Source organism: Lactuca sativa, chromosome 1, assembly GCF_002870075.4.
Source record: "Lactuca sativa cultivar Salinas chromosome 1, Lsat_Salinas_v11, whole genome shotgun sequence".
Lineage (NCBI taxonomy): Eukaryota > Viridiplantae > Streptophyta > Magnoliopsida > Asterales > Asteraceae > Lactuca > Lactuca sativa.
In genome coordinates, this window is record NC_056623.2 from 150,379,241 (window position 1) to 150,451,329 (window position 72,089).

Sequence of the window (72,089 nt, forward strand, 5' to 3'; positions counted from 1 at the left end):
TCAGGACTTGTTACGGGCATTACGAATTCGTGGTGATGCCTTTCGGGCTCACCAATGCACCAGCAGCATTGATGGATCTCATGAACAGGGTGTGTAGGTCGATGTTGGATCGTTCGGTGATCGTATTCATCGATGATATCTTGGTGTATTCGAGATCCAGAGAGCAGCATGAGGAGCATTTGAGGGAGATCCTCAGAGTTCTCAGATCGGAGAGGCTTTACGCCATATTCTCCAAGTGTGATTTTTGGTTACAGGAGGTCTAGTTCCTAGGGCACCTCATTAACCAGAAGGGGATATTGGTCGATCTGGCAAAGATCGAGGAGGTGATGAGTTGGGAGGTGTCGAGGTCACCTACTGAGATCAGGAGTTTCCTTGGGTTGGCTGGTTATTAACGGAGATTTATCAGGGATTTCTCTAAGATTTTCGTGCCACTCACCAAATTGACCCGGAAGGGTGTTGCTTTTTCGTGGGATCCGGAGCAGCAGACCTCATTTGAGACACTTTGCAAAACATTGTGCGAAGCTCCGGTGCTCGAACTCCCAGAAGGGATGGAGGATTTTGTGGTGTACTGTGATGCATCGATATCAGGGTTGGGAGCGGTGCTTATGCAGATGGGGCATGTCATAGCATATGCATCAAGGTAGCTGAAACCTCATGAGTCGAGGTATCCCACCCACGATCTGGAATTGGGGGCAGTGGTTTCCGCCCTCAAGATCTGGCGTCACTATATGTACGTGGTTCGATGTACTATATACATGGACCACAAGAGTTTGAAGTACTTGATGGATCAGCCCAACTTGAATATGCGCCAGAGGAGATGGTTGGATGTGGTAAAGGATTATGACTGCAAGATCCTGTACCACCCGGGCAAGGCTAATGTTTTAGCCGATGCCTTGAGCCGTAGGGCAGAAGGTGCCCCGATACGAGATGTTTGCATGAGATTGACAGTGATGACTCTGGTGTGGGACACCATTCGAGGGGCCCAGGCGGAGGCCGTGAGACCGGAGAACCGCCAGAGAGAACGAGTGATCCGGCAGGTATCGGAGTTCATTACCGATAGTCAACGACTTATGACCTTTCAAGGTCGGGTTTGGGTACTGTTTGTGGGCGGAACGCGTACCGTCTTGATGGAGGAGGCGCATAGATCAAAGTTCTCGATCCACCCCGGGGCCACTAAGATGTATTTGGACCTAAAGAAGGATTATTGGTGGCCTTGTATGAAGAGGGATGTTGCATGGTTCGTAGAGAGGTGCTTGACCTGTCGCAAGGTTAACGCCGAGCACCAGCGTCCGCATGGTAAGTTGCCGCCGTTAGAGATTCCCGAGTGGAAGTGGGAACAGATTACCATGGATTTATCACCAAATTACCGAGGACTGCTAGGGGTGTCGATGCAATTTGAGTGATTGTGGACAGGTTGACGAAGAGCGCTCACTTCCTTGCCATCAGTGAGAGCTCTTCCGCGGAGAGGCTGGCAGAGTTGTACATTAGGGAGGTGGTATCGCGGCATGGAGTACCGATCTCGATCGTCTCAGATCGAGATGTGTGTTTTACTTCCAGATTTTGGAAGAAATTCATGATAAATTGGGCACGAGGCTGCATTTTAGTACCGCATACCACCCACAGACTGACGGACAGAGCGAGCAGACGATTCAGACGCTCGAGGACATGCTTCGGGCACGTGTACTGGATTTCGGTGGGAGTTAGGACACATATTTTCCCTTGTCTGAGTTTTCCTATAACAACAGCCATCATGCGAGCATTGGTATGCCACCCTTTGAGCTGTTGTATGGAAGGAGGTGTCGGACCCCCATTTGTTGGATGAGGTAGGGAAACGTGTGATGGGTAGTACTGCTTCAAATGACAGAGCAGATTCAACGGGTCAGGCAGAGGTTATTGACCACTCAGAGTCGCCATAGGAGTTATGCAGATAGGCGTCGGTCGGAGTTCGAGTTTCAGGTCGGGGATTTTGTGCTCCTGAAGGTGTCTCCTTGGAAAGGAGTGATCCGTTTCAGGAAGAGGGGTAAGCTGGGGCCCCGGTATATAGGGTCGTTTAGGGTAATCGCGGGGGTGGGTAGAGTAGCATATCGTTTGGAGCTACCTGCGGAGTTAGGTCAGATTCATGACACTTTTCACGTATCACAGTTGAGGAAGTGTGTGGCCGATAAGTCGGCGGTGGTACCGTTAGAGGATATCCAGGTGGATGCTAGTCTGAATTACGTTGAGAGACCGGTTGCAATTATGGATCGTAAGGTCAAGGTTTTAAGGAACAAGGAAGTGCCCCTGGTGTAGGTCCAGTGGCAACATCGGAGGGGGTCCGAGCTGACTTGGGAACCGGAGCTGGAGATGTGTGAGCGGCATCCAGAGTTTTTTGCGAAATGAGACTTCGAGGACGTAGTCTGATTCTAGTGGGGGAGAATTATAACATCCGGACTCCCAGGTATCTTATTTTATGCTTTATTATTGAGTTTTAGAGAGAGACTCGGCGAGTAGGCGCTCAGACTCGCCGAATGGAAGCGTGGATGGTCAGACTGATTTAATGCTGGACTCGGCGAGTCCATTCGTGGACTCGGCGAGTCCACGCTGTTTAATGAAACCCTAATCCCCGGGGTGTGAGACCTATTTAAAGGGGCTTATAGCCACCCTTTGCGGCTACCAGACCCTTGAGAGAAACCCTTATTGTGCTTGAGCGTTTGTGAGAGAGAAGAAGCCATTATTGGACCTTTGTGGGTTTGTTTTGCAAGAAGAAGTTGATTCCAGCTTGGAGGAGGCCAAGGAGGTTGCATATTCGTGGATTTCAAGCAGAGGGCATCATCTTTGAGGTAGCATATCGACCCTCTTTCTGTTTTGTTAAAGCATCCATGGAACTAGGGTTTCCAATGCCCTTTATTGGGTTGATTTGTTGAGAATAAGATCCCTTATCATGTTTAGATTTCAGATCTGGACCCATAGTGGTCCAGAGAAGGTTATCCACCTTGCATTACGTTAGGTTATGGAGGAAATGAACTTAGAGGGTTGTTTTTGGGACTAAATCATCAAGTAGTGTCTTTTGGACGTTTCATGTGTATCAAGTTCGAACCTTTACGTGTTTATTAAGCTTGGGGAGGTTAGATCTATGGATTAGAGGAGCAGATCTGACCTCAAAAGATCATTTGAGTTTGAGCATGGCTTGAACTCAACGAGTCCAAGAACAGACTCGGCGAGGAGGATGGGTTTTCCCCATAAATCACACAGATGGTAACTCGCTGAATTGGGGAAGCGACTTAGTGAGTCATTTGGGGTTTTGAGGTCGTGAGTTCATGACCAAACTCACCGAGTGACAGTTGTGCACTCGACGAGGTTGGTCAAAGGGTTGACCGTTGACTTTTGTTGACTTTTAGGGTTTGGTCAATTTTAGAGTATTTGAGCCTTAAGAGGGGTAAAATGGTCTTTTACCCTCCTGAGAGTGCTAAGAGAGGGAATGGTCTAGCCTTGGGAAATTTGTTGATGCCGAGTGTTATTTTCCTATGATTAGGCGGAGGCTAGATCCTATTTCACGGAGTCCTAGATTTCCGAGTTACCGAGTTACACGAGGTGAGTCTTCTCACTATACATTACCTAAAGTGGTATTATGAGTTGACCGGAAGGTCTTATGTGCTATGTATGAGATTATGTGCTATGTGATGTATGTATGATATATAATTGTATAGACCGGACCGGAGGGTCCAACGAGACAGACCGGGTCAGAGGGCCCAACGAGCTCTGACCGGACCAGAGGGTCCAACGAGCTACGGGACTGGAGGGTCCCACTGAGACACATCAGCCGGAGCGTCGTACAATAGTCTCGAGTGACGTATGTGTTGTAAGTGGTATTTTGGGGGACTCACTAAGCATTTTTGCTTACAGTTGTTGTGTTATGTGTTTCAGGTACTAGCGAGGACCGTGGAAAGGCACCGGCGTGACTCATACACACAGAGAAGGGATTTGATTTTGTGATCTTGGGATATGTTATGATATGATAACTATTGTTGAATACTTTTGAGAATATTTTTATATAAATTTGGTTGTTGCAAAATTAAAAATTTGTTTTCAAAAAGTCGTCGTTACAATATATATATATATATATATATGAGTCTGTACAACCGTTGCAACTCTGTATGGATCATTCCAACCATAGAATAATAATTGCATTAACTACCGTACTAACCACCCAAACTTGTAACTGTCACTTTAACCACTAATCAAGAATTACCAAATTACCCTTACAATTCCTAAGTCTTGCTTAACTTTCAACAAACCTTTCTTAGTGCATTAATTACCATGATAATTTTTTTTGATTGGGCAGCTCTTTATGGTGCTTAATTTCAATTTTGAACTCTAGGAATCGCGATCAGTATCTCAAACTTGTTCTTTTCATCATTGTAATATTATATAAATTGTACCAGGAAACATCATTTCAACATGATATGACATAACACGTGATGTGACATTAACCGACAAAGAGAGTAAGCAGAGACGATCTCCTTTAAACATAAATGCAGCCATCCTATTATTTGGAATGGAAGATGGGTCACTAGAAAAGCAAAAATAGCACATTTTGTCTCTTTTTACTCTCTTTGTCAGACAACATTTAACATTACATCCATGTTATGCCATATCATGTTCAAATGAAATAAGGGAGATATTAGACATAAAACCAGTAAGAAATTGAAATTAATGTTACATCCATGTTATACCAAACTCATCCATATAAACTCTTAAGTCTACTTATATTTAAAACTTATGTAAATGCGAACCAATAACCGAAATCATTTATGTTTTAGTTGAAATATTTAGTTAGTTATCTTGTGTAAATGTTCTAGTCAAAATTGGTATCCAATATCTGAAAAGCATGCTAGGAATGGAGTATTGAGTCAAAAATTGTCAAGGTTGTTTAATTGCTTTGATATTTCAAATTTTTTCTTAATATTGTAAATTTGCAATCTTTCTAAAGACACCTCTCATCTATAACACCAAGTATCTAATAAAATTTCCCAATGACATCTCACCATTAGCTTGGTTTGCTCATCATATAATTTAAACTTGAAGCAGGGGTGGACGCAGCTACAAGGGAAGGGGGGAAGTGCCCCTAATGTTTTGAAATTTATTATATTAGAGTAGTCTTAAAATCTAATTAGTTGTTCTTCTTAATACAGTAGGACCCCAACAAGTTTTGGCTAAAGTTGTTGGAGTTTGAGAGTTGGGGGCGTCAGACTTTAGTTGAAAACAAATTAAGGCCACTTTGGGCTTTAATTGTCAACGTTCAACAACATCTTCTGTTCTTTGTTGTCGTTCCTTTTAATTAAAACCCTAGAAACATAATCATTATCCCCCTCCCTTCAATCAATCAAGAAAACCATCAAATTTGAAACATCCAAGGGAAGAAACTCGAAAGTGAAGCCCATGATTCGACCTACAACTCAAAATCAAACTTGGAAAGATAAGATTAGTTATATGATTGAGGTTCTAACAAAATGTTTATAATTCTTGATTGAGGTTTTCTTTATGAATTCCTGATGTATTAATGTTGGGGGTTACTAGGTTACAAATTTTGACTTGCTGTTAAAAAAAATTCATCAATTCTCCACTGCTCTTGAAATTGATATTCAAACCTGTTTTAAATAGAATAATAGAGCCATAAAAGTGATTTGGATGGTTTTTTTTGGTAGATTGAAGACGAGCCTGTGTAATTTATAAGGGAATAAGACTAATTAAGGTAATTAACTTTTTGGTTTGTTCACATGTAGGTAACTATCTTTTTTATGTATACATCTAGGTAAAAAACTTTTTGAAACTATTCACATATGACCATTATGACCTATTGTAGCAGGTTACCTCCGACTACAGTAGGTCATTATGGTTACATGTGAACACTTTCAACAACTTCGTTACCTAAATATGTACAAAAGAAAAATAGTTACCCAAATATGAACAAAAACCAAAAGTAAGAATAAATTACACGAATGGTCCCTGTGGTTTGGGGGAATTTATGTGTTTGGTCCCTAACTTATTTTTTTAATTCGGATGGTTCCTACTGTTTTTTTTTTGTTGCGTTTGGTCCATGTCTTACCAAAAAAGACTAGTGTGTCCTTATTAATTTAATTTTTTTAATTAATTTCTTATTTATGTATTTTTTTATATGTTTAAAAAAACTAATAGAACTAACATATCTGTATTTCCTCACCATCCTATCTTTCATCATCATAAACTTTTATTTCTTTTCCATATTTAATGACAACGAAGTCTTCACCATCTATTCTTTTTCGGTCCTTCAACTTCAGCGAGCCAACACCACAACCCAATAAAGTGAAGAGACCGTGGGTTATGGTGTTTGTTCGCAAGAGTTGAAGGACCAAAAAAAAGGATGGTGAAGACTTCCATGTCACTAAAAATTGAAAGAAAATAGAGGTTGAAGAGGATGTGAGATGGGATGGTGACCGGAGGGACCCAAATTAAATTTCTCAAATGTGGTTTCAGATTTACGGTGATGAGATACAGATATATGGGGTCTATTCATTTTTTTAAACATATAAAAATAGATAAATAAGAAAATTATTTAAAAAAATAAATTAATAAGGGCATAATAGTCTTTTTAGGTAAGACAGAGACTAAGCGTGCAACAAAAATAAACAGTAGAGACCATCCGAGTTAAAAAGAATAAGTTAGGGACCAAATCACAAATTCCCCTATACCATAGGGACCATTCATGTAATTTACTCTTACTTTTGGTTTTTTTCATATTTAGGTAACTATTTTTTTGTACACATCTAGGTAACGAACTTGATGAAACTGTTCACATATAACCATTATGACCTGTTGTAGCTGGATGTAACCTGCTACAGCAGGTCATAATGGTCATATGTGAACAGTTCCAAAAAGTTTGTTACTTAGATGTGTACAAAAAAAAGATAGTTACCTATATGTGAAAAACCCAAAAAATTAATTACCTTAACAAGTTCTATTCCCAATTTATAAAGGTTAAAGTAGGAACTATCATTCATTGGAGAGATGGAATGAAAAAAACAGGGGCTCATATGGAATGAAAAACATGCTAGTTAATGGAATGACATCCCTTCGTTGATGATTCTTTCTTTTCTAGTTTATCAACAAAGAAACATTTTTGAGAGGAATGAAATAATGCTTTTCGTTCCATCTCTCAATTTTCCCTTCGAAACAACACCTTAGCTTATATTTTGGAGTTTCTGGTACTGTAGTTTGTTTGTGCTTCTGGTTTACAAGCTTCAAAAACTGCTTATTTTCAATATCAATTCTTCAGTTAAAAAAAAAAGAACCGGATCTTGAAACCTTGTTTAAAATCATTTTGACGCAACCCAAAAATTTATTTGATACTTTTGTGCCCCCAACGTACGAAAATCCTAGATCCGCATGGAAATATATTTTGTATACATGCACGACTATGGTATAGTAGAGGAATATAACATGATGTGCTACCCAATGTATTGACATATGTGTTTTTTTTTAATTACGAAGTCATTATAATAATTATAAGTTTTAAAACATTTAACTTATGGCTGACGAACATTCTTGGACCGTGAACTCACCTCCTTAGACCTTAAACTCACTTTTGTGTGTTAAGATGCTACTTAAACACACCATGAGCTGTAGAAATGAGTCTAGAAACAACCTCAATCAAGTAAAGGACCTTAAATCATGCCAACACTACCCCCTTGGATGTTTACAGCCATAAACCTCCCAAGAACATCTTCTTAGACAATATAAATAATTAATTGAAATAAATATAAAAAGTATAACAACAAAAGTTTACATAATTTCTTGTTTGGGTAATGTGTGTATGGCCTTGTCCTTGGTCTCTAGTAGTGAGTTTTAGAAGTGTAACAATATTCATTGACATATTTTTTTTTATCTACTACAAACATATGTAAAGTTTATTACAAAAACACATTCAAATGAATACATATTTATATGATGATTCATATACCGAACTTGAGAAGAGTGAAGAACACGGAAATTAAGTACACTATATCGATCAGCAAAGAGGTGTCGATTCAAAGCAGAACCTTCGTTAACAGATTTGAAACTTGTTGCATTGTTGGTCTTTCATGTGGATTGGAGTTCAAACATGCTCTTGAGAGTCTTAGTACCGAGTTAATCTTCTTCTCAACTTGTGGTGAGGGAAGTGGAATCCGATTGTCTCCAACATTTGCAAACACCAAATAATCAGCAGACAACGTTGGTAGTTCACTGGGATGCTTTCCGATGATCACTTCTAGTACACAAATTCCAAAGCTATACACATCACATTTCTCGGTTGCCACCATTGTATAAGCAAGCTCTAAATCCAAAGAAACATAAGATAGAAACAAAAAAAAAACTATATCAACCCAACAAGTTTCTAACATAAATACATATATGTATACATAGATATTATATATATATATATATATATATATATATATATATATATATATATATATCATGAAACATAAGAAGATATAGAAATATAATAACAAGATTATGTTACCTGGTGCGATATAACCATAGGTGCCTGCAACTGCGGTCCAATTGGATGAGTCTAGCTTTAATAGCTTGGACGTGCCAAAATCAGAAATATGTGCCTCATAATCAGAATCAAGAAGGATGTTGGCTATGGATATGTCTCTATGAATTATAGGAGGTGAGCAGTCGTGATGCATATACGCCAAACCATTAGTTATAGCCTTTACAATATTGACCCTTTTCAACCAATCCAATTCTTTTGCTAAGACATCACTTCTTAAGATTAATCCAAGGCTCCCCTTTTCAAGGTATTCATAAATCAAAAATGAGTAGCGGGCATGGGAGCAATATCCATAGAGTTTCACTATGTTTCGATGCCTAATGTTTGTTAATGCTCTTATCTCATTAAGGAAACCATTATGATCAACATTCTCAGATGATGAGTGAATTTTCTTGACAGCTACCATACTATTATGTTGTAGCTCGGCTTTGTACACAGTCCCATATCCTCCGATCCCAATAGCATATGCTTCATCAAAATTGTTCGTTGCTTTCAAGATGTCATCATACACTACTCCTCCATCAAAACTTATTATAGAGAAATAATCGCCTCCTTCTTTGCCCAATGGTTTTTGTTGAGAATGGCTCTTTCGTTTTCGATATGCAATAAGGCCACAAATGAAAAGACCAAGTAGAATTGCCCCGATAAGAGGGAGCATAATTACAAAGAAGAGATGATGATGAAAGGGATCATTTTTCTTCTTCAAGATTTGAATTGCACAAACTTTGAGTCCTGTATAATTTCCACACAAACCTGGATTGCCTTGTAAGGATGCATTTACAAAGTTGGTGCAAAGGGGAACTGGACCTGAGAGCTCATTGTAGGAAAGGTTGATATCAATCCCATGAGGCAAACTTGTAAAAGCATCAGGAATAGAACGAGATAGTCTATTGTGAGAAAGATCTAATTTTTGCAAACTTTGCAAAGTTTGTAATTCAGATGGTATCTCGTCTGTGAGCAAATTCTGAGATAAATCAAGTTGTGTTCGTTGACCTAATTTACCAATGTCAGATGGAATTTTTTCACTAAACTTGTTATTACTTAGATTCAAGTGGTGGATGTGTGCCCAATGACCAATACTTTTTGGTATCGGCCCGTTCAATCTATTTCTAGAGAGATCGAGTTCTTCAAGGCGTTCATAGAATTGAAGCTCCATAGGTATAACACCTGAAAGTTGGTTATCAGACAAGTTCAAATACAACATAGTTTTCATCTTCCCAAACTCCTTTGGGATCTCACCAACCAAATGATTCGAAGACAGATCAAGCCTTTGTAGTTGAGTTGAATTTCCAAATTCTAGAGGAATGGAACCACTAAGTTTATTGTTGCTCACCCTAAGATCAGTGAGAGATTTCAAATTCACAAGTTGGGTAGGAATGGGACCAACAAGTTGATTGTAATGCATATAAAGGGAATTTAAAGATGTCAAATCACCAAATGATGAAGGAATATAACCATTAAGTTGATTGTAGCTCATCCCAAGATGAGTGAGGGACTTCAACTTCCCAAGTTCAGTAGGAACTGGACCAGATAATTTATTACTAATGAGGATCATCCACTTTAAGTTGCCCATGTTTCCTAGTGATGAAGGAATAGAACCATTAAGTTGATTGGAGCCTACATCAAGATTAGTTAGGGACTTCAAATTCCCAAGTTCAGTAGGAATGAGACCAAAGACTTGATTGTGGTACAAATGAAGAACTTTCAATGATGTCAAATCACCCAATGATGATGGAATAATTCCACTAAGTTGATTGTCACCCACATCAAGAATTGTGAGAGACTTCAAATTCCCAATTTTAATAGGAATACGACCGGATAATCTATTACCATATAGGGACAGAGATTGTAGGTTGCTCAGGTTTGCTAGTGATGAAGGAATAGAGCCACTAAGTTGATTCTCAGCCACTTCAAGATCAGTAAGAGATTTCAAATTACCAAGTTCAGTAGGAATAAGACCAGAGAGTTGATTTTGGTACAAATACAGGTAATTCAAAGATATCAAATCGCCCAATGATGAAGGAATAGAACCACTAAGTTGATTTTTATACAAGGCAAGATCAACGAGAGACTTCAAATTCCTAAGTTCAACAGGAATGGGACCAGATAAATTATTGACATGGAGGTACAAAGTCTGTAGGTTGCTGAGGTTTGCTAGTGATGATGGAATTGAACCACTAAGTTGATTATCGCTCACTGTAAGATGAACGAGTGACTTCAAATTCCCAAGTTCAATAGGAATGACACCAGAGAGTTGATTGTTGTCCAAATAAAGAACATCCAAATATGTCATATTACCTAATGATGAAGGAATAGAACCACTAAGTTGATTGTCGGCCAACTGAAGATCAATGAGAGACTTCAAATTCCCAAGTTCAATTGGAATGGGACCAGAGAGTTGATTTTCGTACAAATAAAGGGCATTCAAAGATATCAAATCACCGAATGATGAAGGAATAGAACCACTAAGTTGATTTTTATACATGGAAAGATCAATGAGAGACTTCAAATTCCCAAGTTCAAAAGGAATGGAACTAGATAAATTATTCACATGGAGGTATAGAGTGTGTAGGTTGTTGAGGTTTGCTAGTGATGATGGAATAGAATCACTAAGTTGATTGTCACTCACCGTAAGATGAATGAGAGACTTCAAATTTCCAAGTTCAGTAGGAATGCGACTAGAGAGTTGATTGTTGTCCAAATATAGGACATTCAAATATGCCAGATTACCCAATGATGAAGGAATAGAACCACTAAGTTGATTGTTGGCCAACTGAAGATCAATAAGAGACGTCAAGTTCCCAAGTTCAATTGGAATTGGACCAGAGAGTTGATTTTGGTACAAATAAAGGGTGTTCAAAGATATCAAATCACCTAATGATGAAGGAATAGAACCACTATGTTGATTGCCACTCACATCAAGATCAGTGAGAGACGTCAAAGCACCAAATGATGATGGAATTGAGCCAGATATGTTGTTTAAGTATAGGTACAAGCTGGTTAGTTAGTGCAAGTTCCCTATTTCTGGTGGCATTACTCTAGAAAATTTATTCTTTGAAAAACAAAGGTAGACAACTTTGGAAAGGTATCCGATTTCTGGTGGGATAGGGCCAAAGAAGTTGTTCATACCAAGATCAAAATGTGTAAGATTTTGTAACAAATAGAATGGAAATTGGTGGAGTGTACCTTTTAAGCCATTTAAACTGAGGTTCATCTTGTGAATCCTCCAATCAGTATTGCAAACTATTCCAAACCAAGAAGTACATGGAACTGATGCATTGGAATTCATAGGGAGGGGATTCCATGAAGAGACCAACGAGTTGTTTGGGAATTTAAGGGTTTCTCTCCATTTAAGAAGAGCATTGGCTTCTTCTAAAGAAGCAGAAGCGAAATTTGGTATGGGGGAGAGCGTGACGATTAATAGAGCTACAGAGAAAATAATTTTTTTTGAAGAAGACATTATTTGCTTTGCCATGTTGCTTTTAATAAAAAAAAAAAGATGGTTTGCATTTCCTGATTTATACTTGAGCAACCGGTTTCTCTTGTTTTCTTATTTTCAGGTACTTTGAAAGGAAATTTGGGCAATGTCATATTTTTCCACAAGTAGTGTCTTTTACGTTAGAAGAAAGTGGCATAATTTTTTTTCTAAGTGTCATAATTTTCCACAAAGGATTGTATTACACATTGAATTGTATCTGTCATGACATTAATCCTTTTTTCTTAGAACAAAATTCGTTGTAAACCGAAATTTAGCAAGGCACCTGGACTAAAAAAAGAAACCTGTAACATATGTTATTGTTGGATTAATTTAACAATGTTATAATATAATATAACATCATAATTTGGATATATTTACTTTGTTTTCTGATTAATGCTAATAGAAGTTTCATTGAAAGTGTATTTTACTTCATAATCAATTCTTCAAACAATCATATAGATGACTGTCACTTCAAAACTGTGCGAATGGGTCAATGGAGATAGGGACGTAAGTGTCCTTTATAAGAATCGGAAAAGCAAATGAACAATGTGTATTCCTTGAACGTGTGTAGTGGGAACAGAAGATAAAATATGAAGGCAATTAAATACGAATGATGGTTTTCAACGTTCCCCGCATCTATTTCCCATGTTATAAATTTCTTTTATTTATTAAAGATACCAAAACGCCTTATACTTCATCGACTTAATGTTTTCCCACATCCATTTCCCATGTTAATTTCTTTTATCACTTGAAGTGACTAAAACGTCTGTTTTCTCATATTTTCCACAACTGGTTAGTTTACACAAGTCTTCAGCATAAAAGTTCAATAGAGAACCATAATTATTGTTTTTTCAAGGAATCAAATCTTTTTGGGAAAACTGCAATAAAGTCCCTACATATTGGTCTCATAATCGATTTAGTCCTTATGTATTTTTTTTATTCAATTAATTTCAAAATACCGGTAATCGTATTCAATTTAACCCTTTGACCCGGCCAACAGGTCATCCAACTTTCAAAAATTACATTTTTGGCCCAGATTTCAAAATTTATTACAAATTTGGTCCAAAATTTACACTTTTGGTCCAGATTTTAATTTTTTTTTACAAATTTGGTCCAAAATTTACCCTTTTTGCCCAAATTTTAGAATTTTATTATGAATTAATCTTAACTTTAGTTTTTTTTACAACTTTTTTTCTCAAAAATTTGTTTCTAATATGTTTTTTCTTTATAAACTCATATTTATACAAAAAAAGATATTTTCACATAAAAATCTTATTTTTTCTACATAAAAACTTTTTTTAAAAGGTTTTTTGTATATAAAATATCTAGTTATAAAAGTAGGTTTGGACTATTTGTGTGATATCTCTTAAAATATCAATTAAAAAACTAAAAATAACCCTAAATTATAAAAACATGTTTGAATTATTTGTTCTTTAATCACATTTATATGAAAGTTTAAACTAGTTACATTATATAGGAAAGTTTAAAATATATATAATATAATAATATTATATTTTATTCGTAAGAATTTTTTTAAGAAAAAAGTTAAAATCATCACTTTGATATATTTTTTTATATCTTTTCAATAAATATATTATCTAAATAAAACATATCCATTAATGGCATGTATCCGATCTAGGTTGTGATTTTTTTATTGCCAATCAACCTTTTCTTATTTGGAATATTTATAATCTTGTATTTCCTTTATTATTTAATGTATGTTATATGAAATATCGGTTGCAATTTATTATCGATAAACATGTTTTTAGGGGAGTGAGAAATGACCAAAAATACAATAGCAACATAAATATATAAAATATTATAACTATCAATAACACAATAGAATACTTTAACTAAAGTTCTAAAGAATTTACACATGAGTTTGGTTAAAAAAAAATACTCAAAGACCTGAAAAATGCTTGAGTTGAGCTTCACAAGGAATTTTTTTAACCAAACTCATGTGTAAATTCTTTAGAACTTTAGTTAAAGTATTCTATTTTGTTATTGATCGTTATAATATTTTATATATTTATGTTGCTATTGTATTTTTGGTCATTTCCCACTCCCCTAAAAACATGTTTATCGATAATAAATTGCAACCGATATTCCATATAACAGAGATTAAAAAAGAAAGGAAATACAAGATTATAAATAATGCAAGTAAGAAGAGGTTGATTGGAAATAAAAAATCACAACCTAGATCGGACACGTGTCATGAATGGATATGTTTTATTTATAATATATTTATTAAAAAGTTATAAAAAAATATATCAAAGTTATGATTTTAACTTTTTTCCTAAAAAAATTCTTACGAATAAAATATAATATTATTATATTATATATATTAAACTTTCATATTTAATGTAACTAGTTTAAACTTTCATATAAATGTGATTAAAGAACAAATAATCCAAACTTGTTTTTATAATTTAGGGTTACTTTTAATTTCTTAATTGATTTTTTAAGAGATAGCACACAAATAATCCAAACCTATTTTTATAACTAGATATTTTATATAAAAAAAACATTTTAAAAAAAGTTTTTATATAGAAAAAATAAGATTTCTATGTGAAAATATGTTTTTTTTATATAAATATGAGTTTATAAAGAAAAAACATATTAGAAACAAATTTTTGAGAAAAAAAGTTGTTAAAAAAACTAAAGTTAGGATGAATTCATAATAAAATTCTAAAATTTGGGCAAAAAGGGTAAATTTTGGACCAAATTTGTAAAAAAATTTAAAATTTGGGCCAAAAGTGTAAATTTTGTACCAACTTTGTAATAAATTTTGAAATCTGGGCCAAAAATGTAATTTTTGAAAGTTGGATGACCTGTTGACCGGGTCAAAGGGTTAAATTGAATACGATTACCGGTATTTGGGACTTAATTGAATAAAAAAAAAATATAAGGATTAAATCGATTATGAGGCCAATATGTAGGGACTTTATTGCAGTTTTCCCAAATTTTTTTTCAATTTTTTAGAGCTTATTCTTTATCGAAAAAAAAAAATCTAAAAATATCTAAATTCATATATTAACATTGTGAATGTGAAAAATATTTTTCAGATTCACTGTGTGAATCCGGATTCATGTTGTGATTTTTCAAAAATTCACAGTGTGAATTTGACGTAAAAAAATAAAAAATTGAATTTGATATCATTGGAAAAAGGAGAAAAAATTATGCATTTATGTATTTTTAGTTTTTTTTTAATAAAAAGTAAGTTCTAAAAATTGAAAAAAAGATTGGTTCCTTGGTTAATTATGGTTTTTTATTGAACCTCACCTTATATATATATATATATATATATATATATATATATATATATATATATATATATATATATATATATATATATATATATATATATAGGATGAGGTTCAATAGAGAACAATAATTAACTAAGGAACTTAGGAACCAATTTTTTTTTCAACTTTTAGAATTTATTTTTTATCAAAAAAAAAAACTAAAAATACAGAAATTCATAACTTTTTATCATTTTTCCAATGATATCAAATTCAATTTTTTTTACGTCAAATTCACAATGTGAATTTTTGATAATTCACAATGTGAATTTTTGATAATTCACAACGTGAATCCGAATTCACACAGTGAATCCGAAAAATATTTTCACATTCACAATGTTCATATATGAATTTAGATATTTTTAGATTTTTTTTACATAAATAATAAGCTCTAAAAAATTGAAAAAAAGATTTGGTTCTTTGAAGAACCAATAATTATGGTTCTCTATTAAACTTTTCCATATATATATATATATATATATATATATATATATATATATATATATATATATATATATATATACACACACACACACACAGTAGTCGTTTACCCCAGCAAATCGGCTGCTAGCGAATGATGTTTTTTCGGCGAATAGTTTTCGACAAACAAATATAATTGTGTTTTAGTTTTGGGTTTAAAATAAAAATTTATACATTATTTTGATTGAAAAAATGTTGTTTTTGTTAAATAAAAATGTAGGTATATATTTTTTGGGTTAGATAAAAATATATATTGTAATTTTGTGTTAACCACTTTCCAATTGACATTGATAAAAAATGCCCAACTCATAACACAGGTCATTTTCAAAATATATTCACTGGAATAAAATATAATAATGTTAGTTGAAATTTCAAAGGGATATTTATTTTTAGAAAATTAAGTAATCTAACCATTATAATTGAGGTTTTCGATAAAATAATAAAAAAAAGTTTCTAGTTTTTAAAAAATAATCACTTTTTCTGGAACGTTTTATTCTAAAATACAGTTCACATAATAAAGTTTTTTTCTTAAAGAAATATATATATATATATATATATATATATATATATATATATATATATATATATATATATATATATATATATATATATATATATATATATATATATGGATTTCAAATGCTTCATTCCGAATTTGATCTTGGAATTTCAAAGTTATTTTTGACTTTTTTTCAAATTTGTTTTTAATGAAAATATCATTACTTGTATCTAGAATCTACATTTCGAAGTATTTAACGTCATAATTTTTCAATGACAAGTATGACTTTATGCATTAATATCGTATATAGTTCATATTCATGTGTTTGTTTAAGATTTTGTTAGATTTAAGTAACAAAAATTCTCAAATTTCCATAATTGTTTATCGGATTTCAGCCATAAATTAGTCCGAAGTATATTTTTTTTTTAGAAAAATGTTTTTTCTTATCCCGAAATCAGATCGGGTGGTTATTTTTGCTACAAAAGAAAATTGGTTATTTTCTTCAAAAACACATTAAATTGTTGTTAGATTGCTTAATTTTCCTTATTTATATTTTAATATTAATCTTATTGTTTAGGTCATTTTAAATAAATTTTGTAAAACGATCATCTTTATTATAAAATTTTATAAATGGAATTTGTCAAGTTTGAAATCCATTTATTAGTTTGTTAAAATATGATTTATCTTTCTTAATGAAAACCCTTTTTATCCAAACTCTATTATAAATAAAAATAGTTTTAATGTGATTATAAGAGTTTTCGGTATGAATGAAAATAGTAGTATTTAAAATTGTAATGGTTCACAATAAGCCATTAGTTTTTTTTTTTATTTTTTGGGTAAAATAATACTATTGACTACATCAATTCTAAAATTGACTTAGTGGAGTTGAACTAACTTCAAAAGAGTTAACTAACAGAAAAGATTAATATTTTGAACCAAAACTAACAACAAGAAACTTAAATATAAGTATTTTCAGATTTTTAGATCGAATTAATGTTGCTTATTTCAATTAAAAAAAAATCAAACTTTTCAATAACACCATAGAATGGGTACGAAGTTGATCGACTCAAACATCAAAAATACACCACGGGGTGAATGTAAGAAATAGCTATAAACTGATAAAACTGTCCAAGTAGACAATTTTCTTAATATTATAAATTAGTTCACAAGGTTAAAGGCTATTTTTCATATTTATTATTTGGCTAGTGGTAGTTTGGTAACAGTTACATTATGAAAACAACAAAGGGGTATATGGGTTACTTATTATTACCTTGAAAACTTGCTATTAGAAAATTAAAAAGTCAAGAATGGCTTTTTTTTTTTTATAAAAATACGAGTATAGTTTTTCATTAAAAAACGAACGTAGATGGCTTTCCTAACTAAACTAAACATCAAAACCCGATTCCGTCTAAATATTGCAGCTCATTAAAAATTCACCCACAACAAATTGCATTTTAAAACAATATGTAATAAATTAATAATATAGTATAACTTGTGGTATACGGATGCCAAATATCCAAAATCCACCCACTTTTTGCAGCTACTACTTTCACTTTAATAACACACACCTATTTAACACTAATTGCATGCAATAGTATGGGTTAATTCATCTTCTTTTATTTCCAATCATAAATGTTCTTATCCTGTGACAGAATCCAATCTTTTATGTAGTTCATTCATATGTGTGTATAGTTGAGCACAACATTCTTTCCAAGTAAGGAAGAGACTCAAATTAAACCAAATGTCACATAGTTACATATGAATAAAGATAATATACTAACCTATTTCTCCATGTGTAGTGCAGCAAGAGCACCGACAGATGACATTATAAAAGAATCGGCCAAAAGAATAAATATCATAACCTAAAAAGAAGATGGAACACCAGAAATTACACAAAATCATAAAAAGATCATCTTACATGCTCTGATTTATCTGTTTGAATATTTCATGTTGTTATAAAGTAAAGCACCTAAAAAAAAAGAAAAATTGCAAACCTCAAAGAAGCACAAATTGGTAGATCTCTATGTACAATTCATCCATAGAGAACAAACCATCATCCACACAAAAACCATACTTGACTCAACCCTGCAAAGTTGCTTTGACATCCACTCTAAAAACGGGGTAACCATAAAACTGATGAAAAATTAATATCCATTTAATCAACAGGTTAGTGAACTTACATTTCTCCTGAAAAATCACAGTACTCCAACAAGTCTTCTTATTCTTCAAGCTTATCCAAATCTGATGTAAAATTTTGATGGGTTTTGAGTATAACAACAATTCGTAAGTGTGCATGCAACCCTAATGCTTTGGATCTAGGTTTTCTCTAACTGAACATGCAAACTTGAACACAAATAGACAAAACCATAGGAAGTGTATATAATTTTGAAATCAATATATAACAAGGGTTAAGTTACATGACTTTATTGTTATATTGTAATAACATTGATTTCATTTTAGATCTTGATGCTTGAGAACTTAGTGTCACAAGTGTAACACCTCTAATGGATCACAAACACACAATGCAAGATGATGATATGAGAGATGAGATCAAAATTCCAGTTCTAGCTTCTTCCAAAGAGTGGCTGAATTTCATAGGCCTAAGGGCTCTATTTATAATGCACCAAGGATGCTATGGATAACCTTAATCTCAAATGTGGTAATTATCCGCCTCATTTGATTATTCATATATGATAAGATATTCTAGAAACTCTAGAATAATGTTACATATACCATCAATTTTCGTCCACCCTTCCCCTAGGAAGGTTTTGGACCCTTTTGCTACTACTGATAATTACACTTTTAGTTCTTACACTTTAATTAATTCCTTTAATCCCAAAATTAATTCCAAATTATTTTCTGATTAAATATTAATTAATAATATGATTACTAATTAATATATTATTTCCTTAACATATTAATAAATCAATAATCATCATGTCTAGTTTCACGTGTGAAGGAAACCCACTTGGATAAGCCTAGTAACTATAGTTGCAAGTATGACTACAAAACTGATAAGCAGTCGTAGCTCTCATAGCCTTTTATCGAACTCTGACCTACATAGTTGAGTGTCCTAAGATAAAGGATCATACAATCCTTTGTTCTGCAAGATATCATGTGAACAAATGACATGGAACAAAATTATTTTTATTGTTCAACAGTTTGTTTCCCGATTTCTTATTTGTAATGACAAAGAACTGAATCGAACACATCAATTCAGTCCTGACCGGGTTCGACACATAAGTCAACACCAAATCATCGAGGGGCTCAAGATATCACTTTTCCCCCTTAGGGCAAAAGGAACAGATAAACTTTGACTCATATGCTTGCACTATTTACTCATCATATCATGCACAACAATATGTTTTATAAAACCAAGCTACTGATGCGTTTACGCATTACCAATGCACAACCAATTCGTAAACAACAACTCATATATCTTGGTTTAAAGATTATATGATATTATCGTCTCAAATTACTCGTGATAAATTCCATGAAGTAATTCATTGAGCGTAGGTTGAAAACAATACCTAAATCCCCATTTCAAAAGCACTCATGAATGTTGCAGCAAACCATTGCTATGTCTAAACACTTAGACAATCTACAATCCAATTCATGACAGCCTTACTTCACTACTTACTTCCTAAGTATGATCAACTATGGATATTTAAATAATCCAATTATTCGGGAAGTAAAACATGCGAAAGATACACAAAGATGGACCATTGGCAAAAGATAGTAAACAATACTCATAATTAAATCTCCATTATTTAATCATCAAATGTCGAATACATTTATTTGTTACAAGTTTCTAAATAATTATCTAATCACTAAAACTAATATCATCCTTCAGAACAATGCTCCTTGGGTGTTGAACGTGCTTAATCCTACTAAGACCCTTTGTGAGGGGATCGACAAGATTCTCATCTGATGATGCCTTCTTAACGACCAGGATTCTTTCTTCTACACGATGTATGATAAAGTGATATTTTATGTCGATATGTCTAGATCTACCATGATCTCTTGGTTCCTTGGTCAAGCCAACCGCTACATCATTATCGCAGAAAATTTCCATCGGCTCCTTAATGGCTGGTACTACCCCAAGGTCTTCAATAAAGTTCTTCAACCATACAGCCTCATTCAACGCTTCGCTCGCGGAAATATACTCTGATTAACATGTACAATCAGCCACGGACTCCTACTTGGAATTTTCCAAGACACTGCTCCTCCATTAAGGAAAAACACCCAGCCTGAATGAGAACGGAAGTTGTCTCTGTCTGTCTGTAAGATGGAATCATTATACTCAATAACTCTTAAGTCATCACTACCACCAAGCACAAGGACCCGGTCCTTAGTGTTGGATTAATGTCTAAGTCCATAACTATAATTGGTAAGACTTGACCTGACCCGACCCAGGATGGTCCATTTGGGTTGCATGGCATCATGCATTTGGATAGACTAAAATGAGAGAAATAATACTTAAGGCTTATTAATATATTATAAGTTCTAATATATTAATAAGGTTATTTAATTAGTATTGATCAAGAATTAATTTGGAATTAATTAAGTGATCAAAAGGAGACTAATTAAATATATGGGTTGATTGTGTAAATCATTCATTCTTTTATATGTGGGCTTGTGATCCAAGATTCCTTATGTTGGACTAAGTCCATGGGGTGACCCATGGATACTCCATGGAGGTTAAAATCCATGGAGCATAAGGAATGGGTAAAGTTGTGAGTTACATGGTGTAACCCTAATAACCACCATATAAAAGAATCCCATGGCTTAAGAAATCGGTGACTATGTGTAATAGAAATGGCTAGCCGATTTCATGAAGTGTGTATGTTCTCTCAATCTATTCCAAGTGTATTTGGTGTTGTGTGAACCATTTGAGGTTTCGCAGTTGGGGCACTAGGCACTCAAGCTTCATGAAGACAATCTACATCAAAGAGGTATGTAATTTTAACTTGATATATTCATTTGAATCAATGTTATTATGCTAGTTAGGATGAATACCTTGGAAAGTTCATATTTGCATGTATAATAGAGAAAACATAGATCCAAGGTATTTAGAGTTGCATGTACACATAGGAGTGTTAGAATGCTCAAAACCCAATAGTGGTATCAGAGCCTAGGCTTGTTTCCAATTATAGTTGATGCAAATTGCTGAAAAATGCTGAAAAAATCGATTTTCTGGCTTTCTGGGCACTAGACTCGCCGAGTCCATGAAGAAAATCATCCTACTCGTCGAGTAGGTTGATACACTCGATGAGTAGGAGCCCCAGACAGCATATTTTCGATTTTTTTGGCTAGAAATGGACTAGGAAACATTACCTGAAACTGCTTTTGGACTTATGAACTTGTTTTTGATGTGGTAATGTTGATGCCAATCCAATTTCAAAGATAATTGTAATTAGATTCATGTTTTGTATTAGTTTAGTGATTAGGCTAATTACATGAAAAAGTTTGACTTGAATTATCTTGTTCTTATGAGTTGCTTAGATTAATAGAAAAGTTAATTGATTATGTGTTTTCAATCCATTTTAATCTAAGAGTTGATTTTAAAATGTGTTTTTGTAAAATGTCCTCAAGTTATATGAAAAGTCACATTTAAGTTTCATAAAACTCATAAAAGTTGGCAATGGTTACAAAAATAAAGAGTCTTGTCCTCAAGTTATGGAGATTCAAGAGTCACTTCATTAAGTAATAAAATGAGTAACCTTAATTAATTCCATAAGTTACAAAATAAAGAAAAAGTTACATTCTTTAATAATTTAAAGTCTTCTATAACTTGTCCTCAAGTTATGGAACTTGAAGAGTTTTTGGATTAAAACTACTTTAAACACATAAGTTATGGAATTAATTAGTTTTGAATAGTTTCAAAACTTGCCCTCAAGTTTTGGAATTTGAAAAGTTTTCTCTTATGAATATTTTAATTCCAAGTTAGCCCTTAGAATTTTAAAAGTTAAAATTCAACCATTATACTTTATAATATTATAAGTTAATAATATTTTTATATATATATATATATATATATATATGTATGTATGTATAAGAGTAAAGTCAGTCTTACTGGTTAGTAGGCCTCATTCACGAAGCCGGTCTATAAGGGGGGAGGGGGTATAAGGTTACTGCCTATAAAATGGCAGTTTAATGGGTGTCCACTCTCACCCACCGCTTCCTTGACTGGTGGACGGTCGTTAGCCGAACGGATAGGACAAGGACTATAATTCTCCCTTCATTAAAAGTATTAATGATAAATACTAAGTAACTAAACCTTTTAAAAATACCCAATCTTAGTTACTTAGGAAAAAGTGAATAAGGTGCTAATCCATGAAATTACACTTTGCACTTTGTTTAAGTCGTTAGTGGAGCGTGTGTGGTTAACCGGCACACTAACCTGGACTTAACAAGGTAGGCAAAGGGTAACTTAATATTTATCATAGTATCGGTGGAGCGTGTGTGGTTAACCGACACATCGATTAAGGGGTAAATATTAAGGGTACCAAGTATATTTGCATGGTTACTTCACACATTGTTTTGTGATCCTCGGCATCCCAGTCACAAAACCTGAAGGGCACACTCGAGATTGAAACATACCATTGAACAGTTCAATGAATCTCATAAGATCTAGGAGTTTCAAATCCAATTAAAACCTAATAATACATTTCGTTTATCTTGGTGGAAATTGGTGAATCGTCATTCACCTACCTTAAAATATTTTATAGTTTGGATTAAGGCATCCCTCTTCCAAGTTATAAAAGTATTTTGTTGGGTCCTAGCCTTCATATTTCATATTGGGAGTTATATTAAGGACTTTAAATCAACTATCTTGAATATCTCCCAAAAAGATGTCTGGTTTAGACATTTATGATGTAACAGCCTGGAATTCCAGGTATCGTTATATTTATGATTTTTGGGTGTTTTAAGAGGGGACTCGGCGAGTTGGAGCTCAGACTCGCCGAGGAGGATCGCGGATCTGGTTGCGGGTTCGCGACTGGACTCGACGAGTCCGGATATGGACTCGGCGAGTCTGCGCTGTTTAGCGAAACCCTAACCGTCCAGGTTTGGGACATATATAAGGGGCCTTATGGCCGTCATTGTTCATCCTAGTCCTTTGAGAGAAACCCTAATTCGATTGTGAGCATCTGGAGCAAGGTAGAAGACCATTATTGATCTTGGAAGTTTTATTTTGCAAGGAGGAGGAGGAGGCTTGGTTAAGGGAACAACAAGAGAAGCCACATTCTGAGGATTGGGGACACAGAGCAACGTTATTCAGGTAATATTTTCGAGTTGCATTCTTCTATGTTGATGTGTATATGGATTTAGGGTTTATTGAACCCTTTTGTGGCTAGATTGAGTGTTTCCTTAGTCCCCCAAGCGATTGGAACCCTATATTGGGACCCTTGGAAGTCCAGAATGTCCCATGCCTGAGCATTTCGGGAATCAATGGAGGTTTTGGATTGGAATCCTTATGCCTTAGGTTAAAACGTCAATTATGAGTAATGGGGTGTATCATGAGCACCAAAATAAGGACTTTACGTGATGAACCAGTCTAGGAAGGCCAGACCTATGAATTGTCGGAGCAGATCTGACCTTAGAAAGCGGTTTGAGCGGTTGCATGGCATGGACTCGCCGAGTCCGATGAACAGACTCGGCGAGTAGCTTGAAGATTAACTGGGACTCGCCGAGTTGTTCTTCAGACTCAGCGAGTTGAGTCGGGGTGGCCCCGCGATTCTTCTAGGAGGAACTCGTCGAGTCAGGGGGGATACTCGACGTGTAGAAAGGGAATCTTAGAGAATTGGTGAGAACATGTAGACTCGCCGAGTCGCCCTAGCACTCGCCGAGTCTGGTCAAAGTTGACCGTTGACCATTGACCGTTGACCAGAGTGGACCTGTGTTGACTTCTTAGGGATAGTCAACATTAGAGATATAAAGTGTTAACTAGGGACATTATGATGTTATAGGAGGATTAGAGCTCGGAGAATCGGGCACGAGGGATTCCCAGGTTGTGAGATATCGAGACACACGAGGTGAGTCTTCTCACTATACTTTACCTTGAGTAGGTAACCAGAGTTATATGATAGAGTATTTGTATGCTATGTATGTTATGTGTTGCACTGCATTCTTCTATGTGATTTATGCTATGCTTGTTTACAGAGTTAGAACCTGAGGGTTCACAGAGTATGGGTGCACGGACCCACAGAGTTATAGCCTCGAGTGGCTAATAGGTGTTATATGGTATTTTGGGGAACTCACTAAGCTTTATGCTTACAGTGTTGGTGTTGTTTGTTTCAGGTACTAGTGAGGATCGCGGGAAGGCGCCGGCCTGATCAGTGCACACACGCGGGATTTTTATATTATGTGATCTTGGGGATTTTATATATGTTATGAAATGAATTACAAACAATGATGTTTTTATGAATATTAAATGAAGTTTGTCTTTATTAAATGCGAAAAATTATTTTTAAATTCTTGGCGTTACATATGATCTTCCCAAATCTATTGAAACAAGCTTTCCTAAATGAAGATGATGTCCCATGGAAATCATACTTCTTTCACCTCCTCCAATTGTTCTCCCTAACCCACAAGTTCTTGAAAAGTTTAAGGTCACTCAAGCCCTATTGGCGAGTAAAGGTATATGTGTGGTCACATCTTGGAGATGTAGTCACATATTGACAAGCCGGGAGAGTTGGGTGTCAAAGTCTTGAGAAAGTTGGTGGCTTAACTACTTTCTAAGTCACATAGTGAGTTCCTTTGGGACTCCTATGAAACAGACGATGACAAGACCCTTAATGATCTTATCTATTTGCTAAGATCAACTTCCTAAAACTTTATGGACATTGACAATGAAGACACTGGAAATACAGAAAAAGCATTCTCTTCCCAATGGAAAGGGATCGGCCAAAGTCAACTCGGCTGACCAAACGGTAAAGAGAAAAGCTAAGTCTGTGATAGTCCTGCATACCATTACCAAAGGGTCCATATGTTTATATTACCAAAGGAAGGGGCATTAGTTGCGAAGCTGCCAATTTTACCTAAGGATGTTAAAGTCAATAAGTTTGACTCTACTTCAGGTAAAGTCCACTATCTAACTCTGCTAAGTTTCTATTCTGAGATTCTTGATACATGATGTGACTTGGTCACATGTTGATGTTTTAAGAAATAAAGAAAAGTGAAGAAACTTAAATAAAGAATATGTTGAATCTGATCGTGTAGTTGGATTTCTATTTCATAGTTTGAAGATCGAATTCTTGAGATACTTCTTCGGAGTTATGATATATTGCTTAGGAATAGATAACAACAAGTTTTCATATGGATTGTAAGGATGAGTTTTTCCGCAAAGTTTTTAAAAATAAAAGGAAATTTTTGATTTTATTTATTTTATATATCCTTACAATGGCGTTTGTGAAAAAATTGTTGCTTATATGATTCCATTAATAGTAAGAGTGGAAATATGAAATTGATTCTTTCATTTGTGGTAATGTCTAGATTCACCAAATAAGGAAATATCCTCATCACCCAAGTTTCAATTGGACCAGAACTTGGAATCATGCAAGTTGTATAACATGATCAATGAGAACTTTCAAGCATTGGAAAAATTAAGACTAACTACTTGTTCACATGGATGTGTGAGTCAAGTAACGAACTAAGGGATCGAGTACACATTCTTGTACACTGACTAAGTCCACCACAAAAGATTGATAAGACTACCCGTCATGATTTACTTAAGTTTAGTAAATATGGTTATACTTAAAAGTTTAAGTATCTGAAACATTGGAAAAGTTTCAATGTAAGGCAGAACAAATAAGAAGAGTCAAATTAGGCAGAAAGATAAAAGTTTCTCAAATCTAAAAAGATGGGACAGTACTTTAGTATCAGTTTTTGTGATCATCTTAATGATTAAGAAACCATATCACAATTAGTTCTCTATAGAAGAGGAATCCTGAATTGTTGAAATGGTTAAATCAAGAAGATGATTCATACTTCGTTCCAATACAAGTCTTAGAGTCATACTCCAAGATTGTAACTTGAGTGACATGTCTTAAAGAAGGTTTAAAACACTTGTCAAATGTAAGAGTAAAAGTTTTCTACTCTTGTACATTTGAAATTGGTAAGTTGTGATGTTTTGGATAAAACAAAGACCAACTAAGGCCAATTGTGTGAAGTGTTTGTCTTGATTAGAATCCACACTATCTCTTGAATATCTGAAAAGAAGGTCTTATATGTCAAGAGGACAGTGGGAGTCTTAAAGGTCTTGAAAGTCTCAAGAACTAATCAAGAATAAAACCTGAAGTTCTTCACTAGCACACGACTTGAGGTTTATAACCTATCGTGTTGACATATTATGTGCCCATTCCATTTTAAGTTAGCTTTGCATATGAGTTCTTAGAGTTCTCAATTGGTTTCATAACAACTTGGAAGCAATGGTAGGCCCTTGAGCTACCAGGTGGCAAGGAATTCACATTGAGTTCAGTCTATATAAGCTTGGATTGGTCATTATCTTTGTCTTATCACTATGGTTTTGACAGTTCACATGGATAAGAACACATACACCATTAATTCTAAGTGTCATGAGGTTTCTCTCTGATTCATAAAAATGATGGTGAGGAAACACTTTCACTAAGTAGATTTTAGCTAGATAGCAATTGTGATATTTGCATTCTTAAAGTCGTTAGTGGAGCGTGTGTGGTTTACCGGCACACTAACATGGACTTATGAGAAGTGGTAAAGGTCTAAACAATGAAGACTATGATTACGACATCCCTTTTCATAGTTCTTAAAATTGTTTAGACACACCTGTGAGCTATCTAAGAAACGGTGTATGATTATGATAAAGTTTTATGAAAGAAATCTAGTATCAGAAATCTGAACTTTGGTAAGAAAGTCAATAAAGTATTGATTTTTAGAAGTCCAACTGATTTTTGAGTACATGTAAAAGCTAGTGGGAGCATAAGTGCTTTAGTGGGAGCATGATAATTATGATAAGTATTTCAAGTTAGCAATGTTAATTATAGAAAACAAAAAGTTTCAATTGGGAAAGAGTTGTTTTGCTATAATTAAGGGAGAGGAAATTATACTTCATCTCAAATCTAAAAGCTTTGATTGAGGTTTTAATCATATTTAGTCAAGGATATATATATATATATATATATATATATATATATATATATGAATTTCATGTTGGAATGGCTCAACATAAGGAAATTATGTATATGGGTCCATTATTTGCGTTCTCAAATTTGATTATGATTACAGCATCCCTTTTCATAATCTGAATTATGAGAACTTGGCAAATAGAAATGGAAATGTTATAGCAAAAGACTGGTTTAGTCTTTATGTGAGACATCATGAATCGTGTCCCATATGCTTCAGATATAGGATCGATTATATGTGCTATATTCATCCTTTCTAAAATTTTCCAAATTCCTGGGGCATTAAGAAGGAAAAAGGTTTAGAATTGGATATGACTAAAAGGATTAAACAATTGTCGAAGACAATCTAAGGTTTACCAAAGGTTGGTTGCTCAAGGACAGTTGGAAGTATAGTGATAATTCTGGAAGGACCATATTGACATAATCGGTATGGAGGCAACTCTTGTTCAGAAGTGATAGTCAAAATGGAATATGGAAATGTTTCAAAGTTAGAAATTATTCAATATGTGTAAGATTAGGAAACTTAATGCAAGAAGGATGTTTCCAATGAGCTGATCTCCTTTGGAATGCTCTGTAATGTTTATTGTCAAGTCTTTGCGACTTTGTGCATAATCATTACAAGAGGATTAATGCATATAAGTTTAGAATCTAGCAGATTTCAATAAATGGCATGAATTTGGAATTCTTGCATTTGCAGTAAGGATTTGGGACTATGAAAAGAGGATCATTGGATTTATGTTCAGTTGATCTATTTCACAAAGTAAAGATCATAGACAAACATAGCATGCATACTTGGTGTATGGCATGACTAGTGTTTAAAAAACATAGTGTACATGCTTGGAGCATGGGACTACTATTGTTTTAAATTCAAGAATAAAGTTGATAGCTGAAACAATATACAATGAATAATGTGTAATCATATGGTGATAAATAAAAGGTGTTTTATTTATGTTCATAGGTTTTGATACCATATTGGATTCAATTATTATTGTGTTTCACTTTGCATGTTTTAACTTCCTGAATAACTAGGTCATTGTTCTGGATGACTAAGTTATTCAAACCATCCACAGTCGGTCATATGTTGGAAGTAGATATGAATCAAGATTGTCATGGGTTGGCTTGTAGAGGTCTAATATGTTGAACAAAGGTCTACAAAACTCATGAGTGCTCATAAGTTCTGATTATTGGATTCAACTCGCGCTCATTGGAATCACTTCATGGATTTTATTACGAGTGATCATGATGATAATATCTTTTCTTCAAACCTAGAGATATGAGTTGTTACTATGAGTTGGTTGTACATTGATTGCACAAAAACGCATTCGGTAACTCGGTGTTATAAAACATGTCTTTGTGTATGATTCAACAAGTAGTAGAACAAGCAATATGAGTCGAAGTTTATCCATTCCTTTTATCTTCAGGATAAAATCGATATATGTGGGCCCCTCGATGATTTGTTGATGACAAATGTAAGTGCTCGGCCGGGCCTGAACTGATTTGATTTGTTCAATTAGTCAGTCGTCATAAATCGGAAATCGGGAAACAACAAATGGACAGAGAGAATGATTATAATCCGTGTCTCAGTCCCTATGATATCTAGAAAGGAGGAATATATGATCCCTTATCTAATGGACAAGTCATTGACAAAGGTTAGAGTTCATCGACAAGGTCAGAGTTCGACAGAAGCTTTTGAGAGCTACGATTGTTGATCGGTTCCTGAAGTCATACGCAATAATAGTTTTAGACTTATCCAAGTGGGAGACTGTTGGATTAATGTCTAAGTCCATAACTTTAATTGGTAAGACTTGACCCGACCCGAAAGTTCATATTTGCATGTATAATAGAGAAATGGACAAGTCATTGACAAAGGTTAGAGTTCATCGACTAGGCACTCAAGCTTCATGAAGACAATCTACATCAAAGAGGTATGTAATTCTAACTTGATATATTCATTTGAATCAATCTTATTATGCTAATTAGGATGAATACCTTGGAAAGTTCATATTTGCATGTATAATAGAGAAAACATAGATCTAAGGTATTTAGGGTTGCATGTATACTTAGGAGTGTTAGAATGCTCAAAACCCAACACTTAGTTCTTCGCATATACTTAAGTATGTTCTTAACCGCTATCCAATGAGCTTTACCTAGATTTCCCTGATATCGACTAACCATGCTCAAAGCAAAAGCCACGTCAGAGCAAGTACAAGTCATAACACACATGATCATTCCAACGACAGAAGCATATGGAACTCGACTTATTCCCGCTATCTCTGCATCGGTACTCGGACTCTGAGTCTTACTTAGCTTGGTATTAGTTTGGATAGGTAACTCCCCTTTCTTTGAATTCTCCATGCTAAAACGCTTTAGCACCTTATCCAAATACATACTTTGACTAAGTCCAATTAGTCTTGTACTCCTATTTCATAAAATCCTTATTCCTAGAATATAACTAGCCTCTCCAAAATCCTTCATAGAGAAACATTTTCCAAGCCAGGACTTAACTTCCTATAAGGTTGGAATGTCGTGTCCTATAAGTAATATGTCATCAACATATAATACCAGGAAGGTGACTATACTCCCACTAGCTTTGACAAGTACACATGATTCATCCTTACTTCTAGAGAAGCCAAACTCTTAGACTTTCTCATCAAAGCAAAGATTTCATTTGCGAGAAGCTTGTTTCAATCCATAGATTGATTTCTCAAGCTTACACACTATATTGGGGTATTTAGGATCCACAAAAGCCTCTAGTTGACTAATGTAAACACCCTCAGCCAAATTTCCATTAAGGAAAGCAGTTTTGACATCCATTTGCCAAATTTCATAGTCATGAAACGCAGTTATGGATAACATAACCCGAATAGATTGAATCTCAGCTATTGGTGAGAAGGTCTCATCATAGTCAACCCTTGGGGTTTGAGTTAAGCCCTTCGCAACCAGTCGAGCCTTGAAGGTGTGCACCTTTCCATCCATGTTGGTCTTCTTCTTGAAGATCCATTTGCAACCAACTATCTTACAAACTGGTACATTGTCAACCAAGTTCCAAACTTTATTGTCATACATGGACTGGATCTCGTTGTCCATTTCCTATTTACGTTTAGCAGACTCAGGGCCTGACATGGCTCCCTTGTAGTTAGAAGGCTCATCTAAATTTACCAGTGTACTATCACTGATAAGAGTATCACCATCCGTAGTTATATGGAAACCATAAAACTCTGGTGTCATTCTAACTTGAGTAGAACGTCTAAGAGGTAACAACTCGTCAATAGGTTCAACATGAATTTCTTCCTCGGGATGAGTGCTAGTATTAGAGGTTCCTTTATTATTTTGGCTCTTGAATTTCTTCAACATGTACTACACTCCCACTGTCCTCTTTGCATATGAGCTCTCTCTCATGAAAGACTCACCTTCATGCTACAAAGACCACGTTCTCACTAGGTTTGTAGAACAAGTATCCAAATGACTTTTGTGGATAGCTGATGAAAATACGTTGCTCACTTCGAGGTTCAAGCTTGCTGTGGGTCTCTCATCTAACGAAATATTCACAATCCCAAACGTTGATATGTGCTAATGAGGGAACCTTCCCTATCCACATCTCATGAGGTGTTTTGCCAACCTTCTTTGTTGGAACAAGATTAAGAATGTGGGTGGCAATCTCTAAGGCATACCCCCAGAATGACATTGTTAGTGAAGCTTGACTCATCATGGAATGAACCATGTCCACCAAGGTTTGATTACACCTCTTCTTCACACCATTAAGTTGTGGTGTCCTAGTAGGTGTTAATTGTGTCACAATTCCACATTCCTCGAGGTAGTTTGACAACCCAAATTTTTTTGCCTTGTAAAGCCTAGCTAGTCAACTCAACTAAGTGTCAGACTCATTTCTGCTATCATTTAGCCTTGTTTAGAGTCCGTTTAAAGGTTCAAAGCTCAATACATTCAAGCATTGAGTATAGGATTGGGTCGCGTACACTTCTAGCACTGAAAACAAGCCTTACACTTCAACATGAGGAGTGTACGGCCATACACTTGAGTGTGCGACCGCACACCCCTCTCCTGGAAGCACACTCTAGAGTATATAAGTGGGACTTAGCTTTCCTTTACCTTTTTTCACCCTCCCAAGCCAAAAACTCGACTTCTCTCTCAACTACCATCCGATTTTCATCCTAGATCCTCAAGATTGTAAGTGTTCTTCCCTTGATTTGTTGTTAATCCTTTTAACCTAGTAGCACCCTCTAATTTCATCCATTGTAAATCATATTTTGGCTAGATCTTCAAATCTCACCAAGAACACCAAGAACACACACTTGTTATTGGTGATTTTGAGTGTTCTTGAGCCTCCAGATTGTACGTACTCTTTCCCTATGGTTAGATCTTGTTAAGAACACTAGATTAACACCTTAAAATGCCCAGAACTCATGAACACATGGTGTGTGCGGCCGTACACCCCTCAAAACACCCTTAAAGGGCCTTCAAAATGCATTTCTAGCTTCAACACTTGGTGAGCAATTGTCCCACAAGCCTCCCTAACTTTGGAATAAACTTTTGTGCAAGTGTATGCCATGTAAATAAGATTTTGTAGTAACCAGTATTGTTATAGTACGTAAATGTTTTGTTTTGATTGGAATCCAACATAATTATTACAGTGTGTTGTTGAATACTCCCTTATGCATATTATCTTTTTTTATATATTAATTAGTTTATGTCTACTACCAATAGTTATTTGACCAATTTTTGAATTTTTGTTTTTATCTCTCAACTTTCACAATTGATTAAAATTATAACATTAGTTTCATGGTTTTTATTTCTTTCAGAATTGAATAAAATTATAACCTCCACTTCGTGATTATATCTTTCAACTTTCAGACAAGTTTTGCGGCGAGTCGTGGAACACGGGCACAGACTGTGGATAGTAGCATACGAATGTTGTCTCCTTCATCTTTGATTATCAAGTTGCGGTTAACTATAAATATGAGAGCACTAATCGATCAATGGTTTTCAGACTTTCTATTACGTGTCAGGGATGGAGTTGACAAAACGGTGCATAGAAACTCTATTTGCATCCCTAATTATATGGTAATTCTCTCCACTAAAAAAAGAAAAATCATTGAATGCTTTGATTGATGCAATCTTTCCCTCCTTAGAAAGTAATAGATATGAATCAGATTATATTATTTTGCATGCAATACTATCCACAAGAAAAGATTATATTATTTTTCATGCAATACTATCCACAAGAAATGATAGTGTCGATGAGATTAATGATTATTTGATCTGTCGGTTCCATGGAGAAGAGAGAATTTACTATTGTTTTGATGAGGCCATAGACGATATAAATAACTTCTATCTCATGGAATTATTGAACACGGCCAGTGTTAGTCATTTGCCCCCTCATTACATAAGAGTAAAAGTTGGATGCCTGATAATATTGTTATGAAATTCCAACCCATCAAATGGATTGTGTAACGACACCAAATTGATAAGTAAATGATTTCAGCACAATTTCATTGATGTCGAAATAGCTGTTGGTCAACATGCTAGAAAGAAAATATTTTTTCCAAGGATTCTTCTAAGTCCAAATGAAGATGACATGTTTCCATTCAAGCTGAAAAGGAAACAATTTCCTATTCAATTATGCTTTGCAATGACAATTAATAAACCTCATGGACAAAGATATTCCGAATGTAGGTATGTATATTCCAAACCCAGTATTCGTGCATGACCAACTTTATGTTGCATTCTCCAGAGGGTCTCACGTGGTAATACCAAAGTGTTAGTGAAGCCTAACGAAGATTTACAAGTTTACAGAGTTTATACAACAAACGTGGTATATAAAGAAGTATTGTGAGATTAATAATGTATTAGCAGTTACGTGTTTTTACACATTTCCATATTTGGTGTATTCATATGTAATTCTATTATTATTGTTGAACGAATTAAACGACTTATATTTTGTGCCAGCTTGAAGTGTTTATTTTTATCGGTTATTTGATGTATCATGCTAAAAATAACGCCAAAGTCAGATTCTATTGTCTTGGACATTTACTTTCTTTTAGGACGTGACATTTTTATAAAAGGAACATATCGCCTAAAAAACTATTTGCAGCCGCTGCTTTGCACGGGTAACGGCTAGTACATTTAAATATAATTATAGATATTCTATCTGAATGTCATAAAAATAAAATAAATTCTTAAAAAAACATAGCATGCTTAAATATACAATTCTCGAACAAATGCACTTGATCTTCTTCGATGGTCCTCCGACTTAATTCCAACCATTCGTATGATAATGACATTCTGTGAAACTAACATCAGACAAGAATTACATTTTGTAAGAAAAACATTCTTTGAGAACACATTTATCAATCATCTAATATATGCATTGCTCATGTATCTGATAAAAAAATACACATTATAAAATCCTACGATAAATACCCTTATAAACTTTAGTGATTCATTTCAAAATATATTCTAACAGCACAAAACAACTATTCAAAAACTCATATAATCAATAAAAAAAACGTGAGATGCTAGTCAATAATAAAAAACAGATTGCTTTCTAAGAAAATTGTAAACCATAAGTAATATTGTTTTAAAAAAATAAAAAGTAAAAAAGCAAATTTTTTTGTCCACCAAAATCTCTAGGGACGATGCTTCCCATTATGATATTAATATATAAACATTGTATGGATTTAAAAACAAAAAACAATTAATTATAACATAATAGGGACGAACCGATTACAAAAGGATACTTGATTTTTATTTTGGTCGACACAATGGAATGAAAACATGTACTAAATGACAGTTTTTGTTTTTATTCAATCCATGTCGATCATTCTCTCGCTCCTATTGTAATGTGTCGGAGATGCATATAGCGGTAGGGGATAGGGTTGTGGCGATTACCGGCAATGAAGATGATAATGGTCATCGGCTTACGGAAATTTTGGAGGAATAAAAAGGAGGCCGACAATTAATTTTTAGAGAAAGTGGATGAAAAGATTATTAGGGTTAGAATATATCAAGCCATAATTATAGGAAAATAATTATGCAATTAAATGAAATTACCAATCTATCCTTATTTGTTTTAATAATAATTTATTTTTTTCTTTTATAATGATTGGTCCACAATAATTTCTACATTCATACAATAATAAGTTAGAACATATGAATCTCTCTCTCTCTCTCTCTCTCTCTCTATATATATATATATATATATATATATATATATATATATATATATATATATATATATATAAACTAACAAATCTAAAAGATATAGTAAGAGATTGAGTATTTATTGTAAATGTAGGGTAACTTTAAGGATGATATATGTAAATATACTTATTTATTTTGATTTGATGGTATTTATATTCATTTAAACCACATTGAAATAAAGATATGATATCTATTATAAATGCAGAGTAAGTTAAAGAACCATAAATGTAAATATAGTTATATTATTTTTATTTGATCATGGTCTTCATTTACACCGCACCAAAATAAAGATAGTGTATTTATTGTAAATGCAGTGTAAGTTAAAGGACAATAAATGTAAATATGGTTATATTATTTTGATTTAATCATAGTGGTATTCATTTACACCGCACTTAAATAAAGATAGAATATTTATTGTAAATATAGGGTAAGTTAAAGGAGCATAAATGTAAATATAGTTATATTATTTTGATTTGATCGTAGTGGTCTTCATTTACACCGCTCTGAAATAAAGATAAAGTATTTATTGTAAATGTAGGGTAAATTAAAGAACAATAATGTAAATATAGTTATATTGTTTTGACTTGATCATAGTTGTCTTCATTTACACCGCACTAAAATAAAGACAAATTATTTACGGTAAATGCAAGGTAAGTTAAAAAACCATAAATATAAATATAATTATATTATTTTGATTTGAAACTATAAAGATAAGATATTTATTGTAAATATAGGGTAAGTTAAAAGATCATAAATATAAATATAGTTATATTACTTGAGTAAGCAATGGCAAAACTGTTGGAATCCTAAGTCGATGAGGACTTGGAGGCCAAGCGATCTAGTTTATGGAAAGTTTAGTTTGTGTCAAGTTGGTCATAAGTTTCCTAGTCTAATACAAGTTGGTTTGTTAGGCTATATATACATGTTCATAATCGAGTTTATGATAATGAGAACAGATTGTAAAAACATCGGTTTTGAGTTAATTTCCAATTAATCAAAGAGTTTTTGGTTATTTTTGTTTTGCATACTTGTTTTCTAAACATTAATTTGTAACATCCTTAAAATTTGAGCCATTTAAAACTTTTTAAATCATTTAAAAAGCATTCAGTCATTACAATTTGTTTTCAAAATAGTTTAAACATCAGAGTTCCCATAAATCATAATCATTAATCGAGGAAGTGTACTGTCATGCCTTCGCCTTCCCGCGGCCATCCGCTGAACCTGAAACAATAAACTGAAACTGTAAGCCCGAAAGCTTAGTGAGTTACCCCAAAATACCCATACCGACAACAATACACATATAATCATAAACAACATACTATGGGTCCAGTCAACCATCGGGTTGGAATACCCCAGGCCCTCAACCAACCGATTGGAATGCTAACATACTATGAATCTAATCATCCTCGGGATGGAATACTCACGGCCCACAACCAACAGGTTGGAATGCCTAGGTCTATTTGCTTTCGCACAAAGCAGATAAGCCTCAACCATCAAATAAACATGTGCACATATAACAGATAACAGTTTATAGACATACAAACTGATCTAACAGATCATAACAACATAACAACATCCTATCTACCAGGATACTAATCTAACAGATCATAGCAACATATAACATCCTGTCTACCAGGATACTGACCTAACAGATCATACCAGCATATATCATCATATCTATTAGGATACCGATCTACCAGATCATAAAAACATATAACATCCTATCTACCAGGATACTGATCTAACGGATCATAACAACATATATCATCCTAACTATCAGGATACCGATCTAACAGATCATAACAACATATAACATCCTATCTACCAGGATACCGATCTAACAAATCATACTAGCATATCACATAATACCATCCTATAACCAGGACACCGACCTAACCAGGTCACTAAGCATAAACATAACCTCATCCTAACTACTAGGATGCAAACCAATAAACATATCATGTCATAACCGGATACAATCCATAAAGGGTCGGCCTTGGTTCCGTAGACCTTGTAGATATAGTGACGATAACTCACCTCGCACTATCGATTTGAACCAAAGAATCGAACTCCTGAATCGCTGCCTCACCAAAATACCGAACAACTGATCTCTCGAATCATAAAGCTATTAATACTAAAATATCACTTAGTTCAAAACAATAATCCTCCTTAGGTTAATTTGACCATTTTACCCCTAGTCCAACTTGGTCCATATCTAAGGCTAAAAATCATAATATAAAAAGCCCAACACTGGATAGGCTTCCCAAACCAACTAGTGGCCCACTAATGGCCCAATTTGCTAAATTGGGCCCAATCCCTCTTATGGGCCTTACCCTAAGCCCAAACATCTTCTTGGCCCACAATATCTGACTCATGATGGCCCACTAAGGCCCAAAGGACCAAAATCCCCCTGCATGGCCCAAACTGAGGCCCAAAATCCATAAGGCCCATAACTGATGAGTACATTGGGCATACTCCTATGTACGCTAAGCGTACTAGCCAAATGGTGCCTACGCTGGGCATACCTACTTGTACGCTCAGTGTACTCCCCTGTTAAGTCATTTTCCCATTAAGTGCTTAATAATCAGATCCAAAAGCTACAATCACACATCCAAGTCCTTTTCAACGTCTCAATCCATAAAGTCACTGACTTGGTGACTTTGCATGACTCTAATAGGCCCAAACTCCAAAATAACATTCCATTCACATAGAAATGGTCATAACTCATGCATGACTTCAATAAGACATTCAAGATGGCAACTTTCTGCCTTAGAGACTCATTGTAAACTGAGAGTGGCAACTCTAAGTCCAGAAATTGGATTTGAACCATAAAGTTCTATACTTAGGACCAAGATGACTTCAAAATCAAGCAACAATAGATCTAAGCATTCTTGAGGAAAGTTATGAACTTTATACCTCCAAGGAGTTACAGATGATGATGCTATCCCAGATCTATGAGCTCCAACTTCCCAAGTTCTTCCTTGCCAACTTATTCTTTTCCTCTTCCAAGCTTACACCACCAAAATGAGGCTGTCAAGGTCAAGATCACCCAAAGATGAAATGATGAGACGTTTTAGGGTTTCTCTGAGGTATGGGGTGGCTGATATAGAGGCTAGGGTTGAGCCATAATATTCCTTATATAGTGGTCATCCCCAAAATTAGGGTTTAGTATCTCTGAGAATACGTTGGGCGTACTTCTCGCACGTTGGGCGTACTCCTCCTATACCCGTGATCATTTAATCTTCTACATTGGGCGTACCCCAACATATGCTAGACGTACTCGCCCAGTTGCCAACTTTTTCATGCTTGGTCCTTTCTTGCCACTTCCTTCCAACCCAAAGGCCAAAAGTGACATAATTCAAATCCAAGGGATGAATATGAAGCTACTTGAAAAATAGGATGTTACATAATTGGTATTAGAGCGAGGTGAAGACGGTGCCAGTTTCAGAGTCGGTTTCTAGAAAAGTGTAGCCTTTCGTTGTGGGGCAGACGGAACATGAATCGAGTTCCATTTAAGGGGTTTGATTTCGTTTTGATCGCAAGCAACCCTGATTTTTTTTATCGAGCTGGTTCTAAGGTAGAGAGAGACTAACCAAATACGCGGAATAAACGAATGGGAAGATGTAAAGCAGGTAGATTTGATTCGGTTTGTTTTGCGGGTGACGGAAGACGATAAAGATGATCTTGACCTTGTCTTGTTTTTTGGTGGAAAAGTGCTTTCGGAACAAGCTTGATTAAAAAGGTCTAGGTGGTGAAAAGAGATAATAGGATGTTGATCGGGGTTGAAGAATTCTCTAGAAGGACATAGAGATTCGGGGGTGATTGTTAGAATCCTAAGTCAACGAGGACTTGGAGACCAAGCGATCTAGTTTATGGCAAGTTTAGTTTATGGCAAGTTGGTCATAAGTTTCCTAGTCTAATACAAGTTGGTTTGTTAGACTATATATACGTGTTCATAATTAAGAATATGATAATGAGAACAGATTGTAAACACATCGGTTTTGAGTTAGTTTCCGATTAATCAAAGAGTTTTTGGTTATTTTTGTTTTGCATTCTTGTTTTCTAAACTTTAAAAACCATCATTACTTTTTTATATTTATTTTATTTGACTATCATAAATGAAATCGCCGTCCAACTTTGAGTTCCAATAAGTTTTGTGAGATCAAAATTAACTCATTTATATTTTAATTTTTATTAGAAATATGTTAATATTAACAATAAAACATGTAAACTTCAACACATTAGCCACAACTTGTGGATGTTAGAGATCCTAAGATTACACAAAATAAAACATTACTTTAACTTATAATTTTAAAACATACAAAAATGTCTCAAACATTCAGTTTTCCGTTCAAAAACTATATAAACTTCAAGAGAGGTAAGATCGGATCGGATCTCGATTTTATGATCCTAAATGCAATCTTACCTGAAATACGATTAACATACGTTCTGAATCATTTTTCAAACCTAGGATTGAAGGATCATATAATCTTACGATTAAGATAATGATTTTGACAACTTGATATATATATATATATATATATATATATATATATATATATATATATATATATATATATATATATATATACACACACCTTAATAAGCATTTAGCCTCCAATACTGAATTTTAAGAGGTACACCCCTAACAACATCATATACAACAAATTTATGCATTACAAAAATCTTATCCCGTCAAAATTATGTGCAAAATGAATCAGTCAAGGCTATCTGCAAAGAATCGGTCAAAGCTAAACCTATATTCCTTGTTTTCGACATCTATTGAATTAGTCAATATGAAATTCACTTTATAAATCATCTCCTCTGTTGAAGATGTTCTCTTTATCATCTTTCCTCTCATTAGGGATTCAGAACCCTAAACTCATCTCTCAACCCACCACCACCACTCTTCTCGATGGTGTTGATGTGTGTATTTAGATCTAGCTATGCTCACCAACATCATGGATTTTTTTTTCTGATTTAGATTTTAACTTGGCTTGCAGGTATAGATGCGACGAAATTTTCATGGGAAAGCATAGTTAGGGCAGTGGTCTTCTTTGCCTCAGGTCATCATATTCTTTTTTGAGTTTCATAACTCTTCCTTCAATTTGGGTTAATCCTAGATATATATCATCACTACATCACCAACACATCTTCACTACCCTTGCCTGATGCTTCCAACCCACGATTTCTAATGAAGAGGCAGATGTATGTCCACAAAAAATGATTTTATGGTTTTAAAAAGGATAAATGATTTAGTTGGCATTGCGAATCAAAATGAAAATCTTGAACGATATTTGGTATGATTTCGTTTCTTGATGTAATTTAAGGAATGATTTTTTGCTCATGGTTTTCTTCTACGTATCTGATTCTAACACTTTTTTATTTTGTGGAAAGATTATGTTCTAATTCTAACAAATTTTTATTTTGTAGGTGGTTACTGGATTACCATCAGCCTTGGCCATCTACGACCATCCCTGCTGAGGTAATACATCAATACTTCTTTGTCTCTGAGGCTTATCTTTCCCCAAGTATCTTTAGTATTTTTCTAATTCTCTATCTTATCTATGACTCAGTACTTGGTGCCGATAAATCTTCCCTTTAACATGGTTGCATTTAAATTGTGGTTAAAAAAATTATTTTTAATTACCTTTAAATGCTAAACAGTAATGGATTTTTTGTTGTTTAATTATCTTTGATAGGTTTGTATAAATTGTCCTCACTTTGGTAAATAGGGGAAAGCTTGTGTGGTCTGAATATAAGAACAAATGAATTATTGTCTTTTCTTTTGCTATTGTCAATTATTCTTCCCGTCGATGGCCAGGTGAGCTTGGAAGATGTCTATGTGATCGAATTAGGTGGGAGAGTTGGTATTAATTTCTCCATGAAATTACTTTTGCATTATTTTTCTCAATAGTTGAATGATTATGTATGTGACAACCCGAACCTTTTTCCATTTCCGATATCCTAATTTCGTTAATAAAATTTGAATTTTATTAAGTTTCCATCAAAACTTCATGATTTAGAAAATAATCTAGTCTTATATAATAAAATTTATATAAGCGAGTCGGAACCAAATCACGTGAAAATCTGAAGTCCTTGAAAAACAAATCAGTTTTTGGCCTAAGTGAGTGTATGGCTGCACACCTGTGTACGGCTGCACACCCGTGTACGGCCTCACACCCGTGTACGGCCGCACTCAGGTGGACCCCACCACCAACCATACCCCCAGCCTATAAATACAGGACCCCCACCCTCATTTGAACACTCTTGGCCGAAAACACTCTCATTCTCTCTCTAGAACTCCTGACTGTAGACCCCTCAAACACTCTAAACCTTCCGAAAAACATCGAAAAACACCATTAAGGATTCATTTCGGAGCATCTAGGACACGTATTCACCGATTCCAGCACTCTTGTTCTTGAGTGTACGATCGTACACCTTAAACCTCGTTGACCGTACACTCATCCATGACTGTACACCTTCAAAGGCCGTACACCCATCAAAAAGGAGTTCACGGATGAACACCCTTGTCCGGCCGTACACCCTGTTCACGGCCGTACACACCTTCTAAGTGGTGAAAAACCCGTTTCCTCGTCTCAACCAAGTCCCGGTAACATTTCTTAACTGAAAGCAAGTGTTTTCTAACATTTTATCTAACAAAATCGCTAATTTAGATAAACATATGTATTTATTTGATATTAGGATTTCGTTAAGAGCCACGTACAACAACTCGACGATCTTTCAGTTCAACGTTTACACACAACAAAAACGGTGAGTTCATACCCCTATATTTTTCAAGTTTTTAATGTTTTTTTAGGGGGGAATACAAGTAAAAACACAAGTAATCTTGTGTTCAAAAATATAATATGGTTTATTATATTTTCCTATCATTAGCATATATTGAACATAGAACTTACAAGACATGGTAAACATTGTCACTACTAGACTTGAAATCAGCTTACAAAACATGTTAGAATACAAACATTGCAAAAACAAGTTTTCAGAACAAAGGAAACAAACTTATGAATTATAAAATAAAAGATATTATTTTATAAGGATTCATGTTAATAGCAAAAAGGGTTTTCATAGTATTATTAGTGAATTCGTTGAGAGAACTACAGTGTGAGACGCCTTGCAACCAGAGTCTCCTGGAGGGAGAGTGTGAGTTTGTGTATAGATCTATATGAGACTGATAATCCCGCACTCTGACTATTAGCTACAGTCAACCGGGGGTGCCAAACATCTGTTCAATTTTCGACGTCCGAAGTACGTCGTTTGGTATTCGTCCATTAGTATGGTTATAAGAATCCATAGGTGAAACAACGACTCGTTCACATAATAATATACCTAACAAACAGTCAACAGGGTTAGTAACTATGTGATGACTTAGTATGTACATCAGGTTAATATGAAATTAACATCCGACTTGCAGTGGGATGTATGATCTCCGCCTCATTTCCTATTCCTTGTTTGGTTGTGGGCTTAGGTTAGAATCACCCAATCAACTGTTTGTTTGATCTAGAATTCTATAACTTGTATGTACTAAGTGATCACAGGAGGGTATTAACAACACTTTCGGGATACAAAACAACACGTTATCAACTAGTTTTCTTTATGTAATAAGACTAGTATGCATTACTAGTGGTAACTAGGGTTTTTCAAACACAACAATGCTTAAATAACCTAAGTATGGTAGATACTTGTACACCACGATTTGGAACATATAATTCAATAACGTACAGTTAAGGAAAATATAGGATTTTCCTGGCTAAACATCGATATTTTACAAATAGTTGGTTATTATTCAACTAACAAACATTCATTATTATTTCCATGATTCCTTAGTTTATGCATCCAGGTTACGTATGAAGAATACCTGATAGACTGTGGAATGTGTGGTTTCCGCCTTATTCCCTGTTCCTTGTTTGCTTGTGGGTTTAGGGCAGATCCACACAATTAACTGTGTATCCGATATTGGTTTATACATAACTAGTATGAAGTAAGAAGTCATAGAAGGAATGGGTTAATCATGCTTTTCATAAGAAAATATTGGACTTTCTTCAGGAACAATATCAAAAGATATCAAAGGACCAATACAGTTAACTTTGTAAGTATCTAGTGAATACTTCAGGATTATGTACATGAGGATTCGACAACCAGTGGGATGTGTGGTCTCCGCCTCATTTCCTGTTCCTTTTTCGGTTGTGGACTTGGGGCAGAACCACATAATCGATTGTTTGTTCAATATGTATTGAATATGATTTGTATACACTAAGTATTCACAGGAAGAACTAACAAGAATCATTTTTTACTTAACATTTACTATATCAGAAAATGTAAGGTTTTTCAGGAGGAACATAAAGTACTTTTTGAAAGAACAAAGAACAATTTTCTAAAACAAAACGCTTATGACTCACCAGCTTTATGTTGATACTCTTTCAAAACTTACTTGTATTCTCAGGACACTAGTAGACAGATACACACACCGAGTTCAAGAAGATGGAGCATAATAGCTTCGAGTCTTTACTTGTTATTTACTTTTGGTGTCAATCATGTATGATTCAAATGCAATGTAAGCATATTACTATTAATACAATGGGTGTTGTTGCTTTGATTACTATTATTCAATTGTTGTGATACTACACATGACTTCCTCCACCCCGAACGTTTCCGCCATTCTGGTTTGGGGGTGTGACAATGTAATAACTATGTAATCCTTATTAGGTGAAATCGGTACATGCCCTTCATAGAGGATTTGATGAAATTATTTTTCTTAGTAGGTAAGGTTACTATTATAACACATAAAAAGTTTATGTGTAGTTTACATAACTGATCATGCTTTTGTTCTTTCTTTAGGACCAACTAATTTCTACCTTATTCATGTTAGTTGTGTACCAGTTAGGTGTTGTTGGGGAACAGGTAATGAATTCCGAATGGCTTATGTCACAACTGGAAATTTTGTGTCATGTAATCTATACATTCAAGCTAATGTGAATCAAAAACTTAAGAACATGTGTAACACCTATGATTATGACTTCAAAAACTTCAAGTAAATACATCAAACAAGTACTACAAATAGTCATCAAACAATTGGAAACCCTAGAAGTTCTTATTTAGGTCCACCTTGGACTAGAACTTCCTTATTGGATCCAAATGGACCAATAAGCTTCCAATTTGACTATCAAGGGCTTAGAACCCTAATTGGGCTCTAATTGGACCCACACTAATTTATTTCAACATTTTGGGCCATGTTGGGCCTAGAATGAAATGAATTAAAAGCTTTGATCCATGAATAACCTAAACTAGTCCAACAAAAATGTAAAAATCCTACCACATTCTTTTAGGCTTAAAACATACTCAAGATTAACACTAATATTGGGCTTAGGGGCAAAGGCCCAAATTTTTCCTTTTCTTTCCAAATTCTCGGCCCAAATGCACAAGCCCAAGAGGATGGAAGAGTTGACTTGTTGTGCCACATCATTGTTACCCAAAGGACTTCCATGCAAAATATCTCACATACCTCCATGCACATCACTTCAAAATCATTTCTCTTCTCTCCTCTCTCTCACTCTCGGCCGAAACACACACACACACACATTTACAAATCTCTCACAAATTCTCTCTAGATCACTCAAGAACGCTCCTTCCTCCCCACTCCAAAAATCTCGAAAATTAGGAGCTTTCAAGAGGATCTTGCAAGTTAATCATCATCTTAGGTAAGTCTTTACTTATATCCATGATCTAACTACTTCATTCCATCAAAAACCTCTTCTAAATCTATTCCAACTTGTGATCATGCACCTTAGAAGTCACCAAATTCGAGATCTACCAAGGAAGGGAGCTAAGGCCGAAAATCACTTCATTTTCCTTCCATTTTCTTTGCAAAACCGAGCCCCCACACCCAAGGTGAGCTTCATACCCCTATTTTCTGTTTTTATGAGTTTTGTAGGGGGGGAATACAAGTGAAAGTGTAGATCTATATGTGTTTTGTATGCCTTGTATGATTTCCATGCTTACATGTATGCTTTTGTGTGCTTTAATGTTGGATCTAGCCATAAAACCCCTCAAAACCGAGATATATCTTATGATAAATGATTTTAGCATCAAATGTATTTCTACATACAAAGTGTTTCAAGAAAAATAGCTAAGTGGTTTAGTAGCAATTTTCTTTAGGCTAAAAACACAAATTTTGGGCCTAAAATGTGAAAAATACAAAATTAAGGGCCCAAATTGACATTTCACGAATTCTGATGGATGAAGTGTGTCAAAACAGTTTCAATAAAACAATTTCTGGAAATATACTCATTTAGAGGATTAAAAACATAAATTTCAAGCTTAATGGGCTAAAAATGACAATTTCGGCCCAATGAGGCCCATTATGCGAATTTTTCTGTTTTGGAGGGCCAAAACTGTGATTTTCTGTAAAACAGTGGACCATAAGTGGTCCAAGTCCTTTTCAAAGGTTTAAAATGCTTTTTAAATTTAAAAAGGACCAAAGTTGCAAAAATTTTACAATTTGGGCCAAAATTGTCAAACTTGCGAAAAAGAAGGGTTATAACCGAGAAAACTGAAATTTCAGGGACTTAAGCTGTTTTCTATGAAAAATATGCTGGAAAATATTTATTTCAATAATTTTTGGTGTTAAAATGTCAAGAAAATTGATTTAAGGACCAAACCGGAAAGTATTTAAATAAAGGGGTTGAAAAAGTAAATTTTACAAACAAGGAGGGGCTGAAAACAGAAAATTTTCAAGACTAATTCAATACATGCAATTTGACCAAATAATGGTACCACGACTATCGACAAAATACAATACATTACAACACCAAAAGTAGTTGTTAAACGAATTGGTTCGGTCTCGAACCAATAAAAATCCGAAACTACTAACACGACGACACTATGATACTTCAACACTACGATTCATACAACTAACGATTTGGAATTCACTATACATACGAATGTGCACAGACGTCTACGCACTATCTTTGGGCCCCACAATTGTAAAATCTTGTTCGTTGAGCCTAGCTAGCCCGACGACCTGATCTTAAGGCCCGAAGACTTCAATCTTACGAAGTGTTGGGTTTTACCGATCCGACACGACGTAACCGGACTTTCAATGGCTTGTAGACTACTGGTCCCCAAGGGTCCTTTAGTGTCGCTAGTAGAGTCTGCCTTTTATGCGAGGCGGGTCTGGGACCCCTCGTACCTTTTTATCCCCAACCGGCTAATGGAGTCATCGAGGCCTTCGTGTCCTCTTTCTCTTCGGATGTGGGACTACACGTAGTCAGGGCGGTTGGATAACGTGATTAGTACGGACGACGCCTACGGGATCGTTAGTATTGCTATAGACGAGTCGTTTGTGTAACGCGTGTTTGTAGCGGATAATCATGCTAAAAAATAATCCAATGTCGCCTGGTAATGATAACTTCATGCATTGCAATGGTTTCAAAATAAATTCATGGAATTCAAAGAATTAGGAAAACATCGGGTTTTCCTAGGGTTTTTCAATACATACAGATTCGAAATACATACAACTTCAATAAACAATTTTTACAAGTATAGAAACAAACAAGCATACTTATGGATCTTCACAACCGTTTTCAAAAGCTTCTCTTTTCAGAAAATATCGGATTTTCTGGTGGTTTTCAAACGATACGAAACATTGTTTTTCAAATACAACTTATGAACTCACCAACATTCCATATGTTGACGTTTTTCAAAATACTTGTATTCTCAGGGAACCAGTGAATCAAAGGAAATCATATTCAGTGACGGCTTGCAGTTTATTTATGTACGAATCGAACAATTTATTTTGGGAATGTAATGTTTAAACAATGTACTTCATGTAAACTTTACTGGTTGTACTGTATTAATGCATGGTGACGAATGTTGTTATGTTTCATATATATACAATGTTATGGTATTCAATTGAGTCACGACAGCCCCCGAACGTTTCTGCCGCCTGGTTTGGGGGTGTGACAGCTTACTATTTATGTTTGAAGCAATGGGAAAATCTTAAACTTTATGATCATTTGCATTATTCAATACCCTTTATAATGTTATCCGATTGGATTTCCCCAGAAAACTAAGCCTGCAAAACAGAATGTTCAGGCATTGAGGCGTTGAGGGGGGGGGGGGGGGGGGGGGGCAAAGTGGGCAGCTGCACAAAGCCCGATTTTTTTCATTATATATTTTTATTTAAAAATAAAGTTATAATAAAGATAAGGGCTTTTATTTTCTTGTTCGTCCTGGGCCTTTGAGAATATTTAATTTTTTCAGGATCGGCCCTATGTTCAGGAACTATGAGCTCTAGGTCTTACCCCATACTTTTTAGCATTATGTTCTGCTCTGCTCAGATATGATGTTTTTCTCTTGTAGGTAACAGAAGTAGTCATAGTAAAGTAATAAATAGCTGCCATGATTTACCTTGTAACCATTGTTGGATCAGTTTGCCACTTTCTCTCCTCTTTCAATCTCCATTTGTTAAGGATGCATTCACACTTCATATATTCCATTTTGTGACACAACAAGAGCACCGATAAATAGAAGTACATTGCTATATACTACATTTAGTTTAAAAAAGAGTTAAATGAAAAAAAGTATAATTGTAATTTTATTGTATTGTGCTTACTTGGGATGGTCGGTTCATTATTTTATAGATTTTTTTATATGCATGTCCGGGAAATAACATCAGGAATTTAATAGTGGTGCTAACCTATTTTAACCATTGGTATAGCTGGATGCTACCATTAGATTCTATAGACTGAAGGTTGTCATCATGCATCGTTCTCGAACTGCTGAAGAGGTAGAAAATATTAAAAATGTGTTTTTTCTTGTAATTCCAAATGGATATGTCAAGGGTCTCTCAAGTATTTGTGATTTTCTAGGAAAGGATTCCCTTGCTTTGTACCTACCGATTCCGATTACTTGATAGACAATGTTGATTGCTTCATCAACCTATGAAATCTGGTCAAGTTTTATACCACATGTGTGGGTTAAATTATCCATTCTTCTCATACATATTAACAATTTTAATACGGTAAATGCATGAAACAACATTATATTTTCATTTATAGTGGATTATAGGATCTTACTTTCTTTCCTTTTCATTATATCATTGTTATTGGAAGAAATGAAGCTATATGGTTATATTAAAACATAAAGTATGTTGCTATTTTTTTGCTATTTCTATAATTCTTTGATTATTAGTTCTTTGCAATGAATTTAGACTTTCAACTAAAAACCTAGGTTTGAGACAATGTCTTGGTTGTTGTATAAGTAAAAAAGAATTTTTGGATTTTAAATTGCTCATGCTCCAGTTGCCCCTGCTAATTATTGGTATTATGGTTCCAATCATCTTCCACTTTTATTTTTGTCATGAATTTCATGGTATAGAAGACTAAATTTGACTGTAAAAAGTCATATTACAAAATTAATTATAACAAATTCTTATAAGTCAACTTCGTCGGACTATGAATGTCAAAGAAAACTTTTTTAGTTTAAAGAATAGAAATGATGTTTGATTAAACAAACGAAGGTTGATAATCCATGCCATTAATTTTCTTTGTAAGAAATTAATCTATACAAATAATGTTTAAATGATTTTTTCAATTGACAAAATAAACGAAAAGCTTAATTTATTTTGTTTTTAGTATTTTTTATGCCAATTTGACATGACAATAGTCCCCTCTATTTAGACAAGACTTTTAAATTACACCATTCATTTTATAAGATTTCATTTTATACTAATATTTATATAAAATATCAAATTAACTAATTATAAACATATTGCTTAAATATGTTGATTGTCTGTGAGTTGCAAAGATACAAATTGGTTTTGTTTTAACATTGCAAAGTATTTTGTTTATTGAATTGTTGGAAAACTATGATTTCACTTTAAGATAATTTTATTTTTAACTAATACAATTTGTTTTTTTATTTTTAACCTAAAATATCAAAATACTTGAAAAATGGAATTGATATATAACTTATTTGAATGTCATATGTTTCCAAAAGAAAACTAATATTTGACTTTTAAATTATTTGCCAAAACATCTATTTTGAAATATGATATGTTATCGAAATCAAATTAGTTTATTAAAAAAAAACAACTATTATCTACCCACTAAAAAGAAAGTCATAGATTAAAACAATTATTTGTGCAAAAGAACTACATGTCTTTAGAAACTAATTTCTAAAAGAAATTATTCGCACTCATCGTTTGGCGTAGGTAAACGGCTAGTATATATATATATATATATATATATATATATATATATATATATATATATATAACAAAATTAAAATATCAATATATAATAATTAATAAGGATTGAAAGTAATTTTTTAAAATACAAAAAAATATAAAATGAAAATATGTTTTAATTAGAAGGGATAAAGATGTTAAAAGTATTTAATCTTTAATAAATGGGAAGGTATTTGTAAAAAGGAATGGTTAAAAAGACACCCCATATTGCAATATGGACACCCTAATTAATTTTTTAAATATTTGTAAAGGGATTTGTTGACTTTTTAAAAAGTGGTCAATGAGGTGTCGAAAAGGTGTCTTATTAACAACACCCTTTGTAAATAGATTGTTTGATGTGATGTGATAAAAATTGTTATGTAATAATTATCTTCAAGTCCCATCAAATTGGGTTATTTTACCCAAAATCAAAATGGTTTGGTTTTTACGGGAATACCCGTTTTGAACACAATCACTATTGTGGTAGACATTCGCCCCCTATTTTAATCATTGAGTTGGTTGGAGACCCGATATCAATGATTGTTGTAATTGTCGGCGTAAAAGACTATATGTTATAGTGGTGTCGGGCCGGAGCCTATGTTAAGCGGTTGAGACAATATTCCTCGAGAAAAAGCATGAAACATGCTTAAAGGAACGATTAAGGGCGACCGATGACGAATGATTTCATCTACAGTATTTGATTAGAAGCAGTCCTAGACTTTGAACTAAATATTTCGAGATTTTTCAAACACATTTTGTATAGGGTATTGTTGGAGACACTCCGGTCTATTAAACACCTATTTAAAATCATAATTAGTTAATCATTTGTATTAATAAAATGTTTTGGTTATATTGTTTTCCGAAAAAGTAATTTTCTATATTTCTTTTCTTTCTCTGTCTTTTATATATATATATATATATATATATATATATATATATATATATATATATATATATATATATATATATATATATAAAAGTTAACGTATCTATGCTACTATAAAAATTAATATAAGCCTTGAGCAACTTTTAACTTTTTACGTTAGTGGATTTTACAAATAACTAATATCCTAATTTGAGTGTATATATATATATATATATATATATATATATATATATATATATATATATATATATATATATATATATATATATATATACCCTGGAATGGTTTTTTCAAACTAATGTGTTTTATGTTGGAATCCTAAGTTTTGGGGTCCAAACAATCTAATTTATGGAAAGTTTAGTTTATGGCAAGTTGGTCATAAGTTTCGTAGTCTAATACAAGTTGGTATGTTAGGTTATATATATATATGTTCATAATTGAGTTTATGATTATGAGAACAGATTGTAAAACGTTTTTTTTGAGTGATTTTCCAATTAATCAAAGAGTTATTTTGGTTATTTTGTTGCGAGTGACGGAAGACGGTAAATGTGGTCGTGACCTTGTCTTGTTGTTCAGCGGAAAAGTGCTCTCGGAACAAACTTGATTAAAAAAGTCGGGGTGGTGAAAAGAGATAATAGGATATTGATCGGGTTGAAGAATTCTCTAGAAGGACTTAGAGATTCGGGGGTGATTGTTGGAATCCTAAGTTTCCTAGTCTAATACAAGTTGGTATGTTAGGTTATATATACATGTTCATACTTGAGTTTATGATTATGAGAACAGATTGTAAAAACATTGGTTTTGAGTGATTTTCCAATTAATCAAAGAGTTATTTTGGTTATTTGTTTTGCATTCTTGTTTTCAAAACTTTATTTTAAACTAATAACTTCAAGTTTTAAAAAATGATTTGTTACTTGTTATATAGATGAATTCAAAACACAACATAAAATGAAAAGCAACAGAAGTTAAGATCTAAATACCTATAAAATAATAAAATTAAATGGCAAACTTTATTTTACATATAAATAATAATAAATATAATAATATATCATTTACTAATAGATCAAACATGTGGGTTTTGATCGAGCGGGACCAGCAACAAAAAAATTATACGTATCTATTACCGGTAAACATTATTAAAACATATGGGTTTTGACATATTTTTAAATAGGAGAAGAAGTAATATCTTTAAAATAAATCTACAAAACTAAGTTGCCGGGTGGATTATAAAAAGAAAAAAAAAGAAAAAAGGAAAAGGGAAGCGTGACTTTTTTCTTCACTCATGCTTGTTTTTAATAAAAGCTAACATGCCCATAGTAAAAGTCAAAAGTAGCTAGGCCTATAGTTAAAAGTCAAAACTAGTTAAAATAGGATGGAGTGCGGTAGATTGGAGTGTAGATATAAAAAGCCTTTGTATATCTTATGCCTCATTTAACAAAATGGTCAAATTCTTTTCATGCACATTGTGAAAAGATACAATTAATTAGCCCCATATGATGAAATAAAGCACATTTTCCGCACAACTTTATTCCATTTTTAAATTCAACTAGAATACATAAAAACAAACTAAAAATAAGAGAGTCTGAAATTTGAAAGTTGTAGATGGCAAATGTCGGGTGATCCAGAAGTGTAAGTCTGTTGAGTGACAAAGCTTAGCCATGACTGCCATCTGAAAATATATTACGAAAAGAAATAGATTAAAGATTTGACAATGATTGCAGAAAATGAAAACATTAATTTAACACTATCATAGTTATTATCAGCTTTAAATAAGATGTAATACATAAGAATGGCATCCACCTTTAAAGAGACTCGGATTATTAGTAGATTCATGGGTAAGGCCGCCAAATTTGACTTCTGGTTAGGACATATTCTCCCGTTGTTGACTGCAATTTTGTAAGATCACGACCAATGATGTTATTCCATGACTTGTAATAACTTAACACATCTTCTTCTTCTTCTTCTTCTTCTTCATGCACCAAACTCACCCCACACTCCTTTATAACATTAGTAACTGCATTACCAATATCATCTGGATTCTCCTTTAGTGTAATAGTAACATGGTCACCACATTCCATCTCATTCATCCCAAACATCCAATGGCTTAAAAACATCAAACACCCTCCATCAACCTCAACCGCTTCAATGTAATGTTGGTACATCCAGGTGAGGTTTTTTGTTATATTACATATTTTGATCACCGGCAAATTAAGAGTCAAATCAGATCCAGATGTCGCCACATAACAAAAATTCAGTCCTCTGAGCTTGTTAAAAGATGATGGGATTGTAAATGATATCGATGGCCCTGTGCTTCTATCCGTAATCCAATTCGGCATCTCTTCACCTCCACAAATTGTGCTGAATATTCCAAATTCATAATACATCTGACAAATTCATCAATCACCACATTAATCATATATATATACACATATTCATGCAAAAACATATAATTAACTAGACCAAACCTGGATTTCAGATTCCTTTCTTCTACCAATGAAAAAAACTGCCATGCGCTGTCCAATAGGAAATTCTAGCTTATTCCAGCCTAAACTGGATAATATCTTTTCCTCAACGATCTCCATTGGTTGGATTTTGATCATCCCTTCAAATTCAAATGAAGAAGTTCCTAGCGATCCCCGGTTTATTACCATCTTGATTTTAGGATCATATGCAACTTTTCGCAGCCTAGGCTCATCAGATTCTATATAGATTTGCATAAATTTTAGTGTATTTTGAGGATGCTCTACTGACGTCAGCATATTACACGCTACCATACTAAGTCTCTCAAGCCCAGGAAGGGTTCTCACACAATTAGGTAGGGAAACGATAGGATTGTAATCTAAATATAACTCTTTTAGCATGACTAGGCAACTGAAGTCCATGGGAAAGGATTCGTTAGACAAATTATTATCTGCAAGTGACAGCCTTACTAAAGATCTTGGTAAAGGAATCGTAAAGAACTTCAAATCACTTGGTATGGCCTTGAGAACAACGGAAGAAGGCCTTTTTATGTTTTTGCCATTATTGTCAGCCTTGAGCTTTTCTGTTGAATCGATATCCCTAATCCCGATTTGAGATTCACCAAGATTACATCCCTTTAGCGACAATGAATCAACCTTCTTTAACATGCTTATAATTTTGGGAAGATTTACAAGCTTTTTGCAGTAGCTTAGATCAACAAGGACAAGTTCTTCACATTTTTCAATTGATTCAGAAACATCAAGCAAACCAGTGCAACGCCTAAGTATTAACCTCTCAAGTGAAGGGAGGTGGTCAAAGCCTCGAAGAGTACGGAGTTGTTTACAGAAACTTAAATTAAGAATCTTCAGTGATCGTAGCAGCCTTTTGTCTTTTGAGTATAAGCATAAGCATGGCCCAATCAATTGCTGAAATTGAGATAAGTTAGAAAAGTTGTGAACTTTATTAATTTGGCATAGAAGAGTAATAAACGGAGATAAGTTACCATTAGCCTCTCATGAAGTGGTTGTGGATTACTATAACAAATGTCAAATGATTCGATTTTGCTATATGACATGTCAAGAGAAACTAGATTCTCCATCGGTAGATCTGAAGGTATATACTTCAGCGGGAACTCATGCATACACAACCATCTTAATTCTTTTGGAAAATTCTTGTAAGAGCCTGTTATTTGCACATAACTGAGTTTTAGCAGCATCAGATCATCCATCTTACTCAATGCATCTGTTTTTAGCTCACACGATCCACATAATTTCTCTTTCTCAAGCATTCTCATGTCAAGGGCGAGGCCTAGAACATTTTTCGTACCCTAAGAAGAAAAGGGATGCAAAATTATTTTACAAATGTTATAAACATGTTTAAAGAGAATAAAAAATAACTAGAAGAAGTATACATGGCCTCTTACCTTATTTTGTTTCAACACTCTAAATGACTCCTCATGACACCATAATCTACTTCGTTCCCATGGCTTGTCAGATGATTCCTCACGTACCAGAAATCTTCCCATCTCTTGAACCAACTGATGCATCGTTAATTCGATGGTCATGAATTCGTTATTCCACCAAATATCAAGAAGGCATCTGTCAATAAGATTTGTGATCCCGGATCTTGTGTCCATATCACATGCATTTAATATTGTTTCGGTAACATCTCTATCCTCTCCAACAAAAAAACAACAAATATGCTTAAACAACTCTTTATCATTCTTGAATGGCAAAGAGTCATAGCTCGCTCTCAAGACATTACTTATAAAGGGGCCATTTTCTTTCTTTAGTCTGTCTATGTATCCCTCCCAATAACCTACATCTCGATTATGTAGAGACCTACCCAAAACTTTAAGAGCCAATGGATGTCCTTGACAATACTTTACTAGATTTTTTGACACCTCTTCATAATCTGCCTTGAGATTGTTGCACATAAATGCATGAAAACACAAAAGCTTTTGTGAATCAATCTCAGATAAGCCTTGAATCTTGTATGTTACAGGTTTTGGTCTAATGTTCGTTCTGAATAGCTCACAACTCTCTGTCAACCATGCGTCCTTTGTTGTTATTATGATTTTGGTTCCTGGATGAAAATCTTTGCTTCCAAGTAACGCATTTAATTGGTCGAGACTACCAATATCATCAAGAACAAGAAACGCCTTTCTATGAGCTATTGCATTCACTATCATTGAAGTGTACATAGAAACATCATGAACTTGAACTGAACATGGTTTTGAAATTTCGTAATAGAGTTCGTTCTGTACACCAATAATCCCATTATAGTTTCGATCACATCTTCTACTGATATCTTCAATGAAGGCGCTTGTGTCAAATTCATGAGAATGTAACGCATAGACGTATTTTGCTATAGACGTCTTCCCGATCCCACCAATACCCACAATAGAGAGTATATCAGTCGTATGTGATGATGCATCTTTCAGCCATGAAATTATGAATTTAATGGAATCATCCATCCCAATAAGTTGAGGTAGTGGAAACCTCGAGGATATGCGTAATCTACGGTGGATGTCCTTAACAGTTTCTTCAATTAACGCAGCCTCTGGCCTACCATTTAATTTAGTAAGAAACTAAGAACCATTAAACACAATCCAAAAAACTAACATGCCATGTCGGAGTATCATATTAAACTATTTTTTATTAAGTTAATTACATAACTATCATTATGTATGAACTTCTAACCATATAAGTATTTAATGTGCAGGGTCATACTTTCATCTATACAGGACCAAGCACCAATGTTATAGAAGTTTTCATTGATGGGCCAACAAGTTTCATTGTGTTTTTACAAAACCATCAAACTTAAATATCATCGTGGCTTTGAATGAATCTAAAGTCTAAACAAATTTTGAGTGAATAGGTATAAGTTAACGCTTGCTACTAACAAGTAAGAGCATTTATTTATCTTAATAACATATAATATGACTTAGAGTTAGAATGATATAAAAAATTGAAAATTACAACCATTTAAAAGTTGGTTTATTAATGAAAAGCATATAAAAATGAATAACAAATGTGTTAAAACTAGAAGAATGGTTAACCTACCTATATTAATTAACTTATGGAATCACATAATTGCAAAAACTATGTTCAACTTCAAGGATTTGTTTAACATTTATCCAAATTTAAATACATCAAAAGTACCCAGATTTGATGACAATGAAGAAACATATTGAAATTCATATGCAATAGATGATATTAACTTTTCATGTGCTAATTATGGGTACGAAAGTGGTTACCTTCCATTTGCATCTTTCCCTTTTAAATCAGCAATTTTTGTAAGCGCTTTATTCCACTGGTCCATCTTTTGAGCCAAATTACTTCTTTTATTTGCATCAGTCTCTGCCTCCATCCTCTGTCTATGTTTAGCCATTGCATCTCCAAAGCTACTTTGTTGCTTTCTAACATTGGTGGGCTCAACATGATAAAAGATGGGGATTACAAGATGATTGGATTTCATATGTTGTTCAAGGATCAACACCAGTTCATCAAGACACCAGGTGGAAGTAGCATAATTTGTGGACAACACGATAACAGAAGCCCGGGATGCTTTAATCGCACTCTCCAACTCCGGTTTCAGATCTTCCCCTGTTTCAATCTCTTCATCATCCAAGAAGGTATTGATATTGGCATGCATGAGGGCATTATAAAGGTGATTAGTGAAACTATGACGAGTGTCAAGTCCCCTAAAACTTAAAAATACGTCATATCCATGACGATGAGTTGATGAAGAAGATGAAGCTTCTTCAGAAATTTCATGGAGCATAACCATTATTAGTTATGTGTTTCGAAGCTTTTGAATCCCACGCTTTCCTCGCTTGTTCCTCAATTACAGGATCCCATACATAATGTCTCTACAGAAAAATTCAAATTATTAATAACCATGCTACGTAAATCTAATCAAACAATTTAAACCTCAACAATGATACCTTATATTCTACATATTGAAAATTTGAATTGTTTAAATAACAATACATTTCAGAAATAACCGACATATATACAGCTACATATTGATATAGAATCACCATATCATTGACAAGGGAATTATCTAATAATTGATTACTCACTTAATTAGATCGGTTAACCTGTTTTTCTGCTCAAGTTTGGTGCAAGAAAATATCAAACTAATCTATTCAATTAACCTACAAAACCTTTATTTGATCTGATTAAACCACCATAGACATCCCTAATATTTCTAAATAAGTTCCATCTAAAGTTCAGTCATGTAATCCTCAAACAAATCAACTACAAGATCCACTATAACATCCTATGAAAGGTATTATAAAATGTATAGGCAATTTCCAAACATTCACTAGATGTAAACAAACAGTTAAAAGACCTATGGGAAATAAAGAATCTTTCCAAATAAGAATTTATCCTTCACAAGATCTAGTATCAGAATACTATGGGCTTGTTCCAAATGATATGTTTTTAAAACTAACAAGTCACACTGTTTCTAAGCATTTGATTACATAGTCTATACTAGATGAAACTTCAGAAGTAACTGCACTTTATACACAAGCATTTGAGTTGCATGTAGATATTATCATCAATATGAAGTTCTGTCTTCTTTTTTTAAACAATATGACAGCATTGTTTTGTAATACTCGTCAGCCCATAGAACACAACTTCAAGTTAACAAAATCCTTCTGTGAGTACAACCACCACATGAAACGATTGCCAAAGAAATGAAGCTAAACACACAAATGAGAAACTGGCCAAAAGTACGTAATCACATCTGAATGTACATATTATCCATTATTCATGTAAGAAATCTAAAAGTACAAAATTAATAATTGTTCAGCTAGGACGAGTTTTCCCTTCAGGATGCAACTCTGATCATGATAATGATAGCTCAATTATGTGACAAAGTTGACTTAAGTGACAAGTGACATAGGTTTTGCTGACCAACATCGTAAGTATTAAATGTACAAAAATATCCCTTATCAAAATTGCATTTGCAGCTCAAGGAAAACCTAATTTACTTGATTTATATATGATCGCAGCACTAGCAAAATCCTAATCTAGACTCAAAGAATGTAACACCCGAAAGTACTTCAGAAAAACCAAGATGTCTTACGATTTGGCTTCAACACGTCAAAAAGTTTTGAACAAGGGGTACATCAGGCAATTTTGCATTATTACAATCGAATGTATATTAAAGCTTTTTCATCATGAGTGTTAATCACAACGTTCAGGTTCAAAAAAAGTAATTGAGATAATCGAAGTGTCAGTCACATGTTAATGAACAAACAAATGATTATGATGTGATTTACGATTGATACGATAAAATTGTTGTGAAACTAACTTGTAAAAATGTGTCTTCACAGTTACCTGCCTACAGAGCTACAGTGACAACTGAAGAGCGAACACTACAGAGCGAACGGCGTGAAGTCGACCAGTAAACGGTGAGTCAATGTGGAAGGAAGGAAGAGGCGAGAAAGGAGAGAAAGTATGTTGGGTTGGAGTGGGAGGCTTCAAGGTATTCCTTCTTTTATAGACACAATGTTCTTGCGAGGTCTAAGTTCAGTTTAGGATTTGGATTTAGTGGCTGAATGTGTTAATTATCCGTTCTAAAAAGAAAATAATTAATAATAATTTATGGTAAATATAAAAATATAAAAATGCTTAGTTGCTTACTCTTGTTGGTCATTTCTTTTTGGATTCAATCATTTTTTTTTATACAAAAGCATTATTATGGAACTATTTTCTAATTGTTTAAGCTCATATCCAAAATTTTATATTATATTATACTATATTATAATACATAAATTTTAAAAATTATAAGTTACAAAGCTTTGTATACAAGTCAATTATGCTTAATCAATTTATTAATATTTGTCGCATGTTTAAAAATTAGAATTAAGGAAGATTACTAAAAAATTCAATGTGGAGTAAAATAATTTTTTTTAAATATTATATTAATCTATATAAATTAATTTATATTTTTAAACTAGACACCAATATTAATTAATTTATATCGATAGTATAAACATGCAATATATAGAGAAGATATAAATAAATATATTTTTAAACGTGATAATTTTTTTATTATATAAAAACTAATAATAAAATCTAATAATTATTTTCTCGTAAGAAACTATTCACCAAAAAATTGTATTTTTCGTCGCCGCGGGCATATCTAGTTGTATTAAAGTATAAAATTTGACATGTTATACATAATTTGTAAATAAGTATTTAGATATGATAAAATCGAGATTAAAGTTACAAAAGCAATCAAATATATAAAATACATTTTTATATATAATATAGTTTATTTATCTTTTGTAAAAGGTGTAAAAAAATTCATGTAAATAGTGTTTATTTATCTTTTATTAAAACTATAAAAAAATTACTCATGAGGTATTAAAAGTTATGTTTTTCAGTACATTAATTAAATTTTACAATATTATAAAAATTGTTGAACATGTGAAAAGTTATTTGTCAACCCTACACAAACGTAATAATTTAACTTTTTTAATTATTGATAATTTTATTCTTTCAAGTTTTATGCGATTTTGAAGTTATAAAAGACATATTTTGACTTTAGATTTCAATATTTCGTAATGGTCGGGACAAAACCGATAATAAAGTAATCAACTTGTAAGAGTAGTTCCGTTGATTATTATCCTAATAAAGTTCTTAAAATAACAATTTTGTTAATATGATGTTTTGAATAGTATTGTTTTGGTCATGGTTTATCAATAGACATAAAAAATTTCAAGTATTAATGGTTATTGACATAAAAGTGTATTTATGAGCACAAAATGATTTTTTTGGAAAAGAAAATTCCCCTCAAATTTTAAAAATAACAATTTTCATTGGTTCTATGCTTTGCAATAACTATTAATAAAAGTTAAAGACAGTCGTTAGCAAATATTGGTTTGTTTCTCAAAGATCTTGCTTTTATACATGACCAAGTGTATGTTGTTTTATTTAGAGTTTGAAGCAAATGGTGATTAAATTTTTTAATTTTAGATAAGCATAGTATATTTATAAACAAAACTTTCAATGTTGTATAAAGAATTTTTTTGAAATTTATAATCAAGTTATAGATTTTTTTTTGTAGCATTTTTTAATTAATTTTAATAAATCATATTTCATTCATCATTTTCAAGGTATAGGATCTGTTTCTGAGTCTACAAGATTCAATAAAAGCAATAACAAATATAATTTTTTTTTCTATGTATAAAATTTACATTAGATTTGGATAAGCTTGAAGAATAAGAAGATTTGTTGGAGTACCGTGATTTTTCAAGAGAAATGTCAGTTCACTAACCTGCTGATTAAATGGATATTAATTTCTCACTGGTTTAATGGTTACCCCTTTTTAGAGCGGATGTCAATGCTACTTTGAAGGGTTAAGCAAATTATGGTTTTTTTTGTTGATGATGGTTCGTTCTCTATGGATGAATTGTACATACAGATCTACCCATTTGTGCTTCTTAATTCGAGGTTTGCAAATTTTCTTTTTTTAGGTGCTTTACTTTATAACAACATGAAATATTCAAACAGATAAATCAGAGCATGTGAGATCTTTTTATGATTTCTTGTACTTTCTAGGTGTGTCATCTCCATTTCAGGTTCTGATATTTATTCTTTGAACTGATTCTTTTATAACGTCATATGTTAGTGCTCTTGCTCCACTACACATGGAGAAATAGGTTAGTATATTATCTTTATTCATATGTAACTATGTGTCATTTGGTTTAATTTGAGTCCCTTCCTTACATGAAAAGAATGTTGTACTTAACTATACATACATATCAATGAACTACATGAAAGATTGGATTCTTTCACAGTATGAAGATTTACAATTGAACATAAAAGAAGTTGAAGCAATCCATATTATTGCATACAATTAGTGTTAAATAGGTGTGTATTTTTAAAGTGAAAGTAGTAGCTGCAAAAAGTCAAATGTTGATTGGGTATGAGTGTATAATTTAGTTAGATGAAGCTTGGGTGGATTTTGGATATTTGGCATCAATATGCCACAAGTTATACTAGCATTATTAATTTATTATATATTGTTTTAAAATGTAATTTGTTGTGGATAAATTTCTTAATGAGCTGCACTATTTAGATGAAATTGGGTTTTGATGTTTAGTTTAGTTAGGAAAGCCATGTAAGTTCGTTTTTTAATGAAAAAATATACTCGAATTTTATATAAAAAAAGCCATTGTTGACTTTTTATTTTTTTTAGCAAGTTTTCAAGGGAATAATAAGTAACCAATAATAAATATAAAAAATAGTCTTTAACCTTGTGAACTAATTTATAATATTAAGAAAACGGTCCACTCGTACAATTCTATCAGTTTATAGTTATTTCATACATTCACCCCATGGTGTGATTTTTGATGTTTGAGTCGATCAACTTCGAACCCATTCTTTGGTGTTATTGAAAAGTTTGATTTTTTTTTTGCTAATTGAAAATAAGCAACATTAATTCCATCTAAAAATCTAAATGTACTTATACTTAAGTTTGTTGCTGTTGTTAGGTTTGGTTCAAAATATTAATATTTTCTAGGTCTATTTATTTGACAAAGTTAGTTAACTCTTTTGATGTTAGTTCAACTACATTAAGTCAATTTTAGAATTGATGTGGTCATTAGTATTAATTTACCAAAAAAAAACTAATGGTTTATTCTGAACCATTACAATTTAAAATACTACTATTTTCATTGATACCAAAAAGTCTTATAATCACATTAAAACCAGTTTTATTGATAATAAAGTTTGGATAAAAGGGTTTTGATTAAGAAAGACAAATCATTTTTTAATAAACTAATAAACTGATTTCAAACTTGACAAATTCCATTTACAAAATTTATAATAAAGATAATCGTTTTACAAAATTTATTCAAAATGGCCTAGACAATAAGATTAATATTAAAATAAAAATAGGGAAAATTAAGTAATCTAACCAAAATTTAATGTGCTTTTAAAAAAAATAACCAGTTTTCTTTTGTAGCAAAATAACAACTTTATCCGGAAAAGGTATTTTAAACTAAGTAAAAATATTTTTTCTAATAAAAAAAATACATTTCATAATAATTTATGGATTGTGGACAAGCACTTTAAAATTTCGAGAACAAGTCTAAAATCTGATGAACAATTTTGAAATTTTGAGAAATTTTGTTACTTAAATCGGTCTTTGAAATTTAAACTAACATCATTATATTTTATTCCAATGAATATATTTTGAAAATGACGATTGTTACGAGATCGACATTTTTTTTTATCAATGTCAATTGGAAAATATTTAACACAAAATTACAATATATTTTTTTTCTAACCAAAAATATATACGTACATTTTTATTTAACAAAAACAACATTTTTTTCAACCGAAATTATGTATACGGTTTTATTTCAAACCCAAACAAAAACACAATTATATTTGTTTGTCGAAAACTATTCGCCGAAAAAAACATCATTATATGCGTACTCTTTCCTGTGGATCACTAACTTCTCACTGCTGATTCGAGCTGTTAAGCGGCCGGGCAACTCTTTAGTTATAATCGCTAACCCTTGCTCGCCCCCTAGCCCCCTCAAGGGGGAACACACACCACCACTCTTGATCTTGTGCTCCTCCCCGAGAAGCACTCACTCGTTTATGTTCTCTCTCTCTCTCTCTCTCCCCCCCCCCCCCCCCCTTGTGTGGCGGAGAACCATTTTTTATGACTAGATTCTTTGGGTAATTTTATAACATAACCAGATAGAGATAGAGTTAATATTGATTTACACCCACCCTCATCCCCTAGCCCCCTTAAGGGGGAAAGCTTCCCTCACTGATATCGCCAGTCAGAAGTTCAATCCACGGGTAAGAACGTTTGGCTGGCTTGCTTCCTTGAATCTTACTATTGCCAATCCTGACATTCTAGGAATTCTAGCAAGAGTTCATATTTGCATAGGTGATAAGTGAACCTCCTTAGAAAGCTTTAAAGGCATAAAGCCCGACTGGTAGAGCCAAGGAGACAAGAAGGCACTGATTGAAGTGTTTGCACTAGGAGTCCTAGAGGGACGGAGCAACTTGTTGTTGCATCCCTTGGCTTGTCGGGGAGTAGTGACCCCCGACAAGTACATTATACTGACTGATGCTGGTTGCATATCCTTTAAAGGACTTAGGAAGAAGCCCTTAATTGGCTAATTCCCATTTCCTTACATATAGGGGAAGTGAAGTGCAGTGAGGGCAGCCCTCGCCCCTATAGGTGTATGGGTTGGTATTCTAGAAAGGCTACAACTATACAGTTTCTAGACCTATTCAGAGTGTCTATTTGAGCCTTATAAACCCTGTTATAATAGGCTCTAATAGGATCCTACCTCTTACTTGCCGATAGACGGAATGTCTGAAGGCAGATGGTCATAGAATGCTTTTTAGTAGAGCAACACAAGCTACAAGTAAAGGTCAGCCCAAATCTCATTTCCAGTCGGGAAATGTCGGACTGTGTCACACTCATTATTTCTGGATAAGCATCAGTAACAACAAGCTAGGAACAACAATAACATCAACAACAACTTTTTCTAAAGACTCTTTCCTGTAGGTCACTAGCTTCTCACTACTGATTCGTGTGGCGCTTTGCGCGGGTAAACGAAGTATGATTAGAAAGTAGAATCTATATTGTCGTTTAGTTCGACACATTTTTATATTTTCTTTTATTTATGTAATATTTATAGATATGTCACCAACTTATTCAAAATTTTATAAGTCTTGAAAACCAAATAATCAATTTTTCTCAGTTTATGCAAATGAGCACCAATAATCAATAGTTTGAAATTTGCAGTTTTCAAACTGTTTTTGTCAAACAAAAAGCAAACTAAAAAATTTCTTTTTTTGAAGCAAATTAAGAAAGAGTTCTAGAATGAAAATCAATATCTATTTCCAAAATTTCAAACTTATTCATGACTTTCGAACTTGATTACCATTTTTTTGGGTCGAGCTCGAAACTTATATATGACTTTTGAACTTGTTGATGAGTTTCTTACCAAATATTTGTGTTGAATATATATTGAATCAATAAAATAAATAGGAATGAAAAGAAGTATTATATTAATGTATAATACTTCTTTTTAAATATTAATGAAGATTATTAAAAAATTCAATTTGGAGTAAAATAAATTTTTTTAAATATTATATTAATGTATATAAATTAATTTATATTTTTAAACTAAACACCAATATTAATTAATTTATATCGATAGTATAAACATGCAATATATAGAGAAGATATAAATAAATATATTTTTACAAGTGGTAATTTTTTTATTGCATAAAAACTAATAATAAAATCTAATAATTATTTTCCCGTAAGAAATTATTCGCCAAAAAATTGTATTTTTCGTCGCCGCTCTACGCGGGCATATCTACTTGTATTAAAGTATAAAATTTGACATGTTATACATAATTTGTAAATAAGTATTTAGATATGACAAAATCGAGATTAAAGTTACAAAAGCAATAAAATATATAAAATACATTTTTATATATAATATAGTTTATTTATCTTTTATAAAAGGTATAAAAAAATTCATGTAAATAGTGTTTATTTATCTTTTATTAAAACTATAAAAAATTACTCATAAGGTATTAAAAGTTATGTCTTTCGGTACTTTAATTAAATTTTACAATATTATAAAAAGAGAAAATGACAAAAGTAGCCATTTACACTAATTACATTATAAAAATAGCCAAAAAAAATCGAAATTGCAAAAATAGCCCTCAATTTCGCAGATGGAAATGCCCCATCTGCGAAATCACCATTCCATCTGCGAATGTACAAGTAGCTAAAGCACAGCTGTGCTTTAGCTACTTGTACATTCGTAGATGGTTTTATTTTTTTTTCTTTATATATATTGAAAATGTAGGGTAAAATCGCAGATGAAAATGCCCCGTCTGCGATTTACTCTCATCCCATCTGCGAAATTGTGATTTTTTTTGTTTTTTGTTTTTTTTTAGTTTGACTATGAAATCAATTGGTTTGACTATGAAATCATGTTGCTATATAATAAGTTTTGTAGAAAATTATCATTTTGGTTGTTATTTATTTAGGAACTTTCTCTAAAATTTGCTCTAAAAAATGATTGAATATTTGGTTTGTCTTGTAACCGGTGGGAGATGGCAAGTTAATGGAACTAATTTGGAATACGTATGTCCACAGGGAGGTATTTCTGAATTTGCTTTGATATTTTCTGATTATATTAGTTATAGTGATTTTGTATCTTTGGTAAGAAGCAAAATTGGTTTGTTAGACAAATATAGAATTGGTCTTCGTTTCCACCATCCTGAATTAAATTATTATATAGCTATAGTTGAAGACATGGATGTTAGAATGTTGATAAACGTAATCAAATGTAATGGAGGAAGGGCTGTGAAAGTGTTTGTGGTGGTTGATGAAGTTGAGGAGGTTAATGGGGATGGTGAAATTGGAAACCAGCTTATTGGTAATTTATGCAGTTATAAAGGGAGCAACGATCCGATAGGTACTTTCAATACTCCTAGTGTACCTCAGTTTCACGGTGTTGCTAAAAATGTTAATGTTAGTTATTCACCTATTCAATATGTGTATCCTGAGAATTACAAGCATGTTGGTGATGATGATGTTGGTACTTATCTTAATGATGTGGGTGGTCGTTGTGATGATGTTGCCGAACAAAAGTTATGAATAGGCGTGTGGTAGATAAAACTAAAAAGAAAAAAAAATTCAAGTCAAAAAAATGAAAAAAATCATGTTTACGGGTATTAGGTTGATGTTGGTGATGTACGTTTAGATATAACCGAGCTACAAACCAATTCCGATAGAGATGAGTTGGGTGATGAAGTTAAAGCTTAGTTTCCCGATAACCTTTTTCACGGTATGCCCCCTATACCAGAATGCCCACTTGATCTTAACGAAGATATCCCAACACAGATGGTAGACATGAATCTTCAAAAGATTCAATGTAAGAGTATATTTAAGAACAAAGAACTTTTAAAGTGGTGTATTGGTAAAAAAATGTCTTCAAGAAGGTTTCCATACGAGGACAAGTAGATCCACCAAATCAAGGTATGAAGTTGTGTGTGTTTCGAAAAATTGTTCTTGGTTACTAAGAGCAAAAACAATTAAAAATTCTGATGGACTTTTCCAAGTGAATAAATTTGTTGATGTACACACATGTTCTTCAACATTTTTGCAACCTAATCATCGACAAGCAAACAAATATGTTTTGGGTGAATATGTTGCTGATGTTTTGGCTGAAGACTATAGTAGAGTTTATCGAGGAAAAGATATTGTTAATGATATGAATGCTCAATTGAATATCAATATCTCATACCATCAGACATGGCGTGCGAAGCAATATGCATTGTTGTCGTTAAGGGGGGTATGAAAGAGGATTCTTTTACCAAACTTCCGGCGTATTGTCACAACCTGGCCAAACATAATCCGGGTACTGTCACACATATTAAAACAAATGTTGATGATCGCTTTGAGTTTTTGTATGTCGCACTCGGTTGCTCGGTTAGTATTATAATATTATATTAACTTTTTAATATTTATTTTGGTGTATTTGAATAAATATACAATGTATTGTAGGTACGTGCTATTGTCAATTTTTGTAAACCGACCCTAGTAGTAGATGGAGCTCACCTAAAGGGCGAGTTCAAATGTACCATGTTACTTGCAATTACTAAGGACGGACAAAACCAAATATTACCGGTTGCATATGGTATATGCAAAAATGAGTGTACCGATTCTTGGACATGGTTTTTTCAAAAACTATTTGATTGCATAGGAAATATGCAGGAGCTTACAATTATATCTGATAGGTCTCCATCTATAGCAACATCCGTTGCCAACATTTTTCCTCACGCTCATCATGGAATATGTGGTGTCCATTTGTATTTCAACATAGTATCTAGATTCGACAAGAATAAAACGGTTAAATGAATTTTTTGGGAGGCGTGTAGGGCGTACACAGTTGATGCTTTTGATGCTGCCATGGATGTTATGAAAAAGACAAAAGAACCATTATGGGAGTACTTAAAAAGTATAAATCCAGAAACATGGTCAAGGGCACATTTTAAAGGTAACGGATACAATCTTATGTCGTCAAACAGTGCAGAGTCTATAAATGCATTATCTAGACATGCACGTAAGGTGCCAATACTTATGTTGATCGATTTTTTTCGTGCTACAATGCAACAATGGTGTTTTCAAAGACGTAACTTTGCAGGTATTAAGTAAATGTTTAATATTAATGTTTTATTAATTTTGATGTTATTGATCTTAACTTCTTCATTTTGGCTCTTTTTTTGGCGGAAGCAACAACAATACTTACCCCATGGGCGGATGAAGTTGTAAACGAAAACAAGAAAACTTTTACCAAGTGGGATGTTTGCATGATCTCAAATACGAAATGCAAGGTCAAAAAGGGGGCACAAAATGTGATTGTTGATTTCCAACATATGACATGTACATGTAGGTATTGGCCACCTGATGGGATACCTTGTGGTCATGTCATAAGATGTTTAACAGTGAACAATTACCAAGACTGCTTGAGGTATGCATTAAATGCTTACTTTACCGAAACACTGAGGAAAACATATGAGGAATCAATAAACCCTCTGCCAAAGCCATCCGAATGGGAGATCCCCGATGATTTGATGATTGTTAAGCCACCAATAATGGATAAACGTCAGCTAGGCAGGCCAAGAAACACAGACCGCATTCCATCCCAAGGCGAGGGTCCAATTGTAAAAGAGTGTTCTACATGTGGTCAAATAGGACACACGAGAAATAATTGTACTGGAAGGGCGTCCGGTAGCGGAGCATGTCACATAATTTCTACTGCAGAAATGACATTTAATATTGGTGGTTCAGCGAGTTGCTCACAAACCTATAACGCTGATTTTGATATAAAACAACCTTGAAATGAAGACTAATGACGAGTTGTTAACTTATTATGTATTGTAATATTTTTATTAAATCTTACAAGACATTGCTATGCTTTCATTTTTTTGTTTAGTTTGTTGATTATTACAATTAATGAAGTCTTTATATTATAAAATATAGTTTGCAGAATTTTTTTAACAATTACAACTTGTTATTTAAAAAAAAAACAACAAACGATCCTTTTGCAACCTAATCTGTATCATGATAATATAACAACAATTTTGTAAATAATTTTTAAACTTAGGGATCTGCAATGGGTACTTCTCTTTCTCCATTGTTATATAGTCATCCCTAATTCTCATTTTGTCTTCCAAACGATCCTTTATTACCATAATATGTATCAATTGCTCATCCTTCTCAGCAAGCCATTTTTCAGTCTTTTTGATTGCCTTCTTACTCTTTTTTATGCAATCTTTATGCTCTTTGATTTTGTTTTTATTGAGGTCTGTCCATTCTTGAGCTTGTTTGCATTCCGATGCAATATCATTAGCAAGTTGAGTGAGAAGTCGGGATGACTCTTTGTCCTCTTCTTGTTGTTCTTCAGCCTTCTTCAATTCTTCAAAATTTTCATGTGACATATATGGCCCGGCTGAAGAGGGTGTAAAAAAAGGATCTACCGAATCACAGTAGTAACAATCTACTTCGTTGCATGAGCAAACTTCGAATTTGTGTGAGGAACTCATAATAAAGTCGACATTGTAATAAACTTGTGCTATAAGTGGTATTTATACATACTAGACAGTAATGACAAGTCCAACTTTGAAATGACTAGACAGTAATGACAAGTCACTGTAGTAACCTGCAAATCGTAGTGGAACCCTTAAGTGACAAGACATAAATGACAGTTTGACATGATAAATCACTGCATAAAGCTGAAAATCGTAGTCCAAATGTAACCATTTCATAGTCAAATTTTTAATTCATAGTCATGCATTTATTTATATAAATAGATGGTTAAGATCTAAAAACGAAACACCCAAATCACCTAAACGAAACGAACTCTCATTATTAGAAATGTCGTCGAATGCAGCAAGTTCTTCGAATGAAGTACCTGGTTCCAATTCTGAAAGGCCATGGACGACAAACGAGGTGTTAGTTCTAACACGATGCTGGCTAAGTGTTAAGGATGGTGTATCGTTACTTGCTCCCCTGCATTGCCTAATTGGTGTTGAATGGACTCGCATAACATCTTTGTTTAACCATGAGATGGGAGAAGGACAAAAAAGAGAAAAATCAGATGTTGTTACTAAGTGGATGGATGTAAAGGAAGAAGTGACATGGTTCAATCGAGCATGTAATTATGCGAAAAGTAACAATGTTCGTTATCGGGACGAAGAAGAGTTCTTGGATGTTGTTACAGATTTTTACATCTGTGAGCATGACGACATAGACTTCGAATATGAGGAAGTTTGGAAGGTTGTTAAAAATAAATAGTATTTCATGTAGACCGCTCTAATTTATGTTCAGAATAACCCATGGACTTGTGTTTTACGTTAATGCTTTGTTCGTATTATGTCGTTATTTTTCATGTAATTGTTGTAATGTTTGTAATGGTTCATGGAATCCTTGTTAGTAATGTATTCTAATGTATTGTGAAAACTAATGCAATAGGCATTTATTAATTCAAATTAATCATACGAGTTGCTCACATAATAAACTAAAATAGATTTTTAAACAAACGAAATACATACGAAATACATACGAAATACATGAAAATAACCTAGTACATGAAAATAACCTAGTACTCACATAATAAACTAAAATAGATTTTAAACAAACGAGATATATTTCATAATATTCCAAGGGGATTCAAACTGGAATTCCAACCCATTACTTAATGACTTGTATTCCTCCTTAGCAGCTTCCAAGATGACCTCCTTAGTAGCATTTAAACGGGTGTCGTCAATTTTGGTATAAAGATCGTTGAATAATAGAACTTTGGTTTTCATTTCATACCATCTTGCTAAGATGTCTAGTTCGTCACGATCGTTTCTTGTAGCCATTCGGTTTTCAACATTGAAAATATTGGTTAAACGGCTCCAAAACATTGGATCGTTCAACTTGCTTGTCTCGTACACATGAATATAAGCACGTGTAAGAACCAAGAACTCTTCATTGCTCCATGATATAGAACTCATTTTGATTGAAACAAAGAGAGTAGAATCTAAAAAACAATATTTGAACAACTGTATTGGTTGTTTAGTAAACTATTTATTTAACTTAATGTCAATTTATAGTAGTTTCTACACAAAATCGCAGTCCAATCTTCTAATATGTCTGCAATTCATAGTCAAAATTAACTGACGAATGCAGTGTACTATACTTATAACACAACAGATCACTGTTCAAGTTGACACGTCATCCCCCGTCGAATGACAACACAATACATTGCTGCTTGAATTGACAAGCCATTGCACCAGGAAAATAAGGACTCGTTATATATAGATTTTAATATCCGTTGTAATTGTATCGTATTACTTCCTCCCTTGCAATTATGGACTCACCACATATATGGAGGAACGCAGAGGAGGTCGCTTTGGTTCAAGCTTAGATTATAACTATAGAGGAGGATTTTCCACCGGGTCCCGCACAAGTTCGTGCTGGATCATTTTGGTCTCGTGTCTGTCATTTGTTTCACCATTTAATGGGACGTACTCAATATCGAAGAAGAAGAGATGTCAAAGCGAAGTTTCTAGATTTGAAAATAAAGGTGAAACAATTTCAACGTATTTATAATGAGTTGGATATCGAACATGCAAATACGGATGAAGACATTCTACGGCAGGTGGCTTTGGAACTATACAGTTTTGAATATGATGGTAGCGAGTTTACCCACTTAGATGCATGGAATCTTTTAAAGAATGTCCCTTATTTTTAATATGCATGTTGGTTAAGTTAATTGTTTTTCGTTATTTAAGTTGCTTGTTGTTGTATGTGTGTAGCCGTTACTATTTAATAAACGTCCATTTCTTTTAATGTATCTTGTTTCCTCAATCGCCAATACATAATACGACATAAAATAAATAACTAATACATAATACGCCATAAAATATAAATGGGGTACATAAATAACTAATACATAATATGACATAAAATATAAACAGGGTACATGAATAACTAATACGTAACACGACACTAAAATAAAAACGGGGTACATAAAAAACTAATACATAATACTACATAAAATATAAAGGTGCTACATGAATAACTACTGCATTGAGGGAGGTAACAGGATCACCATTTCATTTGGTATTTCCCAATGCACATGTGATGGTATAGTATTCACCAACTCAGATCCATATGCAAGTCGATACACAAAATTAGTGAACTTGTAATCAACCATTCTGTGAATGATTCAGATGTACGGGTTCTTAGACATGCTATAGCGTGGCCACATGGTATACCGCATTTTTTCCATTTACCGCAACTGCATACCCTTCGTTCAAGTTGTACGTTGGTGGTGGCAAAATTGTCATCGACTTCAAATGTATCCCCATACAAACGTCTTGCCTTCCAATTATAAGACTTGTTGAGACATTTTTGAACCTTACTCTCAACGTAAGGGGTCAACCCACTAGATAACCTCCCTGTAAAATTTGATATTTTAATAAAAATAATAGGACAATAAAAAAAACTAAATATAACAATCTCCCTTACCCGGCACTTCAGCCCGTTCACCATACTTTGATTGTATCGACGTAGTGATTAACTCAATTATCGTTGTTATAGGAAACTCACGTGTGGATATAATTTGCAAAATTTCAGGGACGTCAATCGATTTAACATTGTAACGTATTTTTGGGAAAAATGCTCGTGTCCATTTTGAAATGGGTATATCGTCAAGCCAGTAAATTGGACTCCTAAGCAAGGTGCAGAAAGGTGGTTTCCTACATGTACTTTGCAACCTTTCCAAACACAAGTAAAAATCATCAACGCTATATGCATTGCATGACTTCCAAAACAACGATTCGACTTCCGTATTGTTATGTCCGACAGACTCACGTATTTTTCGAGCTATATCTTTAGGACAATATCCATGATAGGAATCCGGGTAGGCACTCTGAACACCAAAGTCTATTTTATCACACAGATTGCTTATGAAACCAACCACTATGTCATCACTTAAACAATCTTTTAACCTCATCATGAACCATCTCCATGATTCTTCACACTCTAAGGTTCCCAAACCAACTGCTAAGAGTAGCGGTTCATGATTTCCATCTAAAGCCACTGCGAAGTACATTGTTTTCAGATAGCTCCCAAGAAGGGGTAAATAACCCACATATATCAGCAATATCATGCACCTAAGGAAGGTACCAATCTACATAAAAACGAACACATATTAGTGATAAGTAAAAAGTAATCGAGATACATTACCATGAAATATTATATAACTCAATAAAAGAAGTATGTTATACCATACAACCTAAAGCCACAAAACAGAATTGAAAGCGGTTGGTATCGGTTTTCTTAATGGTTGTGAAGGTATTAGGATTTGTTCTTTGAAGGTTATGCAAGAAAATTGGTAGTTGAGAAAAGCTTCTTTCGGTGTAAGTACTCATTTTCAAAACCGATGAAAGTGCTCTACAATCATCACACAAATGCAATATCACACAAATGCAATTATAAATAGAAAATATTGTATCTCTACTGTTTAAAATTTATAGTTTAACTTTTTAAATTCATAGTCAAACCAGTTCATTTCATAGTCAAATTTCACTGACCGACATGACAATACTACAGAATGTACTTGTCTGCAGTTCATAGTTCAACTTTTTAAATTCATAGTCAAACCAATTCATTTCATAGTCAAACATCATACATCGACAAGAAAAGACAAGACATCACAATGTACT

The 72,089-nt window shown here is 33.6% G+C and overlaps 2 protein-coding genes across 2 annotated transcripts; both read right to left on the reverse strand.

The window, feature by feature from the left end:
• Positions 1–7,878: 7,878 nt before the first annotated feature.
• On the reverse strand, positions 7,879–11,562 carry LOC111915833 (probable leucine-rich repeat receptor-like protein kinase At1g35710). Its single transcript, XM_052768033.1, has 2 exons — positions 8,519–11,562; positions 7,879–8,329 (listed from the first exon to the last, which is right to left on the reverse strand). The coding sequence occupies exons 1-2, from the start codon at positions 11,037–11,039 to the stop codon at positions 8,043–8,045; spliced, it is 2,808 nt and encodes a 935-aa protein (XP_052623993.1). The 5' UTR covers positions 11,040–11,562; the 3' UTR covers positions 7,879–8,042.
• A 39,663-nt stretch (positions 11,563–51,225) lies between these two features.
• On the reverse strand, positions 51,226–57,920 carry LOC111916408 (disease resistance protein RUN1). The gene is made up of 7 exons (XM_023912086.3): positions 57,639–57,920; positions 55,544–56,158; positions 53,708–54,851; positions 53,288–53,611; positions 52,290–53,210; positions 51,625–52,208; positions 51,226–51,493 (listed from the first exon to the last, which is right to left on the reverse strand). The coding sequence occupies exons 2-6, from the start codon at positions 56,074–56,076 to the stop codon at positions 51,654–51,656; spliced, it is 3,477 nt and encodes a 1,158-aa protein (XP_023767854.1). The 5' UTR covers positions 56,077–56,158; positions 57,639–57,920; the 3' UTR covers positions 51,226–51,493; positions 51,625–51,653.
• Between the last annotated feature and the right edge of the window lie 14,169 nt (positions 57,921–72,089).

Bases quoted from the DNA above. Each gene is read 5' to 3' on its own strand.
- LOC111915833 (XM_052768033.1), bottom strand. From the start codon at position 11,039: ATGTATAAAAATCAACTTAGTGGTTCTATTCCTTCATCATTCGGTGAT. The intron at 8,330-8,518 runs GTAACATAATCT...CTTTGGATTTAG, and splicing joins CTATGGTTATATCGCACCAG to AGCTTGCTTATACAATGGTG.
- LOC111916408 (XM_023912086.3), bottom strand. From the start codon at position 56,076: ATGGTTATGCTCCATGAAATTTCTGAAGAAGCTTCATCTTCTTCATCA. The intron at 53,612-53,707 runs GTAAGAGGCCAT...TTTTCTTCTTAG, and splicing joins GAGTGTTGAAACAAAATAAG to GGTACGAAAAATGTTCTAGG. The intron at 53,211-53,287 runs GTAACTTATCTC...TCTCAATTTCAG, and splicing joins CACTTCATGAGAGGCTAATG to CAATTGATTGGGCCATGCTT.